General features: G+C 41.2%; 2 protein-coding genes and 3 long non-coding RNA genes across 8 annotated transcripts; 2 read left to right on the top strand and 3 right to left on the bottom strand.

The window, feature by feature from the left end:
- Window positions 1–23,210: 23,210 nt before the first annotated feature.
- LOC135432940 (uncharacterized) lies at window positions 23,211–24,762 on the top strand. The gene is made up of 2 exons (XR_010436987.1): window positions 23,211–23,563; window positions 23,628–24,762. It is a non-coding gene; the product is annotated as an uncharacterized LOC135432940 (long non-coding RNA).
- Window positions 24,763–27,949: 3,187 nt separating this feature from the next.
- On the bottom strand, window positions 27,950–29,809 carry LOC135432942 (uncharacterized). The gene is made up of 3 exons (XR_010436993.1): window positions 29,091–29,809; window positions 28,086–29,033; window positions 27,950–28,018 (listed from the first exon to the last, which is right to left on the bottom strand). It is a non-coding gene; the product is annotated as an uncharacterized LOC135432942 (long non-coding RNA).
- A 4,386-nt stretch (window positions 29,810–34,195) lies between these two features.
- Window positions 34,196–53,021, top strand: LOC135433051 (uncharacterized). Of its 4 annotated transcripts, XR_010437012.1 has the most exons (6): window positions 44,778–45,422; window positions 45,761–45,802; window positions 49,543–49,771; window positions 49,835–50,212; window positions 52,211–52,757; window positions 52,824–53,021. It is a non-coding gene; the product is annotated as an uncharacterized LOC135433051 (long non-coding RNA). The 4 variants fall into 4 exon arrangements; XR_010437013.1 differs by lacking the exon at window positions 44,778–45,422 and adding an exon at window positions 34,196–34,505 and having other exon boundaries at window positions 49,543–50,212; XR_010437014.1 differs by having other exon boundaries at window positions 49,543–50,212; window positions 52,218–52,757.
- Window positions 53,022–55,989: 2,968 nt separating this feature from the next.
- Window positions 55,990–56,796, bottom strand: LOC135433035 (serine protease 1-like). Its single transcript, XM_064688966.1, has one exon. The coding sequence runs from the start codon at window positions 56,794–56,796 to the stop codon at window positions 55,990–55,992; it is 807 nt and encodes a 268-aa protein (XP_064545036.1).
- A 12,353-nt stretch (window positions 56,797–69,149) lies between these two features.
- Window positions 69,150–70,293, bottom strand: LOC135433049 (putative phosphatidate phosphatase). Its single transcript, XM_064688988.1, has one exon. It carries the CDS (start codon window positions 70,171–70,173, stop codon window positions 69,217–69,219), a length of 957 nt encoding a protein of 318 aa, XP_064545058.1. The 5' UTR covers window positions 70,174–70,293; the 3' UTR covers window positions 69,150–69,216.
- Window positions 70,294–70,935: the final 642 nt, after the last annotated feature.

Raw genomic sequence — 70,935 nt, 5'->3', positions numbered from 1 at the left:
AAAATACACTATTTAATGCGTAACACATTTCGTGACTGAATTATAATACTCTTTTGAAAGCGAGAAATAAAACAGCCATAATGTTGCATTACGTGTGGAAATTACTTAAAAAGATTTTCCATTGTTCGCTGGCCGCACGAACTTTTTGGTATTCTTGTGTGCGTGTGTGTGTGTGTTTGTTGAGAGGAGAGTTTCTTTAATTGTTTTTCATTGGTTGGCAAACGGGTAACGGCTGCTGTTTATTTTCTGCAGGAAAAGTTATCCGTCTCCAGCCATGTGGCAAATGCCATGGTGTGATACCGACCAAAAGCCAAGAATGCAACTCCACAGTAAAAATAATGAACTTTTGTGGCGACAACTCCAAATTTATGGCCAATTCCAGCTGGCCAGACCGATCCTGCTTCGAGAAGTTTGCTCGGATACACTGCGCTTTGTCCCAAAAGATACTCAGCACTTGCATAAATCGTGTCCGAATGGTTTTTGCACTCTGTTTACAAAAAGAAAACGAGTAAACTGGTTATGTGAAATGTTCTTCTAGTTGTCTGTCCGAATAAACACTATTGAAGCTAGAGGATCCATAACTAAGCTTATGCTTTCTTCTTATACTTGCATTTGTAGATAATAACCTATACAGTTAAAGATTATAACTCATCTATAAAATGCAGTACTTGCATTGTCCCCGTGTTAACGAAACAGAGTACTTATTACTAATCCAGTCTGATTAGGATACTATATAGTGTATCATGTTTCTCCCGATCAGACGAAGTTGGTTCTCATCTTCGCCAAGTTGTATCAATTTATAGTTTATTATAATCTAGAAAACTGATCCTCAACTTGATGAAGTAAGATGATCCACAATTTATCTATATTTATATATAGAAGAGTTTGTCCTAACTGATTGGCTGACTGAATAAATGACTGACTAATTAATAGACTGAAAGATAATCAACGTACAGCCAAAGCCGTAACAGCTATGAACTGAAGTTTATACTGAATCTTTCATTTGGGTTAATAGGGAGCACCAAGCGGGGTTTTGGAAAATTCAATCGCAAGTGGGGAAATGGTGGTTGACGTTTATATGAAAGACGTCAAAAAACAGCAAGCCAATATAGAAGTGTTTTGCAAACGTGACGTCTGTATGGCTTTTATCTCTAATCGTCGGTATTCGGAGGTATATATATCGTTCATTGTGTTTGACCGAGTAGAGAAAAAAGTTTGTCTGTTTGACGGAAGCTGGAAGCTGAGTATATAGAGTATATCCAGACTGGGCACCGTCTACACTGGCATTACAAAAATGATTGGCATTTAAAAGAAATTATGAGAAGTTAATGTAATATCTATTTAAATGCTTCTACATAGCGTATTCTCATATGTTTTTTAATTACTGTGGCAAATCTGCCATCTAAACGAATCTCATTTTTAATTATGCGCGAAAATTAAAACATAAATCTATGGAAAAACACTAGATAAAACTGCTGTTAAGCTGCGCAATACTAGAGTGAAAATGATGAAAATTATGAAAGCAAGAGCACGAGAATGTGATGCGCAGATGGCGAAAGTCGAGTCCTGGGGGTCGGGCAGTTCAAGGAATAAAAGCGGTTGCAACGCCAACTCATTTTGGCCAAGCTAAGCTGTATTCATTATATCTAAACTACGCTTTTTATTTGCGCAGCTTTTCATGTTGTTGTTGTTGTTGCTGCTAACTGAGCATAAATGTCGAAAGTTGCTGTTTTCCTTGTTGGTGGAGGGATTACTGTAGCTGCTGTTTCTGTTGGCTTATTGTTTGGCATTGTACAACATTTATTGATGCTTGGACAGGCATAATAACAACTAGGAGTAAAAGCAGCGCTGGTAAGGACGATACAGTTGCCACGATTTACATTGGGATTAATAAGCAATGACGAGGGCAACGCTGCATTTTATAATAAAATAGGAGACCTAGCAGAGGAGCTCAACAAAAATGCCAACCTCATCCAGACGATCGAGATGAGGATGCTGACGACCACTTGCAACATTATTAACTACGCTTATACCTTTATAATGCGACTTGGGTGGCGTTGTCCGGGCCGGATTGCTGTTGGCTGTTGCCTGTTGCCTGTTGGTGGGCGGAGCTCTGGGAGCTCGGTCTTGCCAAACGCCAAATGCAGTTCGCTGCGTTGGCTTATTAGTATTTAGTATTTTATATGTACAGTGCCTTTAAGTTGCCTTTAAATGCAGTCAACGTTCGGCTGCACTTTCGAGTGCCCCAGCAGCACGACTACCAAGTTATTCTTAAGTCCGTCTCCGCTGCCAGTGACCACTCTGCCCCGCCCACTCTCGCATTTGACAGCCGCAGTTTTTGTAAGTTGCAGGGAATTCGAGTTGCCTCAAAAAACTTTGCCGCTTGTTTGTTTGCTGTCGTCGTTTATTATTATTATGTATTTTTCGGTTTCAGTCCTGGTTCGCGTTCTCGATTTATACGGTCGGCGAGCGCAGCGCTTGCCGCGCTTTATTTAACTTTGGGCAGTTTGATGGCAGGAAATAGAATTTTAATGGATTTTGTAATATCCTCGTCGACGACAGCGTTGGCAACGGGAAAGGCAATGGCAATGGCAAAAACTTTACGTTTCTTTGGAGCACTTTATTTTTATATTTTTGGGAACGATTTTTATGCCATTTTTCTGTAAAAGTCGCGAGTTTTGTGCTATTGACATTTTTTGGCTGAGGTTTTCCGCAAAGTGGATGGACTAATTAAGTTTATTTTTACGCTAGTTATGTGTGTGTGTGCCTGGCAGGTTAGTTTCTTGTACTCGTAGTCTATATCTAGCTCCATCAGAACTCTTAGAATCTAGGTGTGGGGTTCAGTAGTAAAGCTTATCCCTTAATGTATTGCTGGATCAGTAAAACTTAAATTAAGTTAATCCAATTTTTCAACTAGTTCACAGTTTGAGCTGATGTCAACTTGACAGCAGAAAGAAACTGATGACAATGTCTGCGTCGATGACCAGGCTGGGGCGCCTGTCAATAAACAGTTAATATTTTTGTGATGACGCGCAATATGTCAATGACAGGCAGGTCCTCGAAGGGGATCTCAGAGTCCTACAGCCCACACTTGGCATTGAACGCAATTTATTCAAATGTTATAAATTACACGATTCGTTCATGACAAAGGTTGAAGCTTTCTACTTTCGCGATGGGCAGGCAGATATCGGCTTGTGATTGCATGTGTGGGTGCGTGTCTAGAGCGCCCGTTCACTAATCGTCTCAATTAGACATGGATTTCTGCACAGTTCTTTTTTTTGTCCTGAAAATTTCTCAATAAGTGCGTTGATGGGAAATGGGCGAAGGGAATTCAGGCGTATAAATTGCCAAAGACCCGCAGCTATTTTCCGGTTTCAATGTCGCCATTGACATTGTCATCGTCACCTCACAGCCAACGTCTGCCGTCATTCGTGAAAATGGCTGAGAAAGTCCTACCTACTCCAACCATGTCGCCTCCATGCCCGCAGCTCGGCTGCCTTTGATCGTTGGGCGTTTCTGCGGTTCATATTTTTTTGTGCTCAGACGCATTGTCAGCATCCCCCTAAAAAATTGTTGCTACTGTTTTTATTACTTCTTTTTTTTCATAAAACACCCTCTGAAGCTGTGGGGGAAGGTTGTGTATCCGTCGTGTGTATGGGGCTGACGTTGATGATTTTTCATTGCTCGAGTTTTAATTTAACACTTGAGTTGAGTCTGGGGCTCCACTAAAAGCGCCAACAATTGCGTATTGTGGCCATAATTGTACATCTACTGGGAACAGTCGAAACCTAACAGGAGATACCCTATTCACAGCTAAATTTAAGTACTTGTCAAAAGAACATTTTGTTTTGTATGTTATCTTTCAGTTATCCTACATAGTTTGCATACACAGAAAAGCACATGTAATTTATGACTTAATCTTACATCCTGATCCAGATAATGTCCTTGATAGGTGTCGTACTTCCTCTACAAATTTAAATACATGTCTTGGAGTTCATTGGACTTTAAAGCTGTGCATCCTTTCCATAGATTAACTTTAAAGAGCGCACAACTTTTTGCTTCAATCTGCATTGTGTGAACCCTGGCCCCGTTTTGCTTTGGACATTCGCTGGCCCGCCTGTGATTTATGGCCACGACGCGCGTTGCTTTGACATCGGCCGACATTTGACAAAAGCTCGACGAGCAGACATCGCCCCCGGCCGCCGCCTCGATTATGGCCAGAGGGGCTCGACCGCCCGCTTGGCTGGCTTGTTTAGCAGGTTGCAGATAATTCATCGCTGACATTGCGTACCAATTTAAGGGTTGACTGATTCGCCCAGCCGGGTGCCATGCCGGGCAGCCAGTCTTTTAGAGAGTTGGCCAGCACTGGAGCGTCTATTCGGTCTAACAAGGTGAGGCGTCTGGCCTTTGGCCGTGGCAGTGGCCCTGATCTGCCGCAGCCATGGCTTGTGGCTAGTGATTCAGAAAAAAGGTCGGCCAGCAAGTTGCGCAGCGAGCAGCTTCATGTGTGGAAAATTTACGGAGGGGAGCTCGCGTAACCCTTTGCGACACTCTCTTGCCCATAGCTGGTTAATTAGATATGTGAGATGGGAACTTTTTGTCTTTAGTCCTGTTGGTTTTTTAAAGTGTCCAGGTTTTTAAACACACATAAAGAGTGGTCCTCTCTCCATGTGGGTCGCTCTTAATTGCACCAATTGAAATTAAGTGTTACCCTTTTTGGTGTCTCTGCAGGGGCTTGGGGCCATAATGTGAGCTTTGAAGCGTTTTAAGGCCTTATTATACAATCACATGAACCTTTTATTACCCCGTTTCGGAAGGTTCATGCTTGTCTGAAAAGTATATCATTTGACACTGGGATAACAGTTGGACAGCTGACCTTTTTTGATAGTTTCAGCAGCAGTAATAGATTGGAATAGTTTTCAGGCAGCCATGTTTCCCACTTAGTTACCATTCTCAAACTTTCCCAATTCCCTGGGCGGTCTTGCAAAATTACTAGAGCACAAGTATAGCCATCTGAACTGCAGCTATTTCCTGGACTAACTAACCAAAGAGCGGTTAACGCTGAACTCAGAGTACCTAAGGCAACCACCTGATGACCCATTGAGCAAAATGCCAACACTTAAGACCGGTAATTTAATGCCCAACAGCAATTCGCAACTGTTAGCACTAAGTCAGACCTTAGCATTATATTAGTTTATTCAACTGTCGTCATTGTATGCAGGAAACAAAGTTTTGAGCCATAGAAATAGATAGGTAGCCCGAGGGTTAGAGACACAAAGCTTTTCCTTGGCAATGCACAAGTTAAATGCGCTTTGACAGCTTCACTTCGCAAGCCACCCCAAGACGCAGCCATGTTATGTGGGTGGGTGGTGGATGGGACAATAAAGATTGACACGTGACCGTGCAATGATTTTCAGTTTAACGTTGTCACATGCGTTGCTTACAGCCCTCCCACTGCCAAAACTGGGTACTGTGTATGCGACATAAGCGAGCATCTCATTTGAGAGCCTTTCACTGGCTCTTTGGTCAGCAGATGTCCCGAGCCTGGTATGGTTCCTTCATGCCGGTCCTGGTCTTGTCCTGGCTGCCTGTATTTGGTTTCGTCAAACGTGCAAAGCTGCCGTTGATCCTATTTTCTTTACGTTTTTCTTGCTTGCTTCTCGTTCAGTTTGTCCTCCTCGGTTTATCTGGGCTCTCACCTCTGTTTCCCTTTCTAAGACATTTGTTGTGTGGCTCAGATTACTCGCTTCACTTAAGTGTGCTCAGTTGCTTCCGTTTCCTTTATTTCTACTGAATGGTGGAAGCATGAATGAAGCTATCTGGAAGGGTGCCTTATGGAGTTCTGGGCTGTGCATTCTTGCGTTTTCCTCCAGTGCGTGTGGATTACAGCAGCGGTAACGCCAGCATCAGGAATGTCTTCATTAATGACAGGTTTCATATGTATTTTTCGAGTTGAAGCGGAAACCCTAACTGAAGCTTATCCAAGATGGAAGCGGAAAAATCGACGACGACGATTGTCCTTTTCATAACTTTGCTAGCGGCCAACTGTATATGTTAAATATAGACTGAAAATTAATGGGGACGTTTTACTTTTAAATATACGACAATACGCATGAGACAAGCAGATAGTGTAAAGCTCTGATTTTGGCTATATAAAGGCGAAACATCCTGAGCAGAGCTGTCTACTCTTGGCTTTCTCGCCAGCTGTCAAATCCCCGAACGCATGCCAGTCTAATCACTGACGGCATGATGCCACACGCCTTGTTGCTGCTCCGATGACCAAACGCACAAACGCATGAAATGCTTAACGAGGCCAACACCCAGTCGATGTTCGGTTGGACATGTGCGGCTCATTAAAATGTTGCCAGGAGGGAAAAAAAGGAAAATAAAAATGTGCGAAGCTGCCGAATTGGCCGGGTCCAATGAAGGCCATTGCAGAGCATTCCGCTTCACATGCAACATTTACAAAGAATGGGGTTGCAACGTCAATTTCAGCAGAGAAAGAAAACTAATTTCAGCGCAAATTCGTTTCGCACCTCACAGCGAACGGCAAAGCAATTGAATGGACAACTAAATGCCATTGCGCTGGTGTGGTCCCGGCTGTGGGTGGCATGACCATTGGGTCGCTCCATGCGTGTGTGTGCACTTAATAAGCTGATCGAATGGCCAACACACAAAAACCCATTGAAATGCCAAAATCAACAAGGCAGCGCTGGGCGAGCTGGTGGCAAGTGGATGCGGCTGCAGGCGGCTCTACGGATAACTGAGTAAAAGGCGTGTAGCGCAAAAGAGCAAAATCAGTGAATCACAATAATGCCTCAATTTCCGCTGGGCCAGATTCAACAACGATCCGATTCCGAGCAGCAACCCGTTCAATGACGAAGGCGCACAACTGCCATTGCAGTTAGTGGGGAGTACTGACTGTTGAGCGGACAGCGGGTAGGCGAGGCAACAGTCTGAGCGTCGCGTCGTAATGAAATCTCATTCAATTAAACATAACACAGGCGGGATGGAGTGCACTGTGGGAGAGCACATTCGGCTATAGTCAGAAAACAGAACGGCCAGCTTGGGGCTGAGTTCAAGCCCTTGGCCAGGCCATCATCAACAGCAGCAAAGGCAACAGCAACAAAAGCACAAATATTCCTCCCGAGCTCCTCTGTGCTTGTTGCTTATGCCTGGCGTGCATTTCTTGCATATTTGTACTTTTTTTCTTTTTTTTTTTTGGCCAGGCGATGAAGCATTAAAGGGAAATGAACGATGCGATTGGCACGAGACACAAAAATGACTTTTTATTATCGCACGTTTACTTTCAATGTGAGTGTTGACAACGTGCACACGCCCACACATGCACAGACAGCTTTGGCCGCCTTCAAAAAAGAAAAAAGTAAGAGTGCTGCAGTCGGGAGTGTCCGACTAGCAGAAACCATTAACCGAGCTGCCAGCATTCGAACCTTATTCTTTACACAGATCTTCAGTATATAGCTGCGGTGTGTAAAGACTGATTCATTTGAAAATATCAGAGCTTACACATGGCAACAAACTGTCTGGGAATACCAAAGACCAAGGTATATTTAAGTTATCACGAAGACTCAAAATCTATTCTTACCGGTATCATGAAAATACTAGCATTTATCGAATATATAAAACACCCTGCGTTTGGCTTACAAGAATACATATTTCTAATTTAAGATCAACTCATCGTCCTGATCAAGGCTATATATATATGTATACTTCTCTGCCTGTTACATACATTTATACGCAACCATCATACCCTTCTTAGCCATTTCAATGGGTTTAGGGTATAAAAAAGCTTTTGGAAAGACGGCAGTCAAATTTGTTGGAACGTCAGTTGCTCTGGCTATTCGAAGGCAAGCTGCCTGGTCAGGTGTTGCCCAAATAGCTGGAATTGTCAACCTGTTTGTATGCATTGACAATTTTAAGTGGACTAGCTGAGTGAGTTGACAAGATTTGTGTTGGTGGGTCAGTGCTTCCAGCAGTTGTGTGGGCCAGTTTATAAGGCATTGCTTTTAGCTTTCAACTTAAACTGTCAGCTTGTCAATTGTAATTAAATATACATGCTCTTATATATACTTATTGTTTCTTCTGTTCATCTTTAGCCAATATTGGCTTTTATATATAATTCTTACCAAAAAGCTAATCTGTAGAATTGCACTTAATTGGGCCGCTAAAGAGTAACTGATTGTTAATCTAACAACATTGCAGGCTACGTGCAAAATGGTTACCATTCGCAACTAAAGCCTGCCTTAGCTTGTCATGGCTCTCTTTGCTGTGAGAAATGTAGTTAATCGTCTGAAAGATGGAGGCTCCGCGCTGCGACATCCGGTTGTCGCGCGAACATTCCTGGGATTTCGTTTCCGCAGCCAACTTTGGGTTCGAGGTGTGGGCAGAATTTCGTGGGAACATGGGCGAAGCGTCGCGGCGTTTCGCGAAAGCTCATAAATATTAAAATGGGAAATTTTTCGTCTTATTAATTTAACGGTGGCAATATAGCTCCAACGGTAGTTTGGCAGCCCGATCTACAGCCCTGGGTGCAAATTATGCAGAACAATGTCACAAAATCGTATTGCCACCGGCAACTGTACAGAGCTGGCCACTGAGCTGCGAGTCTGGTCGCAGGCTGCTTGAATGTTGCTTAGTTTTCGGCCAAAGATTTGCATAAATTTGCATTTCGCTGGCTTAATTGAAAAACAGTCCCGTTCCGACAAGTGACATTTTAAAGAGACGCATAAATTATGCGCCCTTAGACAGAGCTGAAAGCGCGAAGGCAAAAATCTTTGGTCTTGACTCCCCCCGTGGTTTATGATTTACTTGACGCCTGAATGCAACTAAATCACTGGCAAATTTGTTGCCCGAGCAAATCCAGCAAAAACTGACTAGTGGGAAACTTAAATCATACTCATACTCAATCTATAAATAGCCAATGAGCCCTGCCGCTGGGAATCCGAGCAACTGACACTTGAAATTTTCAGACCCGCCTTCCTATGCGGCATTTAACTTGCGACTGTCGCATCGATGCCATACCACTAATGAGCTGCTGTTGCGATTTCTGTTTTTCCTCGTTTCGGAATTAAATTTTAGTTAACCAGCCCGGAGCCTTCACCCTTCCCAGCTAGCGAGCGATTCACTCTGAGAAATTGCAGTTTTCACACGTGCTTCCCATTAAATGAAACGATTACAACGCGATTTCAACTTATATGTAAGTGAAATTTATTTGCAACGGAGTCTGCCAGCATTAATATATACGAGTACATAGTCGTATGATTTAAGTCGACAGAGACGCATCGCAATGGCAGCGGGATTGGGATTCGGACTGGGAATTGGAATGGGACTGTCTATGGGGCTGGCATGTTATTTGTGGGAGCGGCTGTTGGTGTCGCTCTTCCAGATGCTGCTTGTGGGTTGCCTGCGGTCTGATGGAAATACACCCAAAGAAATTTGACATAAATTATAGATACTAATGAGCTCTCTGTGCGCACATAAAGTATTTCATCATCTGTTTAACAGGATTAAAGTGACGGTCGGGACATCATCGTCTGTATTCTTCTAATAATATATTTCTATGCCATGCAATGACTTGAATAAGTTGAAAATTATAAATATATTTTGTTATTGACCTAGGCGGACTTGTTGCAAATCATTTTTAATACCTTTTCTTCTTAAATGAAATCTCTTAATATGAGTGTATTGTATGTGACTCATGTGATTTTGCATTTTGTGATCCGTTGATGATTATTAAGTGTACCTCTCGCTGCGATCCGTGTAGCGGACTAATTAACGAGCAATGTTTAAGTATTAATCGAATGAGCATGCCAAAAAAGTTGAATGTGAGAATTAAGTTGAGTTCGAATCGATTGGTCGAAGAGACGCCCGCACAAATACTCGCCTGTGTTTACGCACGGAAAGCCAAATTAATTATGCATTTACGTCGTTGCAATATGTTGGCCACACACTTAAAGTACACACATATGCGGCCGGCCCCCATTACAGCAATAGACCAGAGCAGGAGCAAAGACAATGACCGAAAGTCAGATGAACCTGTCGTCCTGCTGAGCACATTTGACCGCAAACAATAAATGCTTGCAACTAAATGCACTTTGGGGGGCACCCAAATACACCTAAGTATGTGCTCGCTTGTGTGTTTGTGTGTGTAAGTATTTGTGTGCGTGTGGGTGTGGGTGTTTGTGTTGGACGCAAATTAAGCACGACAAGCACACAAAATGGATGCCTGCCTCGTTCTCATCGCAACCCAGCCAAAACGTGTCATGAGTGATGTTGTTTCAATTGCTGATTTAATGCACCCCTCCGACTGCTTCTTGGAGACTTTGGTCGGGACAGCGCAGGCGATGGCCGCCAAGACGTGAAGGGGCCTGCCCTGTTGGCAAGACAAGCCACATGCATCTTCTTGACAATGCGACAAACGATGACGACGACGACAACGACAAGCAACATTGCCCCGACCTCAGCCCCCTAGCTCCAGGCAGGCCCCAAGCAAACAAACAAGCAAGCCAAGCGACATATATCAGCAGCACCCCAGCAGCCGTACATCAGAGCATTTGCTCGTCTGTCATTGTTGACTGCGCTCGTTGTGCAGCAGAGTTACCTTACAGTGGGACAGTGTCAATGTATTGTTAGGGAAACTAAACAATCAACATCTTTAATATATATTGTAACGTACAAATGAGGAAACTTGGTGTCGCCAGCTCTTATAGTCCCCAAGATGTAACTATTTCAAAGCAAAACCTAGGCTGAAAATCGATATTTAGCGATTTTCTTAAGATAAGGATAATTATCGATTTAGTTTCTTTTTGGCGAATATCTAAAAATGATTTTATTTTAATTTAAAATAGTCTACTTCTTATGAGCTTTGAGATAGTTGCGTTCTTTCGACGAAAAGACAGAGTTGCTTTCTACTGACAACCTTATATCATTTTCTAATTAATAACAGCAATGAAAATTTTGCGATAAATATAAAATTGTAGACCATTCATATACTAATAATACTAATATAAAAGGTTGAAAAATTAAGATCCAAATATATTGGAATGGGAGAACTGTCAGGTAAATCGTTTTAAAATTGTCTTCAATTATCGATTTCTTGGCATTTTCCATTGAACTATTTCCACTGTGCGCGGCTTAACTCTGAAAGCTAGCCAAAACTTAACGAAGGCGTTACTCATGCCGGAAAGGGTTAACCTGATGTTTATGTTTTAGTTGTTGTTTTCACAAGAGCTCTGTAGTAGTTGTTGTTGTTGTTGTGGTACTCGTTGCTGCTGCTGCTGCCGCTTGTTGCCTGTCTTTTGTTTAAAGATGATTAATAGCCAATGTCGCTGGCTGCAGCACTCAATGCAATTCCATTATCATCAGCAGCAGCGCAACCCCTTTCTATCATCATGGTCGTCGCCATCATCATAATCACCATCTTTGTCATTATCATCGTTGCAATTTTGGCCAAATTACTCAACGTTCAGTAAAAAGTGCCACCTTGGCTGGCATAGAGAGAGAGAGTTGTGGGCTGGGATCTATGCTGTTCTGTTGGGGTTGCCCACTCGCTGGCAAAGTCAAAGTCGTTTGCTATTCATTAATACTCTTAGTTTTTGCTGTTGTTGTAGTTGCCCTCGCTCGCCTTGTTTTGCTGAGAAGTTGCACAGTTCTTCTTACTGATAATTAGCTGCTCTGTCTGTTGGTTTTGCCTCAACACTTTTCAGTGTTTTCTCTGATTCCCGTTGTTGTTGTTGTTGTTGCTGCTGCTGCTGTCGCTTGTTTTATGTATTTTGTGGCTGCATTACTTCCGTTGATGTTTATTCTTAGCTGTTTGCATTTGACAAATGACATTTTTGGCATTGTGCAACTGGCAAGCGACGCAGCAAACTTGCCACTGCCACAGCGGCAACTTTTTTTCTGGTTCAGTGTTTGTGTTTCAGTGTTTTTGTGCTCGCCTTTCCACAATTTCTAAAGGAAATCTAAATTATTTTTTAGAGTTATTGCAGTTGCCTTCAAAGTTTTTCTGCCCTGCTTGATGTTTGCCCCAGTAATTTGTTTTGCCCTGACATCGGACACGTGTAGTGATTAATAATTCCATAAACGAGACGGAGCTGTGAGCAGAATAAAAATTCTGAAACCAATTCAATCTGTTTCATTTTATTAAATCGGTTCAATCAAGTTCAATCAAATAACTTTTAATTACTTAAACGTTGTGGCACAATCTAGCATTGTTTTATGAACAAGCCGGAGATGAGAACAAGTTAAAAATACTGCTGCCTATTCATTTCGTTACGTTATATTTTATTGTTCGATCAAATTCACTCAAATAACTATAAAACAACTATATAATAACTATTAAATACTAAAATAGGTGAAGAACAGCAGGAAGCAATCAAATTACGTGCAATTAAATCGAGAAACAAGAAATTCAACGGAAATGTTGACAGATGTCATTAAGCAAAGATGCAGATGCCCGCAGGAGGGACAGAACATGCCCTGAAGCAAAAAAAAACAAATAAGCAAGCGAAGGAGCAAAGGATAATTAAAACGCCGTCAGCAGCTATTCATAAACATCTTTGCATCCAATTAGCTTTTCTCCTTACAACCTTTAAAAACTACATATTTCTTCCTGATCCTCCATACACGAAAATAGACATTTTAAATATTTAAATCCTGAGTTTTTGCGTGTACATAGAGACAATCTGGCAAAACCGTCGAAAATCGGATTTCTCTAGAGTAGCTATTGGCACGTCAATCCGTGGTTCTTGCTGATCCATCAATCTTATAATTACAGAAGTAGGCAAAATGCGTGTAAAAGTCGCCATTAAGATGTCAAAAACTTTGCCATGTCCACTGCATTTGAAAGTGTCGAAAGATAGAAAGAGAGAGAGAGAGAAAGAGAGATGAGAAAGAGAGAGAGAGAGAGAGGTCCAGAGACAGTGGTAGAATCTGTGCTTGTGTACACGCACTACTAAGTATTTATACTTATATTTCTTGCTCGAGCCGATGTTAATAACTTGGCAGTCATCATGGAAATTAAAAATTATTAATAAGGCTGCGCAAAACTCTCGGACTTGCTGCCATTTTATAATTTACAGTAGTTGCTATTTACTGTTGCTCTCTCGCCCAGTTACTACCCGTTGCTCCCCCCGAAGCACATCCCTTTGCCACTTTTCAGTCTCGGTAAACTTTGGTAGATACTATAATTTAACAGTTATAGCTTTTTAGTGTGCAACTATTTTCGTGTAAAACTTTTAATGGATTTCACAGGACCCAAGACTTGGTTCGATAGTGGCGAGAGCAAGCGCGTCAAAAAATAGACACCCTTCTGCGTAACGCCGAGGCAAGGGCGTGGCAAAGTGTTGGCAGGGGGAAGGCGCTCGCTGGGGGACAGTTGCACGAGTAGTAAAATGAGCGGAAATGAATGGTTTTAAATAACAGCAAATTATGAGTTAAGTTTTCAAGAAATGGGAAATAAGTTGATGGGAGTGAAAACTTTTGCAGTGAACTTGAATGGCTTTATAAATAATTTTTGCGGATGCTCTGATATTTTGCCTTAAAGATATAAAGTGCTAATTGTCTGATAAAGAACTTGCCATTAATATGGTATCTTCATAATCATGGCAACTAAGTATAAACTTTGCCTTAAAGGCAAGCACAGAAATTCTCGGTTTTGCTACAAATTTTCTAAGTTTAGGGCTGAAAATCGTGTTGTTCACCGCAATAGCACGGGCGGGTTCACATTGTGGAAGCCCAGCAAAGGGAACGTTAGTTCATCGGCAACATCTGTAGGTGGAAAACAACCCACAGCTCGCGGCTAAAGTGAAGAAATAAACAAAATGCAGTTAATAAATAAACAAATAAATTTAAACTACATAAACGAGATCTTATTTCCCGAATATTTGACCTAGCTTCCACCAAAAAAAAAAATGAGGGAAAGGAGCAAATTGAGTATGAGGCTGCTTTTAAAGCTTGGGGCAATGTTTATTTTTGCAAAATATGTTGGGCACATACTTACACAAATATATATGTAAACTTATCAATATACACATAAGCACGGGCATACGGGCACACACTTACGGCCAACCTGGGTGGGTTGGCTGCCTTTTCCACGTTCACTCTTTTGCACCCACCCACTCTCGGTCCGCCTCGCTCTTACTGCTCAACCAAAAATCGTTTTTGCGTTTTGGCCTCGCTTTAAATTGCTTTGGCACTTAAGTGGTTTGTGCCAAGCCTCCGCCCCTGAGAGGCTACCACGTGTCGTCGTTTTGCCGTTAAACTGAAATTACAAAATGTTTGTTTAATTAGAAGTTGTGCGTGCCTCCAACCGTCGCTTGATTACACTAGTTCACAAAATTTCTGAATCGCAGCACCTGTTAAATACTCATTAACTCAAATCACAGAGTGCATTACATGATAAACTCCAACAACACTTAAGAGCAGGACAACCAGGAGATACCCTGTAGGCAACGCCAAGCTGTCGTAACAGATATACATTTAAACAAATTTCCATTTTTGTGGTAAACGGGTATTAAAAAGTTTCGTGTCTAGGTACTTTATGTTCTATGTTCTATGCTCAAGGAAAAAACATTTATATTTATCGATATAAAGCAGATCGAAATTATCGCAAAAAGAATCTCTCGTATATGTAAATTTCAAGTATCAAGAGGAAGAGAGCCCTATAAGTCTAAGATATCGTCCAATATTATACATCTTTTTGCCGAATGACTGATGAAAATGAATTTACACCAATTGTAAATTTTGTAGGACAGTGTCTTTTTAAGCCATTGAAAATATGACCAGGCAAGTGGACTATGCCACATCTCAATCAAAAAGCTGAGCGTGTACCGCACTCTCCCACTCACAGTCATACACCCACACGCACACTTGTTTGCATGCTGTACGTGTGTCTCTCCTGAGTGGTTCGCTTGGCCCACCCTTGCGCCCGATTAAATACGGTCAACTTATCTAAGAAGTGCCCTCTTTTGTGGTTTTAATCTGGCTGTTCCATGCGTATTTCAGTTGTATTCCATGAAGCTCTCTGTGTAATTCAATTCGTGTATTAATTTTTTCCGTTTAGTCGTCATGCTTCAAGTGTTTTATGGCTTTTTAAGTACAAGGAATCTTGCTGAGAATGAATTTTACCTGATGACATAGTTGACTTATTATGTGACCGCAAATAGACACCCACTTAACCATTTTGTCAATGCAAATGCCACGTACTCATTTAATTAAACATTTTTGAGCAATAACTTATTGCAATTTGTCAGTTTTATTATTTTACAATGAAATTAGGTGTTTAATTTACTAATAATCATATTTTTATCCTTACTTTCAGGTGAGTGAATCTTCAATTATACCTTAACAAAATTAGAACTATCATTTAGAGGTAAGCAGCATGCCAAAGCAGTCAAGCTATAGATATTATTTAACGTGAAAAATTATTTTCGAGTGGCTTAATCATCTGCAAATCATTACAAGTGAGAGTGAAAAAAAAACCAGAGAAAAATATAGAAAATATTCAGTATTCGTCTTGTTTCCCAACTAGGTAATGCCCACAATGGTTCTTAGTTTTAGACGTGTTTTGGTGTGCTTGAAGTTTTGTTCCGATTGAAACCGTCCAAAACTGAGGCCGATTGCGAGGTAAAAGCGTCCAGATACGAAAACAGAAAATATATTTACGATAATACAATAACGTGCTCACAAAAAGTACGGTCTAACTTAATATCTTGTACGACAATAAAAATCGAAAATCCGGAAAAAAGCATAAATTAGTTGTTAAAAATGTTTAATTTTTATTTATTTTTAACTGAAACTATAAACAAATAACTAAGAATTGTATAAATATAAACAAAGCCTGTAAGCAACATACTCTGAACTCTTGGTATATGGAAAGTAATACTAAATTTTTGAACCATTCTTCTTTACTTCTTTTTAATAGCTTTTGTGAGCTTTAATGATTTATTAACAATATTTCAACTAAGGACCATTTACTTTGTTTACCAACATTTAATATAACGTGTCAACAGTGCGAAAAAAAAAACAAAAAAAAAACATGTGTCAGGAAAAAGTGTTTCGGGTTTTATAGAAAGTGATAAATTTGTGGTGCACAATGAAAGTGTCTAAAAAACACGTATAAACAAATAATACAGGACAATGCCGAATGCACAAACCATTAACAATATGATTTATGCTTTTTACAAGCTATTTACTTTACTTTATATGCATATTGTGTATAGTTTTTTTCTCTTTTCAACTTTTGATGCCCTGTTTGTTATTGAAAATGTGTGAAAATATATAACAACGACAGGCATAAGGCTTCTCCGACTATATACATGATATATGTTCCTGATCAGCTTCGAAGTCTAGCTACTCTTGTCTGTTCATCTGTTCGATCGTCTGTCCGTCCGCCTGTTTGCTGTCTGTATATTATCGAAATCGCTGGCTTAGATAAATATCGATTTCCGGAATCTGTATGTTAAGCATGTTAAACGACAAATTTGCTCAAGAGGTTGTCGAAGTGTATTGTCAGATAAAATAGAAGTTTGGAACAGAAGTTTGACCCATACAATGGATCCGAAGAAAAAAGAAGAACTGCCCAAATTGCTTAGCCTGCGATATATGTTGTTGTAGATGAGAGTATGATTCGAAACTGAGTACAGAGTATCTTTTAGTCTTTTACAAAATATGCCCTAAATTAGGCTTATATCCAACATTTTTCTTAGTATCGTATATATATTATTGCAATTAAATAATATTTCCATAAATTTGCATGATTTAATTAAATTATTATATTGTTTTCGACTGTGATTATCGTAAGTTAATCTCAATTCGGAGATTTCCTTTTGCACAATTGACTCTGAGTCGACTTTAGATGGAGTTAATAATAGATGGTTCATAAGAAAAGAAGACAGTCAGAATACATATTGTAAATGGCTGCGCGTGTGTGCGTGTGTGTGTGTGTTGCTAGTGACCGTTAGCATTAAACACAAACGCACACAGAGAAAATACCGTAAGCGACATATACAAAAAGAGATTGAAATTATGGCACAAGGGGAAAAAAATTTAATGCATTTTTCTTGCAAAATTTATTGCCCAAATAAATTATCGTAATAATATCAAATAAAAAGGAGCGCATTCGAACGAAGCGCAGTGTACGAAGGACGAAGGACGACCCAGAGCTGAGCAGCAACACATCGAGACAGAGAGTGCGAGAGTGAGAGAGATAGCATGCGTGCATAAACACGCACTGATGCCAACGCTCTCGGTTATTAACATATGCACGAGCCAGGAGAAAGAGGCAAGCAACGTGCGTTGTTTGGGTAGCTTGAGCAAGAGGCAAGAGGCAGGGGGCAGAAGGAAGGACCAGAGAGTTGAGCACTGTGGAATTCACTGTCAGCTAAGTGGCAAAGAGTGTGGAGCAGGAGAAGGGTGCGGGCTGAAGGGCACCAGGTTGGTGGGTTGGATTGCGTTTGGGGGCACCGTTCTGGAACAAAAATCCTTTGCATGCACAATTTAAGCAGGATTTATGACTGGCAATATTGCCGTGCTGGTTAAGAAGAAGACTTTTGCCCTGTTTGAGTGTGTGTGTGTGGAGGGGGCGTGGCGCTAAGGCTAAGATCGTCGATTGTGCGTGCAAGAAATTAAATTGCCAAATGCCCATAACATCGCAAGGGTTAAGGACGGTTGAGGTTATGAAAATTGCTAAATTATGTTAATCCCTTTGGTGAATATTGAAAAATTGCAAGCACATTCGCAGACGTACCTTCATACGCATCACTACCGTCCATTGACACTTACATACTTATTTCCTATGCATGAAAGCATTACGAGGCTATTATCATTCCACACATATGCATATCCGAGCCGGTGAATGCTCGCAGATTTTTCTTCAGCACACGTATAACCCCATTTGCGAATTTCTCTTGTGCGTTGGCCCTTATTACATTTTATGCATCGCTCACAACAATGGCAACCCTGGTCAGACGTACGTCAATATGTGTGGGTGTAAATATTAAATATGTATTACGATCATAGTGTGCGGGAAAAAGTAGCATAATGGAGTCATGTTAAAGTAGGTAAGTGGAAGTGGAAGTCCGTCCGTCTGATAGCTAAAGCTTCCGCAGTTTAAGTTTATTTTAAATTAACGAAAGCTCATCGCGATTTACTTTTAATCGATAAATATCGCTGTGTGGCGAAGGAAGCTATTTCGACGGCTTAAAATCCTGTAAAATTACTTCACCTTTTGGAATTTATTCAGTAAATGATCTACTTTAATTTAACATCGTCAGCTTATGTTACCCTGTGTTAAGAGTTGCTAGGCTCAAACTCAGAAAGGGCATTTGGTTAAGCGTGGTGCATACTTTTGGGCATAAACAATCACTTCCAGCACCGTGTTTTCGAATGATTGACGTGCTTACAGAATTTCTACTTCTTAGTTGTATATTAACTCTTAACTGCGTTTCACTGGCCATTCTTCGATAATCCGCAGTCAAATCAATACCTATTAAAATACATTAACAAAACTCTAAAAAAAAAAAGCCAACAAGAACGACAATAATAAAAGCAGCAATAACGTTGACTCTTTGATAAATTATTCTATAGAGAAGGTAGGCAGCTGAATTTGCCAGACAACTAACCGACAGTCAATCCCAGCCCGAGCTCCATTATTACCATAAACATAAAAGGCGTGGCCCCCCGGTCCAACCGCCTGCTGGCTCCTCTTAACCCGAACTTTTACCGGTTGCCTGTCTGCTCTCTGCCTGTCGCTAAGCTATTGGAAAGTTAAGTCGCGTAATCGATTGATTTGCCGGGCACTTCTTTTCAAGGTGCGTCTAGGGGTATAAAGTTTTTGCCTCTGCCTGGGCCTCTTTGTCCCCTGCAACCGGCCCCGCTTCAGGCCCTGCCAACGCCCCATTGTCGTCCTTTCGTCTTTGTACTGAAATTGAGATTTATTGCAAAATTTGAATTATAATGCAATTTATAATGTATAATAGCAGACAAGAGACGAAATAGCAGCAGCCGCCTCTGAGATATTGAGCATCATAATGATGATGAAGCTGTGCGTTGTCGGCAAGGGTTCAACAGGAAGGAGGTGAAGCAGGGCGTGCTCTTTGTTGCGAATATTGTTGATTCAATTTGACTACTGGAGTCGAAGCGATCGTACAAAAGACGTTGAAAGTCGTTTATTTTATGAAGTCTTTTTCTAACAAGCACTTGGAATTAATTTTGCCACTATTTACTATTTGCATGTTTATCAAAGTGGACTCCTGAGAGAGCTGTATAACGCTTAATAATATACAGATATCAAAAAACATCGACTTGCTTTTAATCTAACTAATATTTGTTTAAAGCCTCAGCGCAACTCAAAAATCTAGGTTTAAACACCGATTTCCCGTAGGAAATTGCAAATTTTAAAACATTTTGCCGGTAACAACAAGAGTAAGGCAAAGTTCTTGGCTCATAAAAACAAAATGCAAAAACAACTTCGAAATTTGGAAGTTGAAGTTTATGTTGATGTTGCTCCCGTTCCCAATTGCAGCTTTTCGGTCCTACATTCGATATGTAATTTTGATTGAAATATGCCTGTTTACGATATACAAGAAAACACAAGCACTGAGCAGGAGAGCAATAAAACAAGTGAGAGAAATGCCTGTGCTTTCAAATGAGTAACTTTTTATACCCTGAACCCATTGAAAATGGTTTAAAGGGGTATAATGATTTTATGCAAATGCATGTAACAGTCAGAAGGAGGCAGAAATAGATTAGAATAATAGAGTCGATCCAGCTTTGTCCCTCTGTCAGTATGCATGAATGCGTCGCTCTCGTAGACATCAATAGCTAGAGAGCGTCGGTCAGAGTATAGCCTAAGAGCCGTACGCATTTTTTCGCCAATAATCGATAACTTATCCCGTTCCATTAAATCGTCAGAAATCGATATCAAAGTCCTGGCGAAAGACCATATTTCGAAACTTATAAGAGCTAGAGGCAACATTTTGCTACGTAGACTCTCAAATATGACACACAGATACTTGGATACTTTCCCTGATGCCCCAATATAAAGGTATAGATTCGGGTTTTGGTATTTACACTCATTGGGATGCCATATTTATGCTAGGAACATTTTAGAAAGATCGGACAATGAACACCGAAGTTTATCAGGAAAGCATTTTCCATACCTAGTGCCTGTAAAGAAAAGAAGAAGTAATGGGCTTGCGTCTACCTGTCTATGGATATATAGAAGCAAGCTAGAATGATGGCAGCTCGGCACAGTGTCAGGGTATTTTCTAGTCGTGTACTCCCCACTAAAACCCTCTTGTTAGTTTTCCTTATGCCTGAATGCAGCACTCAGAGAAAAAGTAAACTACTTCAGAATGTTTCGATTCTTTGGGAAAGTTTTTGCAAAATGAATTTTAATTGTTTGAATATGTGGATAAATTAAATTTGTTCTTTACATTTGAACTATACCTATAATTTGTTACAGTGCAACGCTGTGTAGTGAAGGCTGTGCGTATTTCAGACAGGCCGTCACTCCAACTGAAGGCAGCAGCCAGGCGACCAAACTTCCAGCCGAGAGCCTATGCTGCGTATTTGCTAAGCCTTGTCGTACCCTATATACGGGCCTATACACGGGCCGAGCTTCAGCCCTCGACTGTGTGTGTGCGTGTCCTTTTGCTTGTAAAGCAATATTTCAATCAAAACAAGAAATAAATTACAGGCTTCACGAGCAGATAGCGCAGGCACGAGCAGGGCAGCAGCGAACTAATGCAAAACTAAAGTGAGAGCTGCAGAGACAGCACATGGCAGACAGGGTCGGGAAGTACGTAGGCCTGGATGATGTTTTGGGGGGTTACATACCAGGCGAATGCAGTCAAAAACAGGACGGGCGAAAAAGTTGCCGCAACTCTTTTACGTGCAAGCATAAGAAAGCTAGATGTAGAGTTCAAGTAAAAGTAAGTACATAACTATTTCGTAAACACGCATACACTCACACCCATAGACACTAACATGCAACCCTCGAAAGTTGCAAGTTGGCAAGTGAAGTGTTACGTAGGTGAAGCACAGGTTGCAACAAGACCAGAAATGCCTAGAAACAAAAGCGAGTCTGACAGCAGGCGGCAGTTGCAGGCAACACAAAGTGTCAGTCGCTTTTTAAATGTGATGGAAGGGTAAACTTAATTTTTTAAGCAAGCAAGAAGTAGTCGTGTGCAAGGCTCTGTTTATAGGGTATATTTGGCGGCTCAAGATCACAAACTGTGTATCAAATGTGTGTACTCTGAATGCTTTGCAGTTGTGTTAACTAGTTTGCCTGGTTTATCCCTCCTTCCACGAACATATCCCGCTTGCAGAGTTCTCTTAATAAATGGACGTAATCATCTTTTTAGCACTCAAATAATATATTCCGTTTACATACTTATCAAGGTATATATATTGCCGTTGTTAATGTAAATGGATAGCAAATAATTTATTTTAATAAGCAAAGTGGGCTGCATCGACAGGGGATCCGGTCAGAGTGAACGGGTGTAATCCGTATTGAAATATCATTTAATTCAGTTATGTTCAACTATGGACTCTTTTTCCTTGAGGCTGACTTGTTAATGATTTGGAAAAATATTCGCTCAGGCATAAAGACCAATGCAAAAGCCAATATAACAGGCCACAAGCATTGCGGCTGCTAACAAAGAGTTGCCTGCTGTGTGTTGCAAGCCAAAAGTTATATTTTCATTATGTCTTTCCCTGGGCATAATCACAGTCTTTAATTTCGGTTCAGTCAACTGAATCACAACTAAAAGTGGATTGCTTACGTATAATTTTCATATTTAAATAATGTTTCTGCAATATGTAAATGGCTTTAATATAAGTTTATTTGCTCTCCTTAAATGGTAAAAGCGTTAATTTAAGTTGTTTGCTTGCTCAATGAGCGTCATCAGACGTGTTGATCTAGGCGCGATCGTCTACTTTTTGTTTTTCTAGATTTAGGGACAGCCACAAGCACAAGCCAATCATTTTATTATAATTCATAAAACGTGTAGATGAGACACAAAAGCGTCTGACATGTGACAGCTCGTAGCCCAGCAGCCCAACTGCCGAGCAGCGCCCTGCCTTCCGTGTTCTGTGCCGGGCAAATGAAGTCGAAAAAACCAAACTTTTTATCAAGTCAATATTTTACGTTGACTGCAAACCACAACAGCAACTGCGACGATGATGATGACGGCGACTGCGATGCTGACAGTCTTGCAGACAGGCCAGTCAGTGGCATGGCCAAGAAAAGTGCAGAAAGTTGTGCCTTGCTTTCTCATCTCCTAATGGTGTTATCGACGACGTCATCGTTGTCCTGGCCCAGACCAGACGGCGGCATTAACCTTTGCTGCCATATTTTTGCGCTGGCTGCTGTGCCTTTTCAACATTTTATTCAATTTCTGGGCTTCTAAGTAAGTCCCGATTGCAGTTCAATAAGCTGGCCAAGGACTCAAGACCAAGGATTAGAGCACTGGGAATTGGTTTCCCCATGTATCAAATTATTATTCATTGCAGCCAGAGCGCACGTAAATTATGTAGCAACCGTCTATTGTCAAATCGATTAACCTTTTAAGCTAACAAGACTTCTGTTGTATGTTGCTTGAAATAAAATGTATTTCATTTGCCAACAGCCCCAGAAGGCTGCTGCTGGTCTGCTAGAACTGCAGCTGACGTCTTTGTTCAGTTGGTTGCATTGCCTGAATGCCTGTCAGGTGTTCAGTGACCAGCTTCCAACCAACGAGTTACTCACTGCCCTTCAGGGTCCTTCTTGTCAGCTGAGGTGTTGGACTGCTTTGCGACGCACCTGTTAACTTGTGGAGAAAGTCAAACTATTCGCTTGCTCGCTCCTGTTCATCGTAAAATCGCAGCAAGAACGTTTTTCTCTACTTCAGTTCTGGATTGAGGTTGAGGAGGGTTTGGATGTTAGCCGCATTGAACGTGCCTTACAACTCACAACAGCCACCTGTAACGAAAACATATCAAAGGTGCCTATAGTCGCTCGCGAATGGATTGGTTTTCTTCATATTTCAGCTTTCTTTTACGTGGCCGTAAATATTTAAATATAAATCTTTGGGTATAATTTTAGACTTTAATTGATTTGATATTAGAAATAGAGAGCTTTTCTTATCCTAAATTTTATTCTGTGAATATCGGAAGAGCACAATACTCCTAATTAGGGATTTCATACAAGGGGTGACACTAAAAGCCCACTTTAGAAGGACGTGTGCTGGCCAATCAAGACGTGCTGTGCACATAGAAAGTCGAAATCAATTAGACAATATGGACAAATGTCTGAGATAGAAGCTACAAATAAAACATTTCGTTAACAAAAGACACGTAGCCTAAGCAACAGCAGACGGGGCGGATAAGAGTCAATACACATAACGTATACGTATACGTATATGAAATCGTTACAAAAGTAGCGTGCCCTGAAAGCGACGAGCTCTGACAAACGAATCAAATCTCGGGGCACACGTAGACAAGCAAAAACAGGCAAGAGTGGGGCCAGCACGCCAACACAAACTATTCAGAGCGAACGATGGTAGGGCATCAAATATTTCCATTAGTTAAATAAATAATCAACAGCGAAATGAATGATTGAGCAGGTCCATGGGCTCAGAGAAGACTTTAATTTCTCTGTCACGAGCAGGCGACGCAGATACACACTCCATGCGATTGCCACACGGCACACCTGACAAAGGTCATCAGAGATCGGCTGCGGCATTGGCGTCGACGCTGCGTACATAAACCAAATGCATACCAAAAACCAACACGCCTGCAATCCGTGTGAGGGCTCAAAAGATGTCACTCGTTGCTGTCCATGTGAATATTACATGAGTATCTCGGCGTCCCCAGGCAGCGGCAGGCAGAGCCACATATTGACCCATTTCAACATCGTCAAACAATCCCCCAAGTGCACAACCAAGCGTTGAGCCCAGCACGGAGAAGAGCACACCACGCGAGACCAGACAGACGGGCGGGCGGGCAGGCGGCCTGCCAGCCAGCCTATCCACATGGACAAGCGCGTTACTTCTTTCGCTTAATAAACCCAAATGCCACCAAAATCAAAAGGAAATGCCACTTACGCCTAATGGCATCACGAAGCTCTGTGGCTGACAGCTGAATCGCCCGAAACAAAACCGACAACCTTCTCGCACAAACACTACCTGACAACGGCGACAACAAAAGCAACAACTACAACATACGAGAGACTATGTCGTCGTGGAGTAATTGGTTATTCGTATACCCTGTACTCATTAAAAACGGATAGAAAAGAGTTGAATAGTTTTGTAGAAGTATATGTAACAGACAGAGGGAGGCATCATCATCCGCTCAGTCGATCTTGGGGTGTCCATACGTCCATTCGCCTATCCGCCTGTTTATCTGTCCAAATATAGGAGTACATCTCGGATACGCAAACAACTAGAGACGTGACATCTTAGACATATATTCTGGGATATCATATGCACGTCTCCACTCCTTATATTCAAGGATATTTCTTAACTCCTGCGATAATTTCCGTTACTCTAGCCATCTCATCCTATAGACACTTTTTGAAAACTACTCAAAACCTTCTTTGAATGTGTTACTGTGATAAATAAGTAAGATGGAAACTGGTCTAATAAGGCTCTGCTCTTCCGAGTGACCAATTGATGTGCAGGCGCTTAAACCCACCAAACACAACATCGAGAGTGGCGAACAAAATACTAAAATAAAGCAATTAAATTTTATTAAAATCCATATATTTCTCGCTCACTCTAGAGTGTGACGCAGAGAGAATGCTGCGGGGTCAACTTGGTCAACCAACGTTCCAATTCAAAGTGAAGCATCCAAGCTGTGCATCCATGGCAACAGCGACTGCAGCAGCAACCGCAATCAAACCAAGCCAAACCCTTTCACGCTATATTATGAAAACGCACCCAAATATGCTCGTAACACCCAGTGGAAAGCTCATAGGTCGCTTCCCATTTTTGAATCGAAGCCATATGACTCCAAGAAGGACATATTGCATGTGTGCAGTGGTTGGTTTTTGGTCTCTGAGTGATGCAGGGTATTTTGCCGGCAACGTTGTGCTGGTTAAATGCTCAAAGAGCAATTCAAAAATTGTGTTTAATTAGAAGGTTGACCGGGGTTGTCCTCAGACAAATTAATTATTGCATAGATTTTAAAAAATCATATCGCAGAACTTTAATTCATTTTATGTTTGCTTTCCAAGTCTTGATCGAGCAGGTAAGATAAATCGTAGCAGTCGGGGGTAACCAAAAGCGCTATACTTTGTTTTCTATAGTAAACCTTTTATAAACTGAACATTGATAAATGGTATAAGGGGTACAGTGGATTTGTACAAATGTACATAATAGGCTGAAAGAATAATCTGCCAACGCATGTGCCCGTCGAGTTAGTTTCATATCATCGATAATTACTGCCGTTTCCATTGAATCGATAGAAATATATAACGACACCCTACTCAGTTCAGAAGGAATAATTATTTTTTACATTTTTATTAAATTAAAAAATAGTTATATCCTCATACCCCATAATAGGTAAGAGAGAGTGTACATGATAGCGAGGTGTATCTATTTACTGTTTGAGCATCTTGTATCTTCCATATATTGTAGTGAAATGTATTTTGAATTGTTGTAAAGTCAGCATACTGATCCACCGCCTTAGCAACGGCTTGAAAAATTGTTTGACATAATTCAGGACACTGTGTCGCGGTCCTTGCCGGCAGCAATCAAAAGCGCATTTTCAACCTACCCGATGCAGGTCCCAGGACAATGGACAGATGCTCATTAGGGCTGAAGCGTTTTCCCAGGCGCCTGAAGCAATTCAGAGCTGGAGAAGGCCGAAGGGCTCAACAGACTCGCAGCTTTTGTATTTTTAATGCTTAAAACAAATAATTGCAGATAAATGGGTGTTCATTGGAGAACACAATGACATGCATTGACATTGGCATCTTCATCATCTTTATCACCCAGCGCAATGTTAAAATTTAAATTATAAAATGTAAAATTGCAGTCCACTCAAGTGCAGCGAAAATCATATTAATAAAAATAATGAGTTGCTGCTGCAGAGAAACAGCAGCTCGAAACCCGATTAAAAATTGAATTGCTCTGCGACGATTGTTAAGTAGAAATGTCAATTTGACAGCTGCTGCTGCTGCTGCTGCTACTGCTGGTGCTGCTGGTGCTGCTGCTGCTGCTGCTGCTGCTGGGGCCAGGGTGGAAAGATTTCGTCGTGGCGATGATGCGACCCTTGCATTTGATGACTTCAACTCAATGTCAACTGAATTTTCATGATATGTCAGTATTTCATTTAATTCAACTCCATTTGCTTGCAAATGCATCAAAAGCCTCGTGAGAACCGGTAGAGAGCTGCTCGGCTTGCGTGTTCTTGCTTTGCATATTTGACGGTGTGTTTTAAAGGCATAGAGAAAAAATGTATTGTTATTTCTTTTCCGTATTAAATCTAAAGCTCTTCCGTAGGTATTTACTTTTCATACTCATATATGTACTATATATCTTATATTCCGTTAACATGAGAATATATACCAATCTGCAAGAGTTTAACTTATATAGAGCCCTAATAGTGCTTTCATACGGACATACACATGTACAGCAAGACGAACCTTGCACAAAACCGAATGAAGAATATATATATTCTTGGGCAGCACCATTTAGCGAAACGATATAGCTTCTTCCATTAGACCTGCACTAAGGAAAATGCCTTTTTAAATGTGCATGACTTAAATTTAGCATCCGAATGTATGCCTACTGCAAAGCACAATGCTTTTTCTTTTAAATTTCTATTTTTGAGTTACGGTGATTTATCATAAAAAAACAATTTGATTTATACCGACGAACATTTGAAAGTAAAATTTGAAAAGCGTAAAGATAGCGAAGTCACCATTGTTGACATCGCAGCGTCAGGAGCTGCTGCCACTCCTTCATGCAGCACATGTCTCCAGAAATTTATGGCCGCGGATTACAAGCAACAAAGCAAATTATTTTCTAATTTCTTCTAATCACGCGCTCGTCTGCTCACTGGATAACCAACCCGACGGCTCGAATTGATGCAGTCAAGCTTGCGGGCGGTGCTTTGATCAGTCTGTGTTGTCGCTTGTCGTAAGGCGCCATCGTCGGTTCGGCACAATCAAAATACATTTGACATTGATTAGTTTTCCAAGAATTTTTAACACACATTTCACGTAAGCTGGGGGCATATGGACTCAGGGTGGGGCCGTGGCCTGTGAAATGTGAAATGTGGGCTCCGAACGACAGCAATCAGGCAGTCCATTAGACGGGCGTGTTTATTTTTACGCTTCATTTAAACATTTCATGCAATTTCTTAATATCAATTTCCCCTAATTTTTGGTCTTCACTTTGGAAACACGCAATGCATTTCGTAGCTGGTTCATCGGTTGTCGCCTTTGTCCTGCGAAATTTTGACAAACGCTCACAAATAGTTTGCTATATATTATTATTTCTTGTCATTCCTCTATGATATTTAAACACCCTGTTGTCATATTAAAGGCTCATAAAGTAGGTATATCAGTTATGTTAAAATGTATGTAACGGGCAGTAGGAAGCATCTCTGACCGCCCCATGTCCATAACATCGTTAAATGTTTCTCGATATAGGACAAAAAAGCAGCAAATATTTTACGACACTGGCTTGACACTGGCTACAGAGTATCTCCAGGTCGTGTATCCCTTAAACACTTTTACTGGTATACTTTGGTGCTATTCGCCTTTGTTATGGCACGTGGGTTCGAAACATTCTGGGACTTGGATTTGATTGGAGTGCAGATTGGGTGCGTCCTCTTTTGGTTGGCGTGTTGTTAAAACGACAAACTAAATTATTGACCGGCTTCTGAGCTACGGGTTTATTAAATTGACTTACCTGCTTTTTTTTTTCTTATATACCCTGTTGCCATTCAAAATGGGTAAAACACGAAAAGACTTTGGTTTTGTTTAGATATAATTCAAATCGAGCCTCTAAATTCAACATGTGAGTTCTCGGATTAGGAATGTTTCTCTTTTTCAATAACTTCCTATTTCTTACCCCAAAATTGAAAAGCTATCTGCCCAATGTATGCCCTTTCACTTTTGTGTGCCCACATTTAAAATCGAATCGTTCCAAACTTAACAAAGTTGTGCAAGTTTGAAATGCCCAGCTATGGTAGGTAATTAGTATTTACGATGCATGAAGGCTTACTCTTTGTTTCCACATGTATTTGGCATCGGTTTCATCAGCAAAGTGATGCTAGTGAGAGCGAATATAGCACGGTGAGATTAACGTTTTGTTCGAGAAATCTGTCAATAGCAGAGTACAGAGGCCGCTAAGAACCCTGTCTGGGCACAAAGAGAGCGCCACGAGCGTCAGCTGTAAATCATGTGACACATATTAAAATTAAAATAAGCTTCGTCACCGTGTTACGACCGTGTGTATTAGCCCCCGTAAAAGCCACATCAATATATGCCGAGGTAGCAACGAGTGTTGCCACCGGCAAAGTGCGTGTAGCCAGCGAGAAACTGCACATGATTTGGCTTTCAATAGTTGCAGAAGGGTTTACATTGGCACGAAATGTCAAACTCTGGATGGTTACTGGTTTTCAATTTTCTTTTATTTTTCTCACATTTTTCTGACTTAATTCAATTTTGCCTTTCATGTGCAGTACACCTGGATTCAGGGAAGGATATGCTCCATTGTTGTCGCTCCATTGTCGCAATAGAATCAATTCATTTTGTGAATATAACCTTGTTTCCAAATAACGAATCATATTTGTGGTTATTTAAAAGTAGGGTTTATCTGATTCCATATGAAGCATATTATTTTCAGTAGAAGGAGAATGGCCACTAAGACTCAATTGAAAGTAAATTCAATCTTATTCCATATATGAGTATATGCTTTTGTTCATTTATATTAACTGCATACTCGCTTTTAATGATGCAATCCTTTCTATTTTTAGTGGAACCAACCACAGATCTCTTGTTGCCCTTTATCTGTAATCTGTGGACGTGAGATGAATCAAAATAAGTTAGTTGCGATCTTTTAATTTATACGTACATGAAAGATTATACGTATAGCTGGCAGACTCTTCTATGTATATGGAGCATCTCGATTCCGATTTCTTATCGAAAGATTTCACATAGCAGGCTTTATTTTAACCTAAGGTTATTTGAAGTCTGTCGAAATGTAATCGTCATCCAAATGCTAAAAGGGCCTCATAATGGCTATTGCCGTGATAAGCAGTAGCCACCACTTAGCTGTTTTTAATCTACCCGTACATGGAGCATCTGCATATTGTAAAATAGATTGGTCTATGGCGCGATATCCGAAATTCTTTGCACTCATGCAATTATCTCGGAGTGCCGCCGTATAAGTCAAGGGACTGTCGTAGCAGAACATCCTAGAGAGCGCCAATTTAAATTGGTCTTGTGAATCGCATTCGAAGTTGTTAGAGTCTAGCACTCGAAGAGTGCTACAGTTCATGATTGGCGAGTAGTACATTGTAACGAAAACAAATAGCATTAAATGGTTTGGCGCAAAGATTGCATACGGAATATCGGTGTCTGCATATCCGTCCGGATACCTGAGTTTCAGTTGTTTCGTTAGCTGGCCAGTGCACTGCATCTCGAGGCGCATTCCAAAGTAGCGAGAGCAATTCCCAAATGAGCCACGAATAGCCACAGAATAATGCAGGCTACTTAGCAATATCACCTGCAAAAATTTTGAAGCCTTTATAAACATGCTACGTACGTATAGATTTAAAATTGAATGGAAATTAAAAGTTAACTTGCCAAAATATATTCACGGGCTGAGAGAAAATATATTTTAGATACAAATTAAAAGTTCTTTAACCCAGGTAAATTCAGTCTCAATAAAATGTATGGTACATAGAAAGACATCGATCCGTTAATACAGTCATATGGACAAGCAGACTCCATCAACTTGGTTATTGATCATCGTGAGTTTAGAGATATATTATTCTCCCTGTTACATACAATTGCATAAAGGCTCTATACACATTTGGATTCTGTAATAGGAACATCTTTTGTCGTTGCAATTTAAACTTTTTAAGAATAATTGCTTGAAAGTCTTTCCGGCTCATTCAAAATGTTGCCTTCCGCTTCAACTAGCACTGAAGTGCCAAGAACTACGACATATTTTTCAGCTATTTGCTATAAAGTGGCATTAGTTGTTGATATGAGCAGCATTATGAGCTATTAAATATGGCTATGCTTTGATTCTCGAGAAATTTGGTTATGCCAATCCCAGAAACCAAAAGGTCTGTCGTTCTTCTCTTAGCTTCTTACTATGTAAAGTGCGTTCTTGCATAATAGTTCCATATTAGATAAGCTGAAATCTAACTTATATCTAAAGCTGAATGTCAGATTTATAATTGTCAGTTTTATTCCAGCAAGCTAGTAAATCAAAATTCCAAATTTACAATGAAAAGCGAGATTTTAAAGTTGCTACTATTGAGTATGCTGCAGAGCCAATTAAAAGGAGATTTTCAACATGACAACAGTTTGACACCACCGTATAACACGGGAAACTGTTCTTCATATAATGATGTCACATTTACCAAAATTTGCAAAAATACCATAACAAAGAGTCTGGCTAGGCAATGGAAAGATCTTAGAGCACCAGGGGGTACTCCATACACAGTGTGGCAAACCTCAGAAACTGGAAAGCTTGTTTTATTGGTGTCATTTCACAAATCGCCCCTCTTCGACTGTAACTTGATGGTGTTAAAGATGAAGGGGGGCGACTACACACTCACTGCTAAAACTTTACACTCCGCAAAAAGCTTTTACGTTTATCAGTCTGATTTGAAACACTCAGATATACACTGCCTCAGTGAAGATATGTACTATCCATCAGCTTTACGCGCTCATTGCATGAACAGGGACGGTCAGAATTTTGAGGAGGCCAACACACCAATACTGCATTACAGTCGCTACGATTATCAAGTTAATATTGGGGATGTGCCTATTATACCGGATAAGTTGGTTCTTATGTCAGCTGTTCTTCTTATATCAGTTTAAATGCATTTAGTGAGTTTATAATCAAGTATAAACGTATCGAAATAGCCAATAAAGTTTATAAAACTGCAAATTTCATCGGTACCTAGTGATGCTTTGATACTTGCTATATTCCATTAACAGAGGAGGAATATCGGATGAACGATCGGCTCAAATATAATTTTTCTTTTTGTAATTGTTTTGAAAATCAACTGAATTGGGTTTTTATTAATATTTGTTGTTCGGCAAAATGGATAAACCTTCAGCCACACTCGAATTGAAAGCAATTAAAGAGAGCTCGAGGCGAGAATGCCCGACTAGCAGATACCCCGAATCCAATACGACCACACAATCATCTGAATTGCCTTCACATATTCTCTAAAACTGAAAAACCCGCCACTTGCTTCTCACTTTATGGAGATGAAGTACTTTTCTATGGGAAATGCCTTCTTATTCGAGGGCTTCGGTGCTTATAGCCCGATCCTTATACAATCTTTAAAGCATGCGAATTCAGGTAAAAACGCAGACAGTTCTACAACTAGACAAGGGGCTTGTCAATTTTGGGGAATATGGAAATAACTCCAAAAATCATGATCTCTGTATACCAAACGAGAAGTTTACATTTCGTTTAATGCTTAAAAAATTGTAAATAATATATTTGAAAGAAAAGTAGAAACCAGGAACCTATCTTTAGTTCCACTTCCTAAGTTTCTTTCTACACGTCAGAAATGAGTTTTAACAAAGATCCTTGGAAATGAATTTGAGCCCGAAACTTCAATCATATTTTTTGCTGCATATCATAAAAGGAACATGCAAATTGTGAGTGAACCTGCGTTCTAAATTGGTTCCAAAATTCATACAGAATTTTAACTTGCCTCTGCAAAGAGCTGTCAACCACGGAAACGCACAGTTTAATAGGGTTAGGTTAAGTTAAAGAAAGCTTGGCGACTAAATTTCAAAAACTGTGTTCAGAATTTGCTTGAAAAATTTAGCTATCTTCGTCAACTGAAAAAATGTAGAGGAACCTGATCAATTACAGATGCTAAACACACTATTCGGACTGTAGCAGTGACTAGTTATCCTTGATATTGCCTCAATATGCTTAACATAATGAAATTGAAATCAAATCACTTTTATTACCATAATTGATAAAGGGTAAGAAGGAGGTGTTTTTATACCCTGAAACCATTAAATTAAATAAAACATTGTATGTGTATGTAATAGACAGAAGGCTTGTTCGTTTCTCTGATAATATGAAAAATATTCGTTAAGGTCGCTCGCAGAACAAGTATTTCTTATTGGATAAATCCTTCTTACATTTTTTCGATAAGTATTGATTTTAAATAAAGCTACTTGGGCGTAATTTGGAAATATATGTATATGTATAGAAGGCAGTGGCAATGTATGTGACGGTGGTCGGCGCTGGCCGTAGGGTATCTTTTAGTCGGGCACTGCCGACTAGAGCAGTTTTATTTGTTTACATTGATTTTGGTGTCTTATTATTGAAAAAATTGTCAAAAATGCCTTCAGAATTATTTTCTGGAATATTGTAGGCCATGCCAGTAAGTCCCCATTGCGCAGGAGCTTACAATTTCAATTTGGTTGCTTGCTGGCTGCTGCTACTCCTTTATCCCGCGAAAACATATTCGGTAGGCTTGAACAACTGCTCCTTCATAGACGGTAAAATAATGGAGTTCGTGTGTCATGGATCGTATGAGCGATACCTCCGGCTGCGTTATAAGGATCGCCATCCCGCCTTACAAACGCCCTATTCCATCTGGCAGCGGGCTGATCATTTTGGAGCCTCAATGCTGCTCATCGTTTTCTACGAGGGTCCGTTAACTAGCTGCTACAATATTGTGCTAAATGAGGGCAAGATCTACTGTAATGGTCGAAACTATCCTTTGGAGATTGAGCATTCCGTCCTAATGTTTTGTATGCCCTTTCAATTTTCCTACGCCGACGAACTGCACAAAAGGTGCAAAACAGGTAAAAAGATGCTTTTGACAACAACCATTTCTTCAGTCATCATCTACATGGAGTCAAATATAATAGTTGGTTCAAGATCTTCCAAGTCTCCGTATTGTTCGAATCTTCTTGTTATAATTGTTTTGCTTTTACGATTTAAAATTAAAATAAAATGAATAAATTCAGTTTGGAAAGAATAAAAACAAACAGATCCTGCGCTTACATGACTGCAATGTGTTTGGCGCGATCTTGTATTTGGGGAGAGATTTGGGGAGCTGCGTGGACTACCTGCCAGATTTGTGTTCTCTATATCTAAAATTATGTTCATCGGCATGGCCAACGAATATTTTGATATTTTCCTTTCATTACGTAAACCCATTATAGACAAGCTACACTGCGCTAGCCTGGAGTGGCCGAGTACGATATACCCTGAATCCTGCATAAGGCCATCTATACATAAAATTTTCTTTCCATATATTAAAATTCAAAAACACATTACACATACACATATTTGCTGTTTGTGCATTGTCTTAGCTTCTTCTCTTAGCCTCACACTATGCAAATGCATTTTGTTATACTACTTTGAACTCATTAACGAAGGGTAAAATTGCTTTGATGCTTAAAATATATAAAATAGGCAGAAGATTCTCCGACCCTGTAAAGCATTATACATTCCTGTTCAGCAACAATAATCCAGTCGAGCGAGATTAAAATTTTCACGTCAATCTAAATTGATCGTTATCTTTGAGAAATGTAGTTTTTTTTTTTCAATTCATTTATTTTGTGTAATGGCTGAAATGTTAGCATGGTGTTTAGGTAGGCTGATGATGGCGACAGTTCTGTATTTTTAGTAATTTAAGTTATAACCCTGTACTATTAAATAAGTATGTTTATTGGCTACGATTCCTTTCCTTTTGGTAGAAGGTTCAGGGAATCTTCTAGCCTTCACACTTCCTGGACCCTCTAGATCACCTTCAGACAGATGAGGAGCGTCCCAGTTGAACTACTCTTTGTCAAATATCCCTTTCATTTTCACATTCAAACAACAGTTTTAAAAATACTTTCACTATTACTGGCTTATCCAGTAGCGGATCTAATCTATTGAATTCTTGCAAATAGAAGCTATTAAATGATTTTTTACACAATAATTTTATTTTTAAACAGAAAATTGTTCAACATACTCATTTGAGTAAATTTTGAAGCACGCGTTGATAGATTTGAAGAGGTCGACGCTTTCCCAAAATTTGAAGGGCCCCATAGATGGCATAGCCGCGAAAATCAAATGTAGCCTTTATGTCTGCGTCATGTACTCCCCGATCGCACTTTTTAACTATATAGAGCAGAACAAACATGGAGCAAACCGACATTTTTTTCAAAATAGAACGCGTCATTTCGAATTTTGTAGAATGACATATATCGCAGAACTTCATACTATTTGAATCGGATCGAGAGCTACAATCTAGGGAAAAACTAAACTATTTGTCTGGTAAGTTTTACCTATAAAAAAAAGTTTTCTTTTCAATAATGCCTCCATTGCCTTGGGATGTACCACAAGAATTATACTTCCTTGATAGCCCCTCGCGTCAAATATCTGAAAAACAAAAACAAAAGTTAGATGGTTGATTTTCGAATGCTTATGTATTTGAATACCATGATTTTTTTTTAATAATATATAATATAATATAATTATGTAAACAAGCCTGTCGCAATGACCACTCGTGTTAGATCTTCATTAGAGTCATATATTTGACTGGATTGTTCAATAAAAGGTTTGATAGATTCTGCGCAGGTTTCAATGTGAACGAATGTTCGTAAGTACTCGATTTGAGTTTAGTATTTTCTCAAAAAATGTCCATTGCGCCACAGTCTGCTGTAGATATTGGTGCCTTATATCCAAGTCCAATAATAGGTACGCAGATCTTAATTGTTGAGCTTAAGCTTGAATAGGTCAAAGATCTGTTTGTGTGTTTGTGCATTTAAATTTTTTAAATTCTTATCGTAACATTCACACTCAAATGATGATGTACAAATGTGCGGTTGTTTTTTACAAAACAGCTACAGAAACAAGGATAAAAAATGGAAACCAAGAGACGAGTTTTCTTTCTGCCCAAATACTACACGTACAAATACAAACGCAAGCTGCGCGGAGATTATCATGATTAGTTCAGTGTCCTGTGGGAAAAATGATAAATATGGACAATAGCTTTTCCTCGTACTGTTTTTATACGCATGGCTGATAATGCATACACATGCCCGAGAAGGACATTTGAAACTACAGCAAAGGAAATGCGGCTCTTACTGAGTTTTATTTTAAGTGAGCCTTTCTCTTTTTGAGCGTTTGTACATACACGTGCTTGACGACGTTTCTAAAAATACAAAAAGGCATACAAGTGTGTGCTCGATGTGCTAACAAGGACGCACAAAATGGTAAGATTCTGCACATGGATGTTTGGCAAGCGATTTGTGTAAAAACACAAACAAGATGATGCTGGCAACGACATTAAAGTCTTGATAGATATTTTGTATGTTGCCAGGGATCAGCCAAATGTAGTCAAGCTTCTAAAAGGTACGAAGTATTTTATGTATTTAAGTGAATAGTCTACAGTGGCACTTGAATTTTCGTATTTTTAATCCTATCAACTCTACAGCTGTGGTCCATTTGAGCCCATTAAGAATTTTTCTTATTCAAAGCAAAACAGTAAAGGCATTTGTTTAAATTTACTTTGATTGAATAAAATGTCGTAAAATAACGCAAGAAAGGGCTGCTAACATAGCGGAGGCCAATTTAGTTTTTCATCCCATTTTGAGCAATTAAACTCTTCCTACTCGGTCTCTTTTTAACAGTTGCTGCTGGCGCTGAATGCTTTTTAAGGACTAATCCTTTGGCTTTTGGCTTGTAAAATAAAAATTATGTATACGCCAACAACTTCAAATGGGCCAACATGGCGTATGCGCATTCTCGTTGCTCCTATTGATGCTGGTATTGTTGTTGGGCCCTGCATGTTTCACTGCACACCGGTTGCCATTTTCGCACCAAACAAATACTAAATGCCAGCGGTCACAGAAAATACAGCTACACTCCATCGCATTCGCGTAGGTCGCTTCTGCTGCTGCTGTGGACTTGTGTATCTATAAAATACGCAATTAAAAATGTTTCTAGAGTCCACATAGCCTGCTCGCTTTATGAACTTTTATGTAGCCTACCGCAGTTACACCCATCTTTCGCCAATTGCTGCTTCTGCTCCATGGCATCCAGACTCTGGCTTTGCAACCTTGTATCTCTCGACACACGTTTTGTTGCATCCACTCAGCGGTAGCCATTAGTGCAGGGTCACGGAAAAAATATTGTCTCTGATGCTAGAGCCCACTAAAGCTAGCATACTCTCGATTTATAAAATATATACCAGCAAGCGGGAGTTACCGTAGTATCTCTTTGCCCTCATATGTAAAATAAATCATTTATATTCTGTTCACTCAGCGGAACGAGCATATTTTTTTTACTGCAACGCTCCTTCCTGTCCATACAATTGTCCGTAACAACTCATTTTTTCCACCTATTTGAAGCTTTGGATAAAAAATAGTGCGTCAAAGAAAGAATATCAATGTTATCGTCATCTTTAGCAGTCTTAAAGCTCTACACCTTTCGAAAATGTGTAAAAAACATACATAAATTTGGCGCAGCAGAAAATCGTGAGGGCGCGAGTGGAGATGACCACACCGTCAACATCCTAGCAGGTACTAAAATAACCAGAATAACAAGGAATAGTTCTCCTGTTCAGAGTCACCAACAAGAAAATAAATAGAATGTAGATATCGATTATCAAGCATTTGTTTTATTTCGATGAATCGGGTGAATATGGATAGCTGATAGCTGGTTAATGAAATCGATCGATATTTGAAGTGTTTTGCTTAAGTGAGATCGACGCTGTCAGAGTTTAGACAGATTACAAAACGGACAGACTGACAGACAGACATGACTAATTCAACTCGTCTTTAGATGCTAATTAATAGGGTCGGAAAAGCCTTTTGGTCGGAAACGCCTCATTAACCTACCGGTATACACCCTATTTCTTTAACGATTTTCCAGAGTATTTAAAATTATAAATCAAAATTGTGAATAAAGCTGTTGTTGTTATACTTGTTTGCTCGACAACAGTCAACAGCTGGCAACCAGCCAGCAATTTGCGCCGCGCCTTGTAACTTGCAACGGTTCTGTTGCATTGCTGCAAATCCTGATGCACAATGGAACTGCGGATCTCTGCCACACTGGTTGGCCCTGGCAGTCACACACAAGTTTGATATTGTTCAAAATTGCAAATATTGCCAGAGCAAGCTGCCGAGTGTGTCCTTGCAAAATGTGGCACTTGATTTACGTTTGCAATTGCTCGAAGCTGTTAAAAGGACGCGGTTCGTGACTCCTCAATTCAGATTAGAGTTGGGCGCTCACATTCGCAGCCTTGTTCTGCACGATTATGAAACAAAGCACGACACATTTTTAAAATACCCAGACAGGCTCGAATATCCAGCTATGCGTATGGATATTTTCGCGGACCAGCTTCTTGAAACGCTTTATTTTTTTGGGTTCCTATTTATACATTTGGGCAAATGACTCTTCTTTCAATTATTTAAAAAGTGGGTTGGTTTGAACTTTCTGCGATATTCAGATATATGACGTAGGTTAAGTTTGGGCTGCGCGTTGATCACCATTCAGTCAGGTATTCAGTTCAAACCATTTTATGTACATTTAGATGTCTAGCAACTGGATTAAAGGTTGTGGGCAACAATGCGTTTAGGTACTATCAGCAAAGTATTGTTGGAAACGAACTATTGTAAAGCATTTTTGGCATCTGCAGCTCTTAAAACGCTATTAAGAATGCAGTAGAGTGCGACAACGACGCGACTGTCGTGCGTTTTGCATAATTCAAATGAGATTTTAAGTCGGGCACCTACCGTGCTCTCCTACGAACAGAACAAGAGCAAGCGTAGCCGACTAGAAGATACTCTGTAGTAAAGTATAAGCATACAATTTTTGCACTTAACGCTGTGGACGTCCTCTTTGTTGCCTCTTTACTGTGGTACCCACCATAAGTAATGCATTCTTAACATATATTTACAAATAAGTATGAAAGTGCAAAGCTATACATCAAAGTATATCCTTTTTTCTACTTTACATAATTTGCCACTGGCCTTCATTCGTATAAGTACATAAATAAATCTTATAAAGTCTCTAAATCTTTATATGGGCTAAGGGTGCCGTCTTCTGCCTTGTATATACATTTGCAGAAATCCAGGTTATACCTTCCATAACCCATTTTCCATGGGTGCATGGTATAAAAAGCAAGTGGCGTTGATGGCCGCCTTCAGCCGCAAAGTATGCAACGATTTATTTAAATAATAGAGGCAACGTCTTTCTTTACTGCTGCATTTCCACAAATTTACGTAAGCACTCGCACTTGCACCCCGACCATGCCGCAAGAAAAGAAAGACATCGTACCAATGGAGGATTTGCGGCGTGTTAACGCGCCGAGCAGAGCGTATGCAAACAAACAAAGCGGAACTGTTCCCAGTACTCGGTAGATACCACTCTCTAAGCTACCAGCAATGCGTTGCAGCTGCTTCTTGTAGATTAGACGAAGGTAGCCAGGTTGGAGATTTTAAACTATACTTGGATTTAATATCCAAGGTAGCTCGTCCTGTACATGAGCGGCTACCTTAAGGTTCTGTCTGTGGGACTAGTATATATCCTACACTGCTGACAATAAAAATAATGACAACTGGTAGTATATTTTTTGGAAATAATATAGGATATGGCGATAATAAATATAAATATTAGGGGATGGATCGGTCCACCAGTTTATATAGCTTTAAGCCTTTGAGGTTCCGAAGATTAATGTTAATGGATTTTCATTTCCCTTACAACCGAGCGTTAGCTCGTTTATTTTTCTGATTCACATTAAATCGAGAAAAATATTGTCATTAGACTTAAGTATGAATGGCTTATACCATAGCCAGACCACACTGTGTACAATAGTGTGTGCTGCCGAGCTATAAAACAACAGATCGAACTTATCTTCCTCTTTATAACACTTCAATGAACAAAGCGTTAAAATTAACAACCAAAAATTCAAAACACAACGAACCAGAATAAAGCAGACTAGCATAAGCTGCTTACGTGTGAACTCATGCCACCCATTTAGATACCTGTCCAGAGCGTGGGGGAAATGACATTGCACTTACGGTTGAAGCAACAGCGATAAAACATTGAATATACCACAATTAATACGGCAAAAAAAGAAACATTTTAAAATCCTGACTGTCCTACTGTAATTTGACCTACTAGCTAAACTAAAGTTCTTAAGCCCGGATTCAGCATTTTCTTTGTAACAAAAGATAAAGACTGCCAAATATTCCTCTAATTAGCTTTAACAATTTTAGCTGTGCTTTTGTCACCAGTCATTTAGTTAGTCAGCAAGTCAATCAGTCAATCAGCTTAAACATTTTTATAAGTACACATAACTATCATAAGCTATTTACACTGTACACATATAGGATTATATGTATATATATCCCTATCTTGTCTAATGAAATTAAGTAATACTTATAATTATGACCGTGTGGGAATTAACGCAGGCGGACATTTGTCTGCAGTCTATAAATTTAAATTTCACATTTATTCAATAATTATACCTGATTATGATCAGAGACGATTATAATATAATAATTTTGCACTTAATAAAAAACGTTAGTTATTATTTTCTCATTTAATTCTGAAAACTGTGAGCCAAACTCTTTGAATTTTCTCCGTCAATAGTGTTTATAATATCTTTCCCCGTCGTAGATTTGGTTGATGTTTGCGAGCGTTTTGCATCCTGCACTCCATTACACTGTTTCCTAATCATTTTCGAGGCAATGTAAAGTCTGCACGTTTCTGGTCATCGATTTAAAACTAATTAGAAGTAAGTTGTATTCTTATGGGGAGAGCACATTGCACAGTGGGCAAAGTATGCTATATCAACCTGATATATGTATGTATTTCATTGTCCGCCAATTTGTGTTATAGCTATAACATAAACTTATAGGTCAGAACCCTGCCGAAAAGATATTCCACGAAGTGTAACACTCGCAATCTTGTTGCAGTCGTCCCACTGTGGCACTCAACTAGTTTCCGCTTTAATTGCAGCAGACACACAAATAGTAAGTTGCAATAAGAGTAAAAATAACAAGGATAGCAATTGGGGCAGGGAGAGGGAGAAGAGATATGTACAAAAAATTACGGAACAGCGAGTCGGGTCCTGGCGAGGAGTTGGCTATCAAAAGCTTGCCAGCGACGCTCTGGCATAAAATAAAAGCAAAATGTTGTAAAACGATTGCAAAGTGAGATTGGAAATTACCGACACATAAACACAGTGCACACAGTGTGGTGCCAGGGCTGTGGCATATGAACGTGCAAAAATAACAGGAGCCAAGCGTATAAACTAAGTGGAAGGGTCAAAAGTTGCTGTTCGGCTTGGGGCCTCCACTGGGTGGCAGCTATTTCGCATTACAATGCAATTATTTAGGGCTGCTTCAACTTTACAGGCCAACAGGCAGGCCGGCAGGCAGACGAACTGCAGCAACAACAAAATGACGCGCTCTGATTGCCAGCTGAAGTTGCAGCAGCACCTCCAGCAGCTCCTCAAGCAGCACCACCAGAAATAGAAAAGTCCACCCCAAAAGCCAGTGGCAAAGGGTTAACGATCGACCAAATTAAAACGAAATGAAAATGTTTTTCACGACGCCCGTCACGTGACTGGCCTCTTCTTGGCTGCCTGCTGCCCATTCTCCATAGAAGCCAATCGCGTTCGCACACTAACAACAGCCACTGTAGGCTACACGATTCCACTTTGAACTTGACTGACGTGCTGAAGAGCCAGCTGACTTAAACATGCCAGAGCTTATTTACTCGGTAGTTGCTTGGCTGGTGGCTTGGTGGCTTCGTGGATAGGTAGGTGTATTGGTGGGTTAGTCGGTTGGTGGGTTCGTCGGTTGGCTCGTTGGTTGGTGTCGCGTGCTTGAAATAATTTTCGAAAAATGCTTCGTTAATGTTTCTATTAACGGATTAGAGAGGCGACTGTTGGCCGCGTCAATCAGACGTCCCGTTCTAACCTTGTTTCACCTGACTAGCCGTGCCCTGGCACAGTTTCACAGCTCCCAGTTGACTTTGCACGTTCGCCGGCGCCTAGGTTTGGGATTATTTTTCATTTTTTAGTTTAGCCGCACGTTTGCCGGCAGTCGGATTTTTTTTTTTTTTGCTCTTTTGTTAGCACATTGACACGTTTTGCATAAATTTGCATTTAAATGTGTCATGGAAAATAAGTTCGACATGCCATACTTCAAATATCTTCGACCAACTGCCGAATAGTTATTATTATTGTTTAAATTAATGTTATTATTATTATTACTTGTTACTTATTATAACTTTTATCAATATCGTTACTCTTATTATTTATGTTTTTGTTTTTAATTCTCTCACACGTATTTCCCGAGTTCAGGCTATATAATTATGCTTGTTTTGCAAACAAAACCAGGGCAACGCTTAAAATCCTTGCTCATTAGCACAGCAAGAGCTTTACGTAGCTGAATAAAAAAAATGTGTAATGGCATTTTCCCTGAATAATCTTGCACAGGTGGTTCTTGCACCAAAAAAAAATATATGGGTAGGAACATTTTGTAGAACGAACCACATTTGCATTCTTTTTGGCTGTATTAAATTATTCAGAGAGTGCACACAAAAGCCGAACGCGGCAAAAAAAAGAAAAGATGAACAAAAAATGGAGTACCCTCATAGTTGGAGTAGCGCTCCGTTCCCCCCGCGCATCCAGTGACAATTAAGCTGCAACTAAAATTGCTCGTGGCGCCTCCACACATTCACCCAAGCGCTTGTAAATATGCAACAAGGTTTTTATTTAAATACCACTCCATTTTTAAATCAAATCCTTACACAGGCTGTGTGTGTGTTTTTTTTTTATTTTTGCTTCAGCTTTGCATTGCGCCGAGTCGCCTGCTTTTAATTTTCATCTTGTTTACTTTAACGTCATTTTTAACTCTTCGGTGTTTTCTTGAGCGCCTTTCGCGCGCTTTGTTTATGCATACCCCCATCCCTCTGAACGGTTACCTCTAAGATCCATTGTCATAGTCGTCCTGGGGCTGCTCTTCGTCCTCGTCATTGTCGCGTGTGTCGCCTGCCTCGGTTTGCTCCTTGTGCTGCTCATGAAGTGGCACTCATCCGCACTTTTAAGCCCTACTGAATTCCTTTTATCCCTAACACAAATATATTCATCCACAGAAGCAGCAGCAGCAGCAGCAGCAGCGTCGTTGTCTTCGTCTTGACTGTTTTCGCTGCAGCGCCATTGTTGTTGCTCCTGGGCGCAAGGTTTATATAGCCAAGGCGACAACTTTGGGACTCAACCCTATTGTGCACTGCTGCCTCCTGCTCCTGCTACCGTTCGAGTAGGTGCTACTGCATCTACTCCATCATCGGCTTTGTACTTCAGAGCTCTAAAAGATTTTTAATAGAGTTCTTAGAGACATTTTCGATTGTCTTTGTGTGCAGCTTGTGTGAAAATTATACTTGAAGTGAATCACACTGCCTTCGAGCCAGGCTTTAAGGTCCGCTGAGAGCAGGCAAGTAGATTTAATAAATTTGCGACATCGTGTGCTTCCATTGCTTAGTATACTCTTCAATTTCCAAAATAAAATCCTACTCTTCCTCACTACTGTTTTTTTTGGGTAGCAATCGGGCACAAAATTATATATTCGACCAACATACAACCACAGCATTCGCCTTGCGACTAACAAGAGCCAAGGGCAAGGACAAATTCTTGAGTTAAACTCCTTCGATTGCCATTAATTTTGGCTTTCAGTTTGTTGGCACTTTATGGACGACATCTGACAATGAAAACCGAAAAGTATTCGCTCGACATCGACTCCTTTCTGGGCAGTTAAAAGTCCAACATGTCGCCGGAAGAAACAATGTGAGTGCTGAGCAAAAGTACAAAACAAATGTACCGCAAAACTGAATGAAGTCAACAAAGGACCGCCAACTGACTAATGGACTGAGGAACTGCCACCCTCACGGACGGACTTTCGCAGGACATGGGGACCCGCCGCCACGAGGCTCTCCCTAGCCATCTGCCGAGGGTGATGGCCAGAGTGGCGCATAAATTGACGATTCCCATGGGTACTGCTGCAGCAGAGCTCGTCGTATCTATCAGGGATGGCGCTGCATTGTCAAATGTTCACTTTCATTGTTCTTGTATCTATGTGCTTGTGTCTGTGTGTGTGTTCGTGTTAAGCACATAAGTTGAAATATTCCAATTGAGTAACTTTCATTATTGCAGCAACAACAATGTGCACATTTTGTATAAATAAAACAATGACAACGATTTCAACTCATTTAAATTCTATGTTGTAATAAATTTGCCTGCATAATTTCTATAGATGCCAATAGAAATAATCCAACCATTGACAACGTACATTAAATTGGGGAAGGCTCTTTGGTTTGTTTAGCAGTTATACAGCACAACATTTCAATATATTTTTAGCATTTAACATTTTAAATTCAAAATTTATACAAATTTAAATTGAGATCAAATGCATATTGAATACCAAATGGTTAAAGAGCGAATGTTCTTGGAAAACATGGTAAACAATTCGTCTTTCTCATTCGATGTCCATATCGACCAAATACAATTCTCAATACAAATACAAATACTCAAAAGCCTATATATTGTTTGTTTTTATTTTTTTTTGTTATTCCCAGAAAGCTATAGCTTTGACTTGCTGTGTATTTCTATTTAATAATAAGAGTGCGCTAGGCCGCACTGTCCGACTAGAAAATACACTCAACCACCATCAAAACATCTTTATGTTAGAACACGTACGTACTCTGCTGTTGCATGGGACTTGAATTAATGTGTAAAGTAACTATTTGAGCTGCAGTATGATTAAGAAGAGTTTTTGGGACAAGTTTTGTTAATAATTATCAACTTCAATAAGCCTGTAATGCTCCTATCTATCAGCAACATCCTTATATTAAGGGTAAATTTCGCTTGATAGCATCCTCTATATTCATTTCCTTACAAAAAAGCATTACTCCTTTGTAACGCTCAGGCTTGCTGCTTGCAAGCTCTAATAACTTTGGAGTTATACTTAAAATGCCAACCTTTAAACATGGATTTATTTCGATCTTTTCGAAAGACGACGACATATCGACACAAAATGGTAAAATTGTTTTTCGTTTGGCTAAGAAGAATTTTTGTAGATGCCATGATCAACTCGTTCATACAGACGGACAGACAGATGGAAGAACATCGCTAGATCGGAGTCGGGGATGCTTTCTTCTGCAAGTTACACAAAATGAACCCGAAAACATAACATCTTTCTTACCCTATTTCAAAGGATTCAGAATATTATAAGCAGAAGCTCTGCACAGAAGTCGAATGAGAAGGGGAAATTGATGCCCATGTCCTGCCAACCCCTGCGACTCACCATGCCCTCACCAATAGCGGCTCACCCCTGGATATGCAAAAATGCTAATTGAAGTCAAAACGCAATGTTGCGGAAAAATGTTTACAGCAAGCGCCAGGAAAAAGAAAACTTTAAGGTTTTTGATAACGTTGTTGTTGTTGCTTTTGCGCTCTGAATTTTACACTGGTCCACTGGCAGGATTTCTCTATCTAAATTCTTTTCTCCTTCACTCATCATTGTCATCCCTGAGCTCTCCTTTGCTTGCCTTTATTTATAGCGTAGACTTTAAAGCAAAAAGTCACACAAAATTATACTCGATTTAATTTTCCAGTCCAGTTGCCAGCTGCCCTAACGCTCCTGTCCTGCCGCTGCGCCGGCTAGTTGAGGCTCTCTCTCGGGTTCGGTTTTCGGTGTCAAGTTTGACTGCGCCGGCCATGGGCTCCGGCTTGGGCTTGGGTTCAGACACTGGCTTGGGCTCAGTCTCTGGTTCTGGTTTCACAGTTGACGTTATGCATTGAAATTAATTAAATCACAGCAAACTGCGCCGCAGTCGCCTCGCTGTTTGTTTGTTGCCTTTCCCATTGTTTGCCTATTGTTTTTGTTGCTGTTGCCATCTTCCTGTTGTTGTCAACCAAACACCAAAGCACCAGCGCCAGCCGCGTTTGTAGCCTTTTAATTAGTTGGCAGGACCACGAACACAGAACCAGAAGGCGGACTGAAGTTGCAACTAGTTATTTCGAATCGTTGACTTATTGTCTATGGATCGTTTTGCTGCTAGTCGCTCGAGACGGCTCTGAAGTGCCTGTGGTGTGTGCGATGTGGTTTACATTCATGTACTTCAACGTTTGAAAACATCATTGGTTGAAACCAATTTAAAAAAGTCGCTTTAAATTCGGTAAGCGTTTCAAATATTGAGCATCTCAGTTACGTCCTACATACCTTTCCATCTAAGACTCTAACAGGTATTCTGTCGTTTTATTATTGTGTTAATGTCGATATCCATGCTCTAAATACAGCTCTTTACCAAAAGCACACTATAAAAAACACCATTAAAACCCTGAATATTTTTGAAATTATACGAATTTAAATTAAATCAAATTAATTTAATCAAATAGGATTGTACATCCAATCTTTTTTTACCTTTAATGCTTTCGGTTCTTAAGCCTTAATCCTTTATCAACCTGTCAAAAAAAATAAACTTAAATAAAAATAATTATTTTTCTTTCATTCCAGGTATGTTTGAAAATTAATCAAGTCCTGCACTCATATATATAAGTAAGTTAATTTATTTAATATTGAAAAAAATCAACCCATGTTTCTCTACTTCCGCGCCAACTTTTAATCCAAAACAAAAAAAAAAAACTTGCCAAATAAACGCTTTATGAGACTGATTGCCGCTCACCCCTACTCATCAGCATTATGCTGAGGGTTTGGGGCACGGCGGATAATTTATTTTAAGCAAAAAAGTACATTTCATGTAAATTAACATTTTTCTACGTTGATAATTTTATTTTTTTATTATCTCTGCGCAACATAGGCAGAGAAATTTGAGGCGCAGTCGTCGCTTTAGTGCCAACCGCAGCCCGACGAGCGGCTATGAAATTCATTAAAGTACATTTTGTCGAGAATTTCTGACTTTGTGTCATTTAAGCACCAAATTTATCACCTTTTTTTCTGTGCCAAGGCGTTGATTTCATTATTTTGAGGTTGAGAAGAGGAAGCAACTGAACCGCACTGGAGCCGGGTCACTTTGCGGGTTTGCTTGGTCAGCGATTAAAGGCAAATCGTGGGGCCAGGGTCATTAGCGAAGGTTGCCTAAGTCGCCGACGCAATTTAGATTTTCTCTAATTTTATTTTTTGCCTTTGTCATTTTTGAGCGAGAGAAATTGAAAGTGTTTTTGCTTTAACTCCGATGTGAACCGCATACTTTAAGACATTCCTTCAAATAAACCTTTTTCTTGTATAAATCTTTAAGTATGCTTATAAGGCTAAGGCCCTTTCCAAATCTCAGATTTACAATTAAGAACGTAAGAATGATTTTCATTAGAAAATACCCTAAACATGTATTTCTGAGTAGTTTCGGAACTTGTTGTCCGATCTGCTTGGATCTGATGAGCTTTTGTGAATAAAAAAAATGTTTCGAAATCTGCTCTGCGTACCAGCTTATCGTCCTGACTAAGTAAATATATACTTTATGGAGTTAATTTCTCTCGATTCCAAACATTTGCCTGACTGCAATATACCATGCCCACTATCAAAGAGTAACGTGGAGGATAGTTCAATCCATAATATATAAATTAGGAAAACCTGTCACAATAATTTACCCCATAAATACTCACATATATAAAATGCAAAACGAATTAAACTGCCACCTCCCTCGGCGAACCACGCAGTTTATGGGACTTGTTCTTGCGCTTGGGATGTCCTTTAATTACGACAAAGCCAAAACCGTAACAAATCGCATTTAAATTTACCTGCTCCAGATGGTGGACCGAGGGGAGGAGAGCTAAGAGGCGAGAACAACACAACAACAACCACCAAAAAGGATGCGATAATTTATAGCGTTTCATTTGGCTCTTGGTGTTGCTCTGCTTCTGAATTCTAATTTAAATTTTCCACCGCGGCAACAATAAAATTCGGCAAAGGGGGCGCAAAATTCGAATAGAGGTGTAGTTGGGTTAGGGAGAACAGGAATAGTCTGCGTGCACACAATAAAAAATACTCGCTATTTACATACATACATATATATTTTTATTTATGCTGCTTAATTTGTAAAGCGTGCCGAACAACTACAGCGCTAACACGTAAGATTGATCTGGGCGAGAGTGGCCCACTCGTAGATACCCTGTACCGAACACCGAGCTGACGTAGCATGTACTCGGACTTCCTTTAATGCAATAGCTAGTATAACCCTGCAATGCCCGCCTACAGAAAAATTAATGATTCCCGACTATCTAAAATCTTAAAAATGGACTTAATGTCGAATTGATACTAAGAAAATGATACCCTTTTTCATTCATGAGATGAAATGTTCACAATCGGTGAAACACATATTTCTTAAGTTGTTATGTAGGGCTTTGTCAGTTAATTTAAATGATCGAACGAAACTTAAAATTTCGACGAAAATATCGTAGACCCCCTTTTCCACCCAGGAAGGATAAATTTAGCGAAGCGTGTGAAACACGTCTGAAATGGATTTTTATTAAGATTCGTGGAAATTAATCTCATTCAAAAGAATCACCCACTAAAACTTTGATCCCCACTTCAACCAAGGAGGAAGGATTTCGCGAAATATGTTAAACACCTCAAATAATTTCGCTCAAAGATCCTTGTAAAGCGATCAAAGGGAATGGGAGAAGTCTCAATTCTAATACTTTATGGCTAGATCGACCCTGCTCATCCTCCTAGGGGATTACAGATGCTTTCTCTTGTGTGTGACACCTTTTTTTTTAATTATCTTCACTATGTAGGCTATAAAAACAATAATAACAAAACTAAGGTTGCCTTTTAAAGCGACGCCTCGTTCCTTGTCCTGCGCCCTGCGTCCTGTTTAGCTTACATTCAAGCAGACATAGTTCATGGGGCTGTTGTTGTTGCTGCTGTTGTCACCAAGTGCAATTGCCCCTTACGGGAATTTTTCAAATGTTTTACACAGAAAATATTTGTTGTGCTTTTTGCTGCGTACAATTAGTTTGGCAGCTACAATGGAACACCAACAATGACAACTACAACAACAGCAACAACAACTGGCATAAAACAAGGAGAATGACAGTTTGAAAAGGACAACCAGGGCGGACAACGAGAGTGTGGTGCACGTCCCCTGGCAGCAAAGGTGACTTTTTAATGCCTGCTTTATTGTTGTTGTTGCTGTTTCAGCTGCAGCTGTTGTTGTTGTTGCTGCTGCTGCTGCTGCTGTTGTGATTGTTGCTGGTTTGTCACAGACAGAAGCTAAGTGAAGGGTTATTGGGCGTGTATGGCCCAACCCAGTCCAAGCTAAGCCACCATCCCCGTGCCAGGCAGGGCTGCAACTCGCAGTCCTTGTTTTGTCATGGCCTCATTTTGTTTTTGTTTTTTTTTGCATACTCTTTAATTGTTAAAATTATTGCATGCAACAACAAAAACAAAAAGGGATGAAAAATGATCTATAAATAGTAACTGTAAAAAGTTGTTGAATGCACTCAAAGGTGAAGTGCACCTCAAATGTGTCAGTAATAAAAAATAAAAGCAAACAAATGTGAGTGCTCTAGTCAAGAGTGTCCGACTGTGCGATACCCTGTACAGTTCCTCGAGCTAACGTAACATATTCCGCTTCTACATCCTTAATCACCACAGTATTCGAATGCATTCCTAAATAACTTCTTGTTCTCCAGTCCGATCTTGATGGCATATAAAAAGTGGAATTTGGATCTTGTGTAAGCTCTGCTTGAGGTCACTTACTAAATTTTGTATCTCCAACTCTCTTTCATCTCTCGGCTAAAAATATATTTTTTTAAATCCCTGCATTCGAAATTTCAGGTCCCTAGTTAATATAGTTTTTGAGCCGTGATACACACTCACTTTCTTGATTTGAGCTGTTTCCATGTGCCTGTTATATACATTCGCACATGACTAACATACCTTATTGGTTACACAAATTCAATGGGTATAAGGTTTTAAAATGATAATTGAGATTTTGTATATGGCCTAGTGATGCGATCAGGTTAGCAAATGCTTGAGATTGAAATAATATGCTAAAAGTCTAGAGACACAAAAGTACATTGCAGAACATTACTAAACTAGATACAGCACGTCATTTTCAACACTCTCGAGAACATTTACATAGCTGACATTTTGTTGTAATCTAACGATTATAAGAATAGCTACATGCTCGTGCTTTTGTGCTCCAACAATTGTAAAACTTATACAAAAAGCAACTTTTCTAATCAACACACATGCTGCAGGAATCTCCATGGATGGAGGGGAGGGAAGGGGCTTTAATACCATGTTAGTAAGTTTTTTAAAATTATGTCCTGCAGGTATTTGCCGAACGGGCAGAAGGTGCCGGCGACTAATGTCCAAGTTAACAAAGCAGCCGGCCCAGCCCGAAGGTAAAATGCTGCGAAGGCAAACAAAAGCCGGAAGCTCTAATGGAAATTTGAACAAGAGTGGCGGGCAGATAAGATGGGACGGGTTGAATTGAGTCGAGCTGAGCTGAGCTGAACTGAACTGTTTTGAATGAGGAGCGTGAAGCTGACAAATCAGGGGGTGGGCTTGAAGTGTTTCATGTGTGGGCGTGGCATGCAAATGAAAATGCATTTATTTATAAAGCAAACGACAAAAGTCCCAAGTGCCAGGCATTGCCATAAACGTGAGAAAACCAACTCCGTGTCGAGCAACAGGATGTGTCTGCCTCTCTGTATCTGTCTCTGAATGTATCTTTATCCGTATCGCTACATGGCAGCCATGGAGCGAAATGCAAAACTGCACTTGTCTGCTGTGTGCTGCCTAACTACCTATTGGCTGTGCACACTCGGATACCCATCCGCATGTCGCCTGCCCACGCCCGAACCACTTGGATCTGTTGGCAATTTTATTGACAAGCATTTGTGAGGGCGACGTTCCAGCTGGTGGGTATGGCATTCGCTAACCCTTTTTGCTCTGGAATGCCACCGGGGCTGAGGGGCAGCATGTTGGACCTGGTTCGCAGTAAGTTGCTTGCATTTTGTGACAATGTTTATTTAGATTTTGCTTTGCTGCCAATTGCTGACATTGCAATTTCTATTCCTGGCATATACAGTCCAATGTACACACACACACACACACACACACACGCATACACTCACACACCCCCTGCCATATACACATTTGTCCGGTGAAATGTGCTGCGTTTGCAATGCGCAGCGTTGCATTCTATTTATCTCAATCTGTATCTGAAACTGTATGTGCGTATGTATCTGTATCTATATCTGTATCTGTAGCTGTAGCTGTGCTGTAGCTGTAGCTGTATCTGTGCAGCTGCAATTGCATCTGCATCTGTTTCGTTAGCTCGTTTTGTTTTTGCGGTCATGTGCTGTACTTTTCGGCATTTTAATTTCAAATTGTCAATTGGATTTAAGTACACTCGACAGCAACACGACCAGATAATACTAATGTGGGTGTGTGTGTGTGTGTGTGTGTGTGTGCTCGGATTTCCCACAACATATATGGTTGCTGCTTCGTTGTTGTTCTTGTTTTCTCGTTTTTCTCAGCCAGTCTTTGGTACTGCGATTGTCTTCATCGCTCCCTTAACGCAAATTTTTGCCAAATTTCTGCCTATTATTATCATCACATTGCGCTTGGCTTTATTGCCGAACGTTTTCTGGCCATAAAATCTGATTTTAAAATGTGTCAAAAGTGCTTTAAATGTGACAGAATTTGATTATAGCCACTGTTGTCGTCAGCAACATCAGCAGCAGCAGCCCTGGGACATAGCCCGGCCAGGCAGCAATGGCATTTTGATTGCTAGGCGCCGCTGAGACACATGGAGAGCATTACAAGCATGTTGCAAGAGCTTACAGAGATTTGCCACGCCAATTGTTTAGGGACTGCCACTGGAAATTACTTCCAGACATTTGACAAATTAATGCAGAAACAGCAATTTAGGCCAGCACGGCAGCACAGCCAACCCTGTTCTAGCTTAATTGCTTCGATATGAAATTTTAATAAAACCTTTCATGCGGCTGCAACAATTTCAATTAACCTAATGTTATATTCCGCACTAATCAATCAATGGCAAAAAACATTTCGTCTATAATCTAAACAAAAATCCATAAATTGTTGACTGCGAATATTTCAAATTTGCATTGGCCAACGAATTGAAAATCAACACACGATGCACACACACACACTTTTCCTGTGCATATGAAAGCACAATTTCCACTCACACACACACACACACACACAGAGAAATGCATTCACACACATCCATTGTATATAAGAATGTAGGCATGATAAATAATGATAACAGCACACTTAAAGCAATTGATAGACAATTTTGAATTATGGCATCTGCGCCAGACTTTGAGCAACTTTTGAGGGTCCTGCGGCTGCACGGCTTGTCTGCGGCTCCTGTGGCGAGCATTCACAATTTACCATATTCCCCCATTCAGCATTTACACACATTGGGCATTCGATTTGGATGCACCTATTGCACATCCATTTGCCGCACTATCAGTCAGTTTGTCTGGTCGACCGACTGAACTGGCATTGGATCGATTTCTATTTCTATTTCTATTGACGACTTTATTGCAATTACTCGCACCAAATATTTTTCAGCTATTCATTTGCTGTCTGTGCCCTCTGTAATTGTTGTTACTTTGGATTTCGTAATTGTTGTTGGTCCGATAATCAGGCACTGGCATAAGCCAGAAATAATAACAGAGTGGAGAGCTCATGCAACTAACTCCACTGGCAATTGTTGTTCGCAGTATTTGCAATTAGTGTCAATTAGCTGGCGGCTTTTGACTGTATGTGTGTGTGTGTGTGTGTGTACTTGGTAAACATAGCAGCAACTACTAAAGGAATAAATGCATTTCTGGCTAATTGTAAAATATATATTCTGGTGCTTTCCGCAAATGCATGTCGATTGCCAAATGCATGATTCACTGAATTAACTTATGAAAGAGTTATTTACTGTAATTCAGGTTTTATAATAACTTTTGTAAGCTGCCAGCTCTCAACCCTCATGCACGACAATCCCCGAGCCCAACCCGAAAACGCACTCATTACAAATGCCAAGCGCATGCTTAACAGCTGACGCACTACAGGGGAATTATCTGAGGATTGGGTCTGGGGACGGGGACGGTGAGCACAAAAGTGAGTAGCAAAATCGCATTATAAAGGTTTTAAGGGGCGAACCCCTTGAAAATTGCGCAAAATATGCGAACTAGACTGGGATGTTGATGTGCGCTTACCCCCTCTTACCGGTACGGGCTGCCGCAGCCTGCCGATTAAATTTGAAAACTTGCCAAAAGGCAGAGAAGGACAACAACGAAGGATATTTTGCAAACAAATAATAAAAATCCAATTTTACATTTAATCACGCGCTCAGTCAAACAAAAGAAGAAAAAAAAATGAATAAAAGAGCAGAAATAAACTTTCCAGGCAACGCCTGCTGTCGCACAGAACACGCTGGCATCTCTTCGGGTCCAACCCCCGTACCAGCAGCCATCAAGTTGGAACGCGGCTCAAGGATCAAGACTCAAGGCTCAAGGTGACTCAAGTATTTTGCTTAATTTATTGCATTTTCTACGCTAAAATGCGCAAAAACTTTGAACAGCTCTCGTTGAAAATTAGGCTGCTTATTGTGGACCGCCCTCTTGCTTGCCACCCCTCCGCCCTCCGCCGTCCTCCACTCTTCCTTGCAAGAACCTTGCATACGGCACACTGAAAAAAATGTCATTATAAGTTTCAAAAGCGTGTTAAATGTGCCAGCCAAAAGGGGTTTAGACCTGCACCGTGTCTCAACCCCGGTCGCCGTGCTTTCACACAATAAATTTATTTTTTCATCATTGCAATTTTTAAGCGTAATTTTTCGTACATGTCGCACATAATTCATTCGCCCTTACAACCGAGTCCTGCATCCTGAGCATCGTTGCGACATATGGATTAAGTGCCGTGAAATGCTTCCATATCCACATCCCTACACTTGCCACCATTCCCAGGAACTCGTGTAGCACCATTGAAAAATTAACATTGAAATGCTTGTGTGCGCGCCTTTGATGCGAGTTTCCTGTGTTCTCATACAGCGATGCGTCTGGTGTCGATTATTTCCCCCGTGACACCCAATTTAGTAGAAGATTTTTGTGCTAGTTTCCTATTAGGCTGTAGCTTATAATTGCATAAATATCGAGATTCCAGAAGAAGAGGATTCCAGAAGTTACCTATATTTATTGGCATGCCAAAAATGGGGTATCTTCTATTCGTTTTCGATGACAGTCTTATTACTCGGCTTACCCTGTGCCAATGTATGCAGATGTAGCAGATGAGGGATCTTTGATCCTATATATGTATATATAAAAGTGTTTATCGTGACTGTTTGAATGACTGACTTAATGATTAAATATTGTTTACTTTCCTGTTGTTTACTTTTTAAATTCGACCCACAAGTGGAGGAAACGTAGATAGGGGTTTGTATGAAATACATGAAAGCAATTAGTGTCATGCGAAAGTCATGTCATATGCCTGTGCGGTTTACCTCGGTCCAAGCGTCGGACTTACAAGCGGGCAGTCATCGGCTCAAATTCATCAGCAACTATCAACTTTTCTATTCGTAAATTTAATTTGTTGCTATGCACAAGCACAAAAAGCAATAATTATAAGCTTAAAATGTTTCCCCCTTTTGATATCTATTCACAGAAAGTGCTTTTTGTTTATCCCATGATCGATAAAATCATTCAGGTTAATAAAACAGGGAGTCTGCTCGTCGGGCACCTTAGACCAAAGCTTCGATTTGTTTCTACTGGCTTGTTATTTACAAATGCTTGCTATTGAGGCAATCCATGGCATCCGCGGCTCTGAGCCATGTCTGACTGACTGGCTGGCTGTCTGCTATGCGGCGCCCAGACTGATTTTGACAGACAGAATCAAAAATCATGACGCATATGATAATGACAATGATTGCACTACTGCCAACGACGGAGCGATGAGCATGTTAATGTCTGCTTCCCCTTCGATCAGCTGTGGGTGCTCCAAGTTGCTGATGCTGATGACAACTGCCTTGGTGGGGCAGTCAGCCAAGCGAGAAACGGAGAGAAACATGTGTGACGACGGCAATGGCCGGACGGAGTTGGGGCAGCAGCAGAGGGAGGCCAAACGAGACATGGTTGTTTCTTTACACTGTCCCCGCCTACTAGCTGTTGTTGTTGCTATTATTTTCGTTGGTGCAGCTGCGTCTGTGCGTCTATTTGGCCCTGTGTCTCAGTGACAGTTGTACAAGAAATACAAATTTGCAAAATAAGCAGAGGGCGGCGAGCATTGTTGGATAAATGGCGACATGCTCAGGGAAGTGTCAACTGATTGCGCTGAGCTAGGCAGGCGTAAAAAAGCATGAATGGGCGGGGGGGCTTACAAAAAGCCCGGAACCCTGCGAACCTGCACGTGACGTATACGCCACGTTGTGCGTGTGACGCGACAAATGACGAACAACTTGGCGAGTCTATGGCAGCTCCGGTTTTAGTCCTGACAATAAAACACAATAAAAAGAAATTATGAATAAATAATGCGCAAAGTAGTAATGGCATTGCCAATGCCAGCAGGAGCATAAAAAGCGTTACAAAAACGCGTCATCTGTTTATGATTTATATATATTTTTTAATATGTGACGGCCAGGACAGAGAGACAGACAGACAGGCAAAGGCTCTGCTTTTGGGCCATTTGCATTTGAGTTTGTAATTTTCCTGTGCCGAAATCAACACAAAACAAAATCAGTGACCATTAGACGGCCATTTGTTTGCCAGCTAGTCAGACTTGGCTCCACGTTTCTTGCTCACTTGTTTTTTTGTGCTATGATACCCTTGCATACCGTCTGCATAATGTTTTCGCGAAATTTGTAACGCATAGAGGAAGATTTCTTTGAGCCCATAGCCCATAGTTCGTCCGATCGTCTTTCTGTTTCTGTGCTAACTTTTTTCGTCATATTCTTGGGCTATCGCTTATTTTGTATAATTCAGTCGAAGTCGTAAATTAAATCTCATACAAATCTTTTCAACATGTCTTTATTATAATGAGACGACGGTCATGGGAATGATTGGTGGAAATAGGTTTTTGGATGAATAGCTTCATGGTTCCTTAAAATCTATTTACGTAACAGAGCTCATATTGGAACAATCGGAAATTGACTTTATAGGTGCAAACATATCCGAGAATTGAAAGAAATATTTTGTTGTATGTCTGCAAGGGTATTTCATTATTGGAGTGCCACAGTTGGATGTTCATTCTTCTGTTTTTTATCTTTATTTTTGGGGTAAATTTAATTAATTTTCACGCCATTTCCGCTCGCTATGCAACGTTCAATTGGGAATGGCGTGCAACGCGGCCCTCCTTTGCGCTTTGCACCTTGAAAAAGATTCGCGCAGACACAAATTTCTCATTAGCAGATGCTGTGAAAAGAAAGCACACAAAATTTGGTCCTAATGAAATGTTTGCTCGACACTTGTGACAATCGCGCATTCGTTTGGACATTGGAGAAGCTGTCCCAGCAGCCAGCCCGGAAGCTCTGCAAAATGAATCGCATTCAGCTGGCAACTCCACTTCCGGTCGAAGCTAGCCCTTGATTAGTGTTAATTAGATTTGACCTGCTGCAGACTCAAATCCACTTTTTGAGTTTCTACACGAAAAAAAAAAAAATTAAACTTGCCAAAGACCAAAGGAAACTTTTGCTGAGTTACACAAACTTACTCAAAGCCAACCTTTATTACTCCACTCGTTACATTTTCTACAGCTTATCAGCTACCATTCATTACGGAATTCATCCAATGCATATATGACGTGATTCTCGTATATCCAAGCGGCGTATTCGACTTGCAGCCGTATTGATTGCCAAATGAGGCGATGGCAATTAGAGTGGCATTTACCTGTAGTTCCATGGGACTGCCCGAGTCTAGGTGACAGCTCGTCTCCCTGTTGGGCAGCCGGCCGCACAGCATCTTCGAGCGAAACCTGTTTCCGTAGCCAAGCTCAATGCAATCCTTATTCCTTAACACCTCTATCTGCAGCACATGCAGGAAGTTTTTGGTCTCGTTGCTGCCTCTGTGCTGTCCCCAGCCAGCAGAAAATGCCCAAGCGTTTTTGAACATTGAAGAAGAGTGGGGCAGAGGAACAGCTAGTACCCCGTTCGTGTACTCAACATACGGCGTTTTAATCAGAGCTATATCATTCCTGTAAGACTTATCAAAGTCAGGATGTGCATAAAAACAGTTGCTTGAAACGCGCATCTGGAAGTGTGGCTCCTCACGGTTAGCTGCACTGTAGCTTATTTTCACTAATCTTGCCGCATTGGTGCAAGATGCAACTGTTACAATCCACCGATTTGCTATGATTGATCCTGCACAGAACCATACAGAATGGATGCCAACAAAATCCAAAGCCACAATGTAGGACACCTCGCCCGGCCTTGCCTTGTAACCGCTGTCGTATTGCACTGTGGCTTCAGGCACAGAAGGAATAGTGCGCACAAGCCTCGGCTCCAGGACCTGAGCAGCATATTGCCCAGGCAAAAAGAACAGCAGCAAGGCCTTGAGAACAGCCTTCATATTATTCTGAGCTTACCAATGTGAACAGCAACTAAACAGAATTACTATTGAATGGGCTTTTATACCACGAATGACCACCAAACACATGCGAATGATTAGAAAAGCTTACGCAAATGTTTACTTCCTTAGCCGTAGTCTAAATACACTTTCAGGCCTAGGCTGACTATTTATTTTATGTTAGCCAGTCCTTATAGAGTATCTGATCTTCATCTGATTTTTAGTTTGGCTATTTGTCACCAACAAAATGAATGAAGGTTAAAAAACACTAAAAAAAAAGAGTCACTATTTTAAAAATAATACATTTAAGTTTAAAAGAAATTCTACAAAATTACAATTTTGGGAATAACTATATTTCTATCGCAACATTTCTTCAAGATAATTGTTTAAGTTTTAAAAAAATTAAATATTATTAACTTTATTTTACTTTATTACTATCGGTAACAAAATTCGATAGAAAATTATTCTGCCATCTGGAAGGGTAGGGTATAAGAATGAAAATATAAATTTAAGAGTAAGTTATACAGCCGGTTTTTAATCTACATATGGTTTGAACTATTTTCAACAGATGCTTATTTCGTTCTTTTCGAGCTGCTTTTTTAAAGAAACCCCTAATATTTCTTTGCTTGGCATGATTGTATGGTGGGTATCAGCAGCCTCGTCCATTTGACAGAATGAGCGAAGAGGTATCATTCTAGTGGAGCCTGTGGCTTTAACTGTTTGAGCCTGACGTCAGGAGCAATGCCCAAGTTCCTAATGAGTGGATATGTTAACTATGTCTTGTGGTCTGTCAGGTTGAGCCTGTTATCTGTCAATCAGTCGATGACTGAGTTGCCAGCTGAGCTGCATTTTAAAGTGACTTCATCAAACCTGTTCGTCAACGTTGAAAATAGCATTCCGAAGTCTATGCATTAATATTAATGCAAGTGCATCTTATGCCCCTCTCCAGGCTCACTTGTGCATGCATGTGCTCTCTCGCTTTTTTGGCGGAAAAGGAAAAAGAAACAATTTGTGCAGCTGTTGCCTGAAGCGCGTTAAACGGAAATTATGAGTTGCAAATTAAATTTGGCTGCATTTTACACCACATTCGCTGGCTGTGCTTTTATGGTTTATGAAGTGTTGCAAAAATATCTGCAGATATGCGCCAAAATAAAACAAACAGACCCAGAATAAAAAACAAAAAAAAAGGGGGGGGGAGCGCCAAGACAAGGACTTGGAGCCGTCCTACGTGGTAGCTGCTGAATCAGCAAGCGATGGCAACGTACAGCAAACGGATGTAGAGGCAGCCAAAAGTGCCACTATTTGGGTTTTGGTGGCACGGATTGAAATTTGCCGGGATGGGTGGCGGCAACGTGAGGGGCTGGCTGACTGCGTCCTGGCCACTTGTAACAACATGCAAAAGGATTTTCGTCGATTTTCGAATGCTTCCCCTTGGCCACATGTGCTCGCTTTTCTTCTGCTTGTATAAAAATTGCCACAGCTCTTTCTTCGCTCCTGGCTCTTTATTTTCCTTTGGACAGCCATTTGGCGCTTCTGCTGTTCTGTATCCTTTGTAGCTGTTGTGCTTGTCGCTTGCTGCTGCTGTTGCTGCTGTGTAGTGTTCAGTGCCATTTATTGTTTTGGCGTCAGTTGTTTCGTTTGTTGTCACTTTTTTCCAGTTTTTCCTTTTCCCGTGCCCTCGTAAAATTGCGCATACTCAGCATTTTTAACAGTTTATTTGGCCACGGAAAGAAACTATTCAGTACCAATTGCTGCCAACTGCTGCGAATGCCATTCGACTGGGCCAGTTGGTTGGCGACTAGCAGAGGGGAGTATATTTGGCATTCGGCTAAGTGCTGAAGTCTGCGACGGATCTGTTGATGACACTCTAACATCGACGATCCTTATGACATTTTGTTCTACACCCTTATGCCTTTTTCTTTAAGCTGCAATTTAAGTCCCTACATTTCGCTCTCTTTTGCTTTTATTCTTTTTTACACAATCATCTGATGCAATCCAGCATAAATCTCAACAATCCCTGTCATAAATTAACCAACTGACAAATCAAATTCCTATCAATGTATGCACACAACTTTTCAAGGGCTAAAACAACAAACCCAAAGCACAAAGCCTGCAACAATAAATCCGCACGAAATCCTTTAACAATTACATGTATCTAAGTGTACATGTATGTGTGTGTAGTCAGGGAGACAGGGCGATAGACAGCCAAATAAAACAAAGCAGCAACCAAACAGAGACCAGAGTTGCCATAAAAAAGCCAATGGGCAAAAGAGTCACAAGAGCCAAACTGCAAGCGCAGCAAAGCAAAGAATCGCACAATTAACAAAAAGACGACCAGAGGATGAGATACAGGCGAAGTAAGGCCGCTGGCTGCCTGATCCCCTTTTTTTATGGAATGTGTGCTTTATTTTATGTGAAATTGGTATGCAGCTTATGCCGTTGCTGGGGTAGCAGCCAGCACATTTGGATGACCCATAAACAGTCAAACAGCACTTTACTATAAACAAATAAGCACAACTTGCAAATACCCTGTAGCCGGAACGGATATGCAGTCCTCGGTAGAGGAACCTTCTTAGTTACTCTGTTATTCCCCATTCTAGTGTATGTGTGTAGTATTTGTTTGGACAAAGGCCTGTTGCGTTGATTTTAACTATTTTCTTTACTATATATATATTTATAATAATAATAATAATAAAGTATTGTTATAATACCTAATTGTAGGGTATATAAATTTGAAACTGAACTATGTCCGGCAGAGTTAAACACTCCAAATTGGCTTCACACTCCACTCGGCTGCCAATTTTGCACATTTGCAGCATAATTTCTGCTGCATTTGGCTTTTGTGTGTGCATGTTTGCAGCATGTATGGACATATGTACATATCTCTGACTGCATTGCCTACTTATGCAATCTTTTCCAGCTTGGTTTTTTTTGTGGGACTTGGCCAAATATTTTATATGCGCTGCAGTGACCGTTGGGAAAGAGGCAGAGAGAGTCAATGCCGCCCCCTTGGCAAGTTTTATTGCCTTTGCAGATGATGGGCAGCAGCTGGCGGGCGGTGGCCGACGAATAGACCTTCAAGCCGCTGTTGGCTTGTCCGTTTTATTTGGGCCAGGCGCGTGCTGCTCCGGCGGCTGCTGGCGATGTTGATTGCACGTCGGCATCTTCACTAGCATCTTTGAATGTGCTTCGAGTGAGGATTGGTGTGAGAGCGAGCGTGTGTTTAGCCATCGTGAACATGATGCCATTAACTGGGCCCAGTTTCTGGATGTGGCGCTTCTGCTATTGCAGCCAGCAGAAAATTGATGAATGCTTTGGGCGACTATTGCAATATTTCTTCATTTATTTTGGCACGTGCACGTTGCGATTTCTTTAGTGGACAGTTGAGAGTGAGCTTGATCTTTATCTTTCAACTATATCTGTATGCATCTATGCATGCACATATACGGTTTCATATGTGACGTATCTAATTATATAGCCTGCTTGCTTATGATCAAACGTCCGAATTTGTATTCAAAATGCTGTCGGTATTCGCAATTTCGTTTCCATTTCTAGTGAAATATCTCACCTGAAAATTGGGCAGCCAACTGAAACTTGACTGCTTCATAGCCAAGTCGTACTGCGCAACAGTAATCGCATTCGCATCCCACTCATTCCCAGCGGCAGCAGCTCGTTTTCACTCTTGCCATCTAAAAAAGGGTTGGCTCTAATTGTGTCACCACTAGCGCCAATATGTTGGTCCTGTCACAAAACCAAACGGGCAACTACTGACCGTTTGACAAAGGCATCCAGCAGCAACAGCAGCAGCAGCAGCAGCAACAGCAGCAGCCATGTCATGTTCGGTAATCCAAAACGTTGGCAGCTGTTGACCCAATCGCGTAACCAATTTTGGCGGGCGCCTGCAATGTCACAGTGTCCTGCGGCCACTTCGGTGTTGGATGCTGCACCTCATCATTACCCAGTCGTTATCGCTTTTTTGCATTTAAATGATGGCATGACTGCGTGTGCTCGTCTGCTCCTATGTGTGTGCGTGTGTGTGTGTGCGTTAGCGAATGCGCAACTGATTTGAAATTTGCCTCCAACACGTACGCCGTCAATTTTGCCAAAGTTTCCGTTGCCCCACGTTAGCGCTCACTCGAAATGCTCTGGGGGCTTCAATCACACATACGACGCGTGTGCCGCGGTCACATGCATAATTTTCAACTCTTCCACGCACAGCTGCCATGCAAATGGCAACCAAAATTCGGGAAAATGTAGGCAAAATGTTTTCGGTTTGTTTTGAAAAAAAAGGCATTTCTCGTTGCGTTCTCCTGTTTATGGCTGCATATAAAGAACATCTTTTGGCGTCTTTCAATAAGCATCGACTCTGCATACATTATTTTCAATTCGTGGACCTCATCGAGGCTTAAAGCACAGTGTTGTGCAACAATGTATATGCCCCTATATAATGCCGTTTTCGAAGTATGCATATTGGATACCATTTTAGAGCCGTCGAATATTGAACAGAATTTCAATACTGTGCAAAAAGGTGCATGGCTTCTGCCTAAAATGCATCGTGCAAAGTGCTTGTCAAAGCAACCATAGTTGACCTTAAAAACCACTTCGATTCCGCTTCTAATTACTTTGGCCCAACCACGAAAATAGTTTAAAATATGCTCGCAAAGCCAACGCGCTCGATGATAACCCGCTGATGTCATATAAATAACAGATTTAGTGGTCCCGGCCTGGCCTGTTGGCCATTTTGGTTTGTTTTGGACCTTTCAGGCGGTGCAAACAGCAGCGTCAGATAACGGCAGCTTTGTCCTAAACCGGGCAACCGGCCGAAACAGCCAGCCGGGCTAGCAAAAGCTCAGCCGGACCGTTTTTAGGTGTCCGAGCCATGGTGGCCCTGGCGAGCACTGCAATTGTTTGGCGACTGCGGCGACGACAGCGGCAATGGCGGCTTTTAATGGCCGGGCAGGCGCTGGAGGAGTTGGACAGAGGCAAACAATAGCCTCGACTTCATTGACTACGTTAATTGCTGTCATTCGTTAGAAAAGTCATACGCGCGATTTTTCGAACAAGGACAACGGGCGCTGGCCGTGGCCTCCCACTGGCGCCCAGTGGACTCAAGAGCCGTTAAAACTGATGATGATGCGTTTACCCCTTTGCTTTTATTGTGATGGGGCTTGGTCTACAACATTTAAGATTGGGCTTCCATAACATTTTAGAGCCGCACTTTTATGTCGTCATCATCGTTGGTTGCAGCAGCAGCTTCTGCGAACCTTAATCCCCCCCGTTGGGACAAAAAACAATCTGTGCTCTTGCTTTTGCACAACGCAGCCCTCAACCAATCATTTATGTCATATTATCTGCTTATTTACCCACCCCCCCAACATATTGGACCCATCTGAATGGGACTACTCTTTTTTTCTATTTTCACAAATCCAATTTAGCTGGTAAGCCGAAGAAATGTTTTGTATTCAGTTATTGATTTTTTCCCACTCACATAGCCAGCACCTTCGGGCAGTCGCATTGTCACAACTGCACTGGGAAGAGGACACCATCGGACGGGCGGAGGAGAGGGTCAACGGGATAAGAGCTCTTCAGACGCCGTGTGTAGCACATATTCTGGATCTATTGCGATTTTCAGTTAAAAGTAAAGAAGGGTTAATGGCTGAATAACATGGAAAAGTGTTAGCACTTAATGCTTGCTTAGATTAGGATACCACGTAAATGCTAACACTATTTCTAACTTCTCTTTATCATTCAGTTTGGATTCCTTATGCATTAGCCCAAGAATATTCGCTAAAGCACAAATTCTATATGATTTCGTTATTTTGGGAACTGATTTAACTATTTTATTGTGCGCAACGCTTATAAAGACCTTCTGGCTATTCCCTAACACATTGAGAATGGCCAAAAGAGGCTATCTTGTTGTTGATCAATTGTATATAACAGGCAGAAAAAGATAAATCTGACCTCTTAAAGTAAATATATTCTTCCTTAGCATCATTTTTAGCCGTCTATCCATCCATAATATGGGCACTGCTTTCTTTACCAAGTTCAGTATTTGTAGTCCGATCTCAATAAGTTTACAAGACGAAAAATTACATACTCTTGGTACATACGACAACACATGGTAATACCATTAAAAATTAGTTTTATATACTTAAATTCAATGCATTTAAATGTCCCTAGCTCCTATAATCTTCCTGTAGTTTCCGAGATCGACGCGTTCATATAGATAACATATTTGATTGATTCATTTAGCTAGATACATATTGATCAAACGCACATATCCCTTTTCGCCTATTTGAAAAATATATTTCCAAGGCTCCATCTATAAAAAAATTTCTAAATGGTTTTTTTTTCACCAATGTAAAGATTTTCATAGCTTAAACTAGAGGCCACACGCCAATGCTTGAGCCCTTAAGTCCTGCTGCAGCTAGTTTAAATTATGAATTTAATTTTTATCAGAAATACTGCAATTTTAATGGGTACACTCAAACGCAGTGACTAGTGGGCCCTTCCGCAGCTGCCCAGCGGATGCACATAAATTCCGCTCGTGTGGTTTTTGAAATGCATTACGACCACCCCCCACGAGCTGCAGCTGGGGTAAGCTAATCAAGGACTTTGCCAACAATTTACTTACCCAGCACTCTTGACTCCACTTGGTTGGCTGCTGACCTGTTGCGGGGATGCATCCCATCTGGTGTTTCCATCATATTGGCTCCTTTCGTGTGAATTTCCTTGCATGCAGGCGTTCGTTGGAAGCTTTTCGAGTACGTCCGTTTGTCTGTCCGTTTGGGCACCTCATGCATAAACCAATTTGCTTTGCATAAGTTCAGGCGCACTAGGGTCAAATAAGTATGGGGAACGAATTCCAGGATGACGCGTCTAACTCCGAATGCAGCAGTTTTTGCCGTTCGCCGCCCACTTTATGCATTTATGCTCCTTTGTCTGCGGTTTTTTGTGCTCTTCGTCTGCGGCGCCGGGTCATTAATTTGGAAGCGAGCCCCCACCTTCCTTCTAGCCACCATTCCCAGTTAAACACCAGCTGGCTCAATCAGCCGGGCAGTCGGACAAGTGGGCTGGGTCTTAACAGCATTTCCCCAGTGAGAAATTAGGAAATTGCATTTGCTGGCAGAACGAAGCGAGCCAAGCGCAGCCAAACCAAGCGAATGGACGCAAGGACCCACGGTCGAAATAAAGCGACGTGGTAACGGAATTTACGCGCTGCACTCCGATGAAGATTTGCAATCGAGGATAGGCAAATGCAGCCGACCAATTGAACTGCGGATTCTAGGCGCGACGCAGCAGGGGACGGCATGAAGGAGACTCTTTCAGAGCTGGAAATTGCCAAAATGTAAATTTTCATATGCTCATGGCGGCTCGCATCCGAATTTCGGTGCCGGTCATACAAATTTATTGCTCATTCGCGGCGTATGCGGTCGACGTCATCAACATCAACACGATGGGGAGGGCTCGCTTTTTGGCAGAGGGCGCTGAAATATTCATAATCAACGCGGCATTAGAAACGGCTGCGTTTGAATTTCGTTTCGTTTTATCGCCCCAACCCTCCTGGATGCAGCCTGAAATGAATCAGCGCTTGTGGCAAGTGAGGAGTTGTGCCTGTGGATGCCACTGTTAGAGCTGCAATCCGTATTATTTCGATACCGATATTGCAACTTAAACATTTTTCACACAGATGTTTCTAATTGTTTTCTTACTAGCTGTTTTCTTGCATTCCAGTAAATGCAACAATCCCTTCAGTTCATATGGCTATCCCGCTGAGTTTATATCCCTGGCTGCAGGCTACTGGCTGCCGGCTGCTGTCTATCTGTCCGCCGAGTCGGGAAAGCGACAATAACAGCCATTAAGTCTGACCAACACGTAACCGGGCAATAAACAAGCGTGACAAATGATGCTGCTAAATGAAAGTTGATTGCCAGTTGACGGCCACACCTGTTTTGACTGCCCGGGCAGGAGCTGGGCCAGCTGGCTACCAGTTGGGCAGCCACCGGGCAGCAATCAAAACTGTCAGAGTTACAAGCAGAAAGAGTACTTGCAGTGCAGGAGGCAGAGCGCGCAAAAAATCACAGCACGAACGCCACGCAACGGAAGTTAGTGCAGAAGCAAATGCCGCTCACATCGTTATAGCCCGCCCGGATACGGATCCGTCGTACTGGCTTGTCCAGTTCCATCGTGGCCGTATTAATAATGATGGCGGCAGCGGCAAAACGCAAAATGGCTGACGCTTTTGCTGTCGACGTCACGTGTCGGGGCTGCGTGTGATTTCTACGACAGGACACAAAACGGCAGCGAATGTCGCACGGCCAGTACAAAGGACCGGTAGGGAGCAGAAATTGCAATCGTATCTTGTTTTCTTTTTGGCTGCTAGGGCTGCTCAGAGATCGCCAACATCCCGCTGTCGCCTTCAGACTGCATCGCTCGCAGGCAATGCCGATGGCTATAGCGATGTCTACGGGGGTCAGCAGCATTGTCCATTATTATGGCCGCCACTGTTGGCGGCATTCTTGTTGCTGCTGTTGTTGTTATTGTTCAGCTGTCGCATTGTCACATTGAGCTCGCTCGTCTTGTCAGTCGATAAAAATTGAATAAGTTAGCAGCATGGGGCGAGAAGAGCTGCTGAATCTGGTTGGAGCTGCCCGCCTGTAGGGGCAGAGCAGACAGCTTCTGATAAATGCATTGTAATGTGTCAAGTAGAGTTTCCTTTAAAATAAATTTAAACAAATTGAAAACGAATGGCAGACAAGCACTGCGGAATGTGCACAGTTTGAGTTCTTATTATTATTGTTGCTTATCCACAGCGCTGCTTTTCGAAATAGCTTTGATCTTAGGTCGCAGCTAAAGTGCAATATGATCTGCTTCTTTAATCCTACCCAAATATAGACTTCATTTAAAATCGCAGCTGCTCATTGGGCAATTAAAATTGGCGAAACTTTACAATGCTACAGAAATTGTCATGACATTTAACCAAATTGAGCTAGTCGCAACTGTAGCACCTGGCCCTGACTCGACGGTATTTTGAGAGAACCTCGGGATGTCGGGTACAGTTGCCCCTCTCTAGCCATCATTCTGCAGTTCTTCCTTAAGTCAACCAGGCGGCAAACAAATTACTAATTGGCAAGCAAAACGCTCTGCTTGTTTTCCAACAAACAACACAACGACCAGCAGTTCTCTGGGTTGGCGTGGTGTTGTGTGGTCTGGTCGTGTCTGGTCTGGTCTGGTCTGCCAGCACGAATTTCGAAAGGATACGAAGGTGGTACATACATAGCACACAAGCTTCATTAACTCAAACTATGCTGCATATTGCGATTATCAAATTGTCTTTGCACACATGAAGCCAATGAGGGGCTGCAGTGTGGCCCCCGCTCCCAGCTTCCAGCCAGCACAGAGCGCAGACTACCGACTGCCAACTGCCGACTGCTGATGGCAAATAGCAAGTGCAAAAGTTGCAAGGAGGGAGTCCCTAGCCAGGCAAATTCAATGGACAAACTGGCAACCGCAGAAATATGAAGCGCACGGTGCGACGATGACAGCATTAACAACAACAGCAACAGCAGCAACAAGAATGTAATTCTAAGCGATACCGCAGATTAGATACTCTTCCTGAAATTTGACAAACGAATAGCAAACTGACTTACATTGAGCGACTCACTCAAACATACTTAGTTGAACGCAATGATATAGATATTCCGTTGATTTATTTATATACCTGTTAACGGGGTATTTTATTTGTTATGTTATGCCAGAATTTGGAAGTCACTGACCCGATGGAGGAATGTCCTATCCTGAAAGCAAAGATTTGATTAGAAGAAGACATGCAGAGAGAGAGAGAGAGAGAGGCAGAGTTCAGTAATGCTTTGTCCACGTTTGTCAGGTATAGTTTCTGGTGCATGTAGATCGATCAGAGAATGGAATAACCTCATTCTACTCATATTTTTTTGCTAATTTCTTTGAAAAATATTTTAAATGTTTGTAAAACAGTTCATTTACAGATTATATAATTTTATTGCATTATTTCGCTTATCCCTCGACAAGCAGAACAAATTTCATACACACATATATAGACTAGACGGAGATGACATTTTCAACACACAATTCGTGACAAAATCATTATACCCTTTAAAAGGGTATACAGACAACAGCACCATAGGTGTTGTCTCTTTAAAGCTGTAAAGGGGTGGAAAAACTCGAAAACGCTTCAGGATATTTTGTAGAACAGACGGCAGATGATGGTAACGATGCTTGCTATGGCAGAGTGACAAACTGACTCAACTGGACGCAGACTGGAAAGCAACTGGACACATGCCGCATTATTACACCTGACTGTGATTAGGGAGACGGCGCTGCACCAAAACATGTACCGATTGTGAGGTGTGTGGAGCAGTATGAGTTAAGCGACCTGCTGATTGATGGTTACGAAGGTTCTGGGAGTGTCACAGGATTTAGGACTTAAAGGGTTACTTAAAGCAAATCGAGAGGTTGTCAATCAAACGGAGCACAGTATAAATGAGCGGACGAAACTGAGGGATAGCCTGACCGCAAGGATTATATAGAAGGAAAGTGTGCCTTTAAAAGGGATTTTACGAAACCCTTTTTTCCATGCAACTTCTTTATAAACTGCATACTCGACTTCTGTACACACAGTTGCACGTTATGGTATCGGCTTCGTGACAGGCGGTGTCATTCTTCATACTCGGTAGCTTTAACCGTACCTCAGGGAGGATCTGCACCAGTTTGAATGGCCTTCTCAGTTGCTAATTGTTGTTGTTTTTGCCACGAGGAAAAACAAAACTTTCGCTAATGCAAAATGTAGGTCACTGTGTAGGATTGCAGCAAAACTTCAGAGGCAACCGCTTTCCGTTTGCTCCCCGGGACTCCTGCCACTCACTTTGTTGTTATGTGCAAATATTTTCCATTTAATTAACGCATGGAAACTAGCTGCAAAGATAGTTTATACGGGAGAGGGTTACGGTGGGTCTCTGTCGCAGCAGATTAAAATAAATTGCATAGAAATTTATCATTCGAATCTCGGGCTAGACAACAACAACAGCAACAACAATAACTACAACAACCGCAATAAAAGCAAAAACAACAACAACTTGACACAGTTGCAAAACTTGGCAAGAAACTGGAGCTTAGGGTCACTTTCTCTGTGTATGTGCGTGTGTGTGTGTGTGTGTGTGTGTGTGTCTGTAATTGTGTGCTTGTGCCATAATTAATCATAATAAAACCAGAGGCAGCAGCGAACCAGGTAAATGCGAGAGCTATTCGGAAAAAAAGCAGCCACACTTTTCCAACATATTCTTTGCCATCAAAATAAATGAGCCAATTAAGCGGGCCACAAGTGAAAATGGTTGGCAAAAGCTTCCGTGTCCTGATGAGGGTAGACCTTAATCGTCCGAGTCTCGAGTCCTACACCACACGAATCTCAGGCTCAGGTGTTGCGCATCATCATCAGCTTCTCGGATTGCCGCTGATTTCCTTGGCTGTGCCAATTTATGCGCCTGCTGCTGAAATTTATTTATTTCTCTCAGCGATTCCTCTTCACTCGTCCTCTGCTGGACGTGCCGGCGGAGGGTGTTGACTGAGGTTAAGTCGTTTGAAAATTTGCTTCTAATGAAACTAAAAGAGCCGCTAATTGTTGCACCGTTGTCAACGTCGCGACGGTGGCTTTCAATGGGTTTTTGGCTTGTGAAATTTCCTTGGATCGCTAATTGAAATCAATTTGCATTGGCCTCAAAGTTTTTCAACTAGTTCGGTTGCCTCATTAAGTTATCTGCGGCTTCTAAGAATGAATAAACTTGGCACAAGGGCTCAGACTACACCCTAAAGATAATTTCTAATTTACTTACCGATATTTTTCGAGTAAAAGTATTGTTTTTTCTTCTGCTGACAGTTTCTTATAATCTCATTCTTTCTATTTTGGTTTCTTTTCAGGTACGTAATGATCTTCAATAACTCAGGCATTTCCTGGGGTAAGCAAATTATAAAAAAATCCCCAAATTTTATACAATTCATTCAGCTCACCCAAGCTACTGAGCAAATATTATGCACACTGATATCATTCCTAAATATATTTGCACAGTTCCACGTATTATAGCTCAAGTAGGCTAAGCTATGCGGCATCATGTAGATAAAGATATAAGAGTCATTTTAAGTCTGAAAACGCAATTTTACAAAGCCTGGCCAACTTATTAACTACAGTTGTGTTTAAATTTTATTGCCTTATATAATCGAATTTCTGGGTTTATCACGAATCCAACCCAACAGCTGGCACAGTTGTTTTACTACGACTCCAATATGCATCGGGTAACATTTTGTTATTCTTAAAAAAGCAAAGCAACTACTCTTTTAATTGTCTATCTTTAATGTCACTTATCTTAACAAGCTGAGGCTAAAACGCAACTAAAACTAATTAGAGCTATGGCACGTAACTTGACACAAATCATGTGGCAGCTGTTCCGCTCCTGGGCCCACTTCATCACCAGCTCCAGCTTTTGCGACAGCAGCTGCTTGGGGTTCCATTGTATTTGCATGTTGCTGCATGCTTTTTAGATGCAATTGCTGCTCCTGCCCCGCCGCACGAACGACCGCAAAGGCAATGGAGGCGCCCAGCAGCGAGCCGGCCACAACATCCGACCAATGGTGTTTGTAATCCATGACACGGCTCAGTCCGACAAATGAGGCGAACCCGACACAGAGCAGCTGGCACGATGGACGCACTAAACTGCCAGGCAGCGGCCAGCGGATGCGCTGCAAGTGGAGCGCCATGAAGACAAGCCCATAGAAGGCCATGCTCGAGTGGCCACTGGGAAAAGAGACGTGCACATCGCGCAGCATCTCAGCTGTGGCGCCCGACAGTTCCGGTTGGCAGGTGTAAGTCATGTGGTAGACGCCGCCCTGCCGATGAGCATCATCCGAGCAGAAGCCGCCATCGGACAGCTGTGGCCGACAAACCTCAAAGAAATGAGGACGCAGCCTGCCTATTACTTGCTTGGCCATGTCCTTGATCAGAGTCTCTGCAGCATGTCCAAACACGAACCAGCGTAGGGTATTGTACGCAGGCCAAAACTTTTGCCAGCCCACGCCTGCTGTTCGCCAGCATCGACTAGTCTCCAGGATAAGCAACACCATCAGCGGCAAATGCAAGCTCATCCAATGAAGCACGGCGGGCGACACCGTGTTCTCCTGGTAGGGATACATTAAGGTCTCATCGTCACAGAAGAATCCACGTTTTGTTGTGGGCCCCCACAGGTTTTTGACGTTCGCGCCCAGGACGAGCAGCACGCCCAACAACACCACATCCAGCAGCAGGCGCAGGTGCCCCCGATAGATGGAGAGCCAGTTAAGCCTTAGATCGAAGCTCATGTTGGTTCGCTCGGTTGGGTGTTTCACGCGTCACTGATCGCACCGAGAGACGAGCCCAACGTTGAAGCCGAGACTGAGATTTCGATGTTATGAAATTTTGTTCCAGCCACTTTAGCAATTTAATCTTTTCATGAGCTGAATTTATATTAATAACAACGAAGCCACTTGGCAACTTAGGCATAGCAAATACTGAATACCCTAACATGGCTGCAAGCCGTTTACTGCTTTAGTTCTTGTACCTGGTTTTTCACATCTGCTGTCGTGGCTTCTTTAGATTTTGAAAGGCTTAGATTAAATTGATTTCTCGAAAATAGGATTTCCGAATTATCTTTAATTTTGAATGTTATTTGAATAGCTGAAGCTTCAAGGTAATCGCCTTTTCCAAGCTTAATGCATTAGTTGTTCTAGCCTGTAAGCGTAAGTTCACCATATTTAGTATGTGGGCATAATTTCCAGACCCACCCAACAAAGCTCTGACGCAGTCTGCTTATAGGAAAACCACCAAGGGGTAAGTGCTTTTTGTGGAATGGGCTTAGTTAATGATTGCCCGGGCTGGTTTGTAATCACGTCAGTCCCTGAATATTCGCACTTGCTTCGGCGAGTTCCAGGCCTTATCTGATAAGAACCAGCTGCACGGGGGCACGTGTTGGGGACTCTATTTAGCTTCGATGTTTTTATTTGTTTATGTGTCTGGCCTTGAAGGTTCGCAAAACACGCGAGTTTGTGTTTTTTTTTTTGCAGCTTGGAATTGGAACTGTCTAT

Source organism: Drosophila montana, unplaced genomic scaffold (assembly GCF_035044405.1).
Source record: "Drosophila montana isolate Dmon_TW-CO22-7 unplaced genomic scaffold, ASM3504440v1 contig_3216_1, whole genome shotgun sequence".
In the NCBI taxonomy this organism is placed as follows: Eukaryota; Metazoa; Arthropoda; class Insecta; order Diptera; family Drosophilidae; genus Drosophila; species Drosophila montana.
Note: the sequence above shows the minus strand (reverse complement) of the source record. Positions and strands in the feature narration are given on the sequence as shown.

Excerpts from the sequence above, each read along its gene's own strand:
- LOC135433035 (XM_064688966.1), bottom strand. The coding sequence starts at position 56,796 with ATGAAGGCTGTTCTCAAGGCCTTGCTGCTGTTCTTTTTGCCTGGGCAA.
- LOC135433049 (XM_064688988.1), bottom strand. The coding sequence starts at position 70,173 with ATGAGCTTCGATCTAAGGCTTAACTGGCTCTCCATCTATCGGGGGCAC.